The 72,089-nt window shown below is 43.1% G+C and overlaps 2 protein-coding genes and 1 pseudogene across 2 annotated transcripts; all 3 read left to right on the forward strand.

The window, feature by feature from the left end:
- The first annotated feature begins 10,435 nt into the window (after positions 1–10,435).
- Positions 10,436–25,442, forward strand: LOC146701112 (uncharacterized; annotated as a pseudogene).
- Positions 25,443–25,926: 484 nt separating this feature from the next.
- On the forward strand, positions 25,927–29,902 carry LOC146701113 (uncharacterized). Its single transcript, XM_085469293.1, has 7 exons — positions 25,927–25,980; positions 27,538–27,672; positions 27,829–27,957; positions 28,075–28,143; positions 28,233–28,327; positions 28,682–28,808; positions 29,525–29,902. The coding sequence occupies exons 1-7, from the start codon at positions 25,927–25,929 to the stop codon at positions 29,900–29,902; spliced, it is 987 nt and encodes a 328-aa protein (XP_085325419.1).
- Positions 29,903–37,341: 7,439 nt separating this feature from the next.
- On the forward strand, positions 37,342–58,318 carry LOC146701114 (phospholipid phosphatase-related protein type 4-like). The gene is made up of 7 exons (XM_085469294.1): positions 37,342–37,374; positions 37,946–38,131; positions 46,130–46,259; positions 47,899–48,094; positions 53,925–53,982; positions 55,162–55,335; positions 55,916–58,318. Exons 1-7 carry the CDS (start codon positions 37,342–37,344, stop codon positions 57,611–57,613), a joined length of 2,475 nt encoding a protein of 824 aa, XP_085325420.1. The 3' UTR covers positions 57,614–58,318.
- Positions 58,319–72,089: the final 13,771 nt, after the last annotated feature.

A 72,089-nucleotide genomic window follows, 5' to 3' on the forward strand; every position in this document is an offset into this window, starting at 1 on the left:
TGCTGGGGACAGGAAGAGACTGAACAGGGTGATCCGAAGGGCCAGCTCTGTTCTAGGACGCCCTCTGGACCCAGTGGAGGTGGTGAGTGACAGGAGGATGGCGGCTAAGCTGTCATCCCCATTGGACAACATCTCCCACCCCATGCAGCAGACTCTGACAGCACTGAGCAGCTCCTTCAGTGGGAGACTGCTGCACCCACGGTGTGGGACGGAGAGATTTCGCAGGTCTTTCTTCCCCACTGCTGTCAGACTCCACAACAAAGACTTTAACTGATCAAACACACACATCCACTAATGTGCAATAACACTAATGTGCAATAATCTTTTCTGGCATCGTTGTATTTTTCTAATTTTTGCGTCATAACTTTTGCACTGTCCACTTCCTGCTGTGACAAAACAAATTTCCCACGTGTGGGACTAATAAAGGTTATCTTATCTTATGTAAACATGTGCTATGGTGTGGTCTCCCTTTGCTTTGGACTTCTTGATGTTTGCAAACATAATAGATATAAAATAAAAACATAGCATACAATAAAATACAACACAGTCATATAACAGGTTGGAAGGATGAGAGTTTTAGACGTGACTGATTATTTGGTGAAACTGTGATATTTTCCTCACCTCCTGTGTTGAGCTCATTGTTTCCTCTGTAGTGACTCAGCTGAGTCCAGATGGCTGAAAATGTTCCTCTGCTGCTCCGTCAGACTCTTCTCCTCCTGCTGATCAGCTGGGACACAAAACAGATCTTTGTTAGGCTCCACACTGCACCGAAGAGTCAAAGTGTCTCATATGGTCATCTGACAACACAAAGTACAAATTTCACTCTGATTGGTTGTAGAAATCTTGTGAGACGTGTTGTGCTGCAAAGTGAGGAAACTCTCTCACTCACTTATACTTCAGGAGGAACTTTGTGACATTGGCTCTAATATTCTAAGCAGCCCTTTACTATGACAGGGCCAGAAAGTCCTATTTGAAGGTTTGGGAGAAGGACCATGTTAAAGGTGGATTGGGGTTTATACACTTTGTTGTGATACAGGTAAGGCTGTAAGAGCCTGAGAAGGTGTCCTGAGTGAACCTCTAAAACCAGGTTTCAGCTAACGACTCTGCTTCAGTCTGGAAAACAGCAACTACAAGTTTAAAGACTCCATCAACAATTCACACCCAGCAACAGCCTGAACAGCTCCTCCTGTGGTTTCCACAAACAGGGACAGACCTGTTACTCCCCCACCCCACACTTTCAACTCCTTCAGCCCCCCACCATTCATAATAACAGGGGCCCATACCTGATCACCACTTCACAAGTCTCTCCAGCCCCCATGATGCCTCTCTCCAAACTCCACCATCCCCCAAAGTTTGATTCTGTTCATCTGGACGTTTTCAGTGGGAGAAATGTTCATCACTCATCCAGGTGACTTCTTCAGTCTCAGCTGACTCCAACCTTATAAACACTACATTTACATAATGACTGAAACTAGCACCACTGAAGGAACAATGGGCTGGGAGGTCAGTTCCTTCATCATTAATATGCAAATTCTCATGACCATTGATCAACAACCAGCTATTTGACAAATGCTGTGATTGCAGCCATTCCCCAAACTGTTCGTGAAAGGTACTGATGGTCATTGATCAATGAGCTTTTATCAGTGAAAAGACTTTTCTGCTCCAACTTCTCCCAGCATGCTGAGCTAATGATTAGTTGGTGTTTTTCTCCAAACACTCTCTCACTCTTCTCTCAACGTGTTCACAATAAACTGTGAACAGACACCGAGGAGAGCAGCAGAAGACCTCATTCATACGGTGTACATTTTAGGACATCGTCAGGTCTCAAGAAAAAATTTGTCAGGTATCAGACAAAAAAACTGTCAGGTCTCAGTTCTCAAGAAAAAAGTTGTGTTACACTCAAAACATGAAGAAGGAACTGATGAAAGTGCAAGAAGAACTTGCAGAAGAGAAAATTGAGGTGAAGGCATTCAAGAAAGACATGACTGGATCTGTGGTGACCAAGAAAGACTGCAAAGACGCACTTAAAGAAATACGAAAGCACAAAAAGGAAGCTAAAGAGTTCCTCAAACACAAAGTGAAACTGGCCAAACAGCAGCTGAAAGAAAAATTTAAAGATGCCGAGGAGCAGCTCAACAAAACCTTAAAAGAACTGAAGGTAAAAGAAAAGCAAGCCGAGGACAGGAGGGGATTCTGGAGCAGACTGCTGAGAAAGAACTGACCCAGCAGCATCTCGATAGTTTCTTCCTCCTCTCTCCACCTTTCTTTCTCCCCATCCTTCTTCTTGGGATGGTTGTTTGTTTTTTAAAAACTCTAAATACATGTACTGAAATACACAAATAAAATTGCCATTACTTGACCTCATGTTGCCTGCTTCTTTTCTTGTGTGTCTGTGGATGTAAAACAGTAACACACTTTCTGCTCTGTGTCTTTAATTTTAAATAAATGCAATATGTTTTCATTTTAAAATGCAGTGCAAAAAACTTCTGCTCTAAATCTTTTTTTTAGCAAAAAGCTTTTTTTTGCCTGTTGTGGAAGTTTTCCATTAAATAAAGCCTGCAGACGAGCGGTGAGCGGTAGCTAACATTCTTTAATCAAACACACAAAGAACAGACAACCAAGCTTGATGAAAATTCAAATTCAAATTTTATTTGTCACGTACACAGTCATACACAGTACGATATGCAGTGAAATGCTTAGACAACTGCTCGTGACCTAAAGAAAACAAAAAAGGAAAAGGCTATGAATAAGATAGGAAATAAATATGAAAAATTAAAAAGGGTAAATTTAACTAGGAAGGAATAAAATATAAATTAAGGTTAAAAATGAAATAACTGTACAACACAAATTAGAATGAAGGGTAAATTTAACTCGGAGAATAAGATAAAATATATAAATTAAAGTTGAAAATAAAATAACTGTACAACAAAATACACAATATAGAACTATATAAGAATGTATGAAGAAATATAAATAAATATATACACAATAACAGCAGCGTGATTTAAGTGATGAAGTGAAAACAAAGTCAAGAATGTCCAGTGTGTGTGTAAGAACTATATGTGTGGGTCAGTACTGTGTGGTGGTGTGATTGAGAGACCGTATCGCCTGCGGGAAGAAGCTCCTCCTCAGTCTCTCTGTGTTGGTCTTCAGGGAGCGGAATCGCTTTCCTGACCTCAACAGAGAGAACAGTCTGTTGTTGGGATGGCTGAGGTCCTTCACCATCTTCCTGGCCTTGGTCCAGCACCGCCTGCTGTAGATTGAGTGCAGGTCAGGGAGCTCGGAGCGGATGGTGCGCTCAGCTGATCGCACAACCCTCTGTAGAGCTCGTCTGTCCTGCATGGTGCTGTTCCCGAACCAGGTTAAGATGTTTCCCGTCAGGATGCTCTCTATGGTGCACGAGTAAAAGTTCCTGAGCACCTTGGAGGGCAGTTGGAAGTCTCTCAAGCGTCTGAGGTGGTAGAGACGCTGACGGGCCTTTTTCACCACGGTGTTGATGTGACAGGACCATGACAGGTCCTGCATGATGTGAACTCTGAGGTATTTGAAGCTGTCCACTCTCTCCACTGGGCACTCGTTGATGACAGGGGTCTGGTAGTTCCTCTCCTGCTTAGTGCTGAAGTCCACTATCAGCTCCTTTGTCTTACTGACGTTTAGAAGGAGGTTGTTCCTCTGGCACCAGTTTTCCAGATTCCTAATCTCCTTCAGGTAGGCCCTCTCGTCGTTATCAGAGATCAGGCCCACCACGACGGTGTCATCAGCAAACTTGATGATGGTGGTGGAGCTGGTAGTGGCCACGCAGTCATATGTGTACAGAGAGTACAGCAGGGGGCTCAGAACACACCCCTGGGGGGCTCCAGTGCTGAGAGTGGTGGAGGCTGAGACATGTCTGCCCATCCTTACTGCCTGTGGTCTGCCAGTTAGGAAGTTGGAGATCCACTGACACATAGATGAGCTGAGTCCCAGATGCTCCAGCTTGGTGGTGAGTGTGGAGGGAATTATGGTGTTAAATGCAGAGCTGTAGTCTATGAAGAGCATTTTAACATAATTCCCCCTTCTAGTGTCCAAGTGAGTGAGTGATGTGTGGAGGAGATGAGAGATGGCATCGTCTGTGGAACGATTTGGACGGTAAGCGAACTGTAGTGGGTCCAGTGTGTCTGGTAGTGAAGAAATGATGAAGTCTCTGACCAGGCGTTCAAAGCACTTCATCACTACTGAGGTGAGGGCTACAGGGCGATAGTCATTGAGAGAAGCAGGGTGGGGTTTCTTCGGGACAGGGACAATGATGGACTCTTTGAAGCATGTGGGGATCACCGACTGAGATAAAGAGATGTTGAATATCTCAGTGAACACAGGAGCTAGCTGGTATGCGCAGTCTCTTAGGATACGACCTGGGATGCCGTCTGGCCCTGCTGCTTTCCTGGTGTTCACTCTCTTGAAGGCTCTCCTTACTTCATGCTCGGAGATGACGAGCACGTTTCCGGTGCTGGCAGTATCTTCCTGTCTGCAGCCGTTAGCGCCGCTAGCATTAGCATCGTTGGAGTCCTTAGCTGCAGCCTCGAAGCGAGCATAGAAAGTGTTCAGCTCGTCTGCCAGAGTCACGGCCGCGTTCGTCATACCGGTTGTTGGTGCTTTATAGTCCGTTATTGTCCTTAGTCCCCGCCACAGGCTCCTAGAGTCACTCTGTTGGAGTTGAGACTCTAGTTTCCTGCTTCGCCTCTTTCACCGCCCTCAGCACGTTATATGACGCGGCTTTGTACGGGTCCATGTCCCCCGTCGTGAGTCCCGTGTTGTAGGCAGCGGTGCGGGATCTCAGAGCGTCGCGGATGGTTTTATCCACCCACGGCTTCTGGTTGGGAAACGTTGTGATAGTCTTTGTCTCCACGGTATCATCCACTAGTTTCCCGATGAATCCCACAACCGCTTCCGTAAACACGTTGACATCATCATCGGAGCTGTTTCTGAACATGCCCCAGTCTGCGTCATCGAGTGCGTCCTGTAACGCGGCCACCAATTGATCCGTCCAGCGCGCGACCTTCCTCTGAACCGGAACTTCCTGTTTCAGCCTTTGTTTGTATTTTGGGATGAGGAAGATGGCGGCGTGATCAGATTTGCCAAAAGGAGGGCGGGATTGTGCCTTGTAGCCGTCCTTGACCGCAGTGTAGCAGTGGTCCAGTGTCCTTTCACCTCTGGTGGGGCAGGTGATGTGTTGATAAAAGTTCGGCGCTGCGCGTTTGAGGTTGGCGCTATTATAGTCCCCCGTCACAATAAGCGCAGCGTCCCGGTGTTGTGTCTGGTGCTGTGTGAGTGCCTCATGCAGCTCGCATAAGGTGGTGACTGTGTCCGCTTGTGGTGGAATATAAATGGCACTTACAATGACCGATGTAAATTCCCGAAGTAGATAAAAAGGACGACACATGATGGACAGTAGTTCCAGATTTGGTGTGCAGGAGCGTGTGAGAGGAACAACGTTCGCACTGTTGCACCAGTTGTTGTTCACCATTAAACACACGCCGCCTCCCCTTGACTTCCCCGAGTCCCGTGTCCTGTCCATACGGTGAACCGAGAAGAACTCGGCCGGCTGGATGGCGTGGTCCGGCACCGCTGGGTTCAGCCATGTTTCAGTGAAGCAGAGGAGATTGCAGTCCCGAATGTCTCTCTGGAACTTTATCCTGGCCCTGAGGTCGTCAAGCTTGTTCTCCAGTGACTGGACGTTGGCGAGCAGGATGCTAGGCAGAGGTGTGCGGTGTGCACGAGCTCTCAGCCTGTTCCTGACGCCGGCTCGCTTCCCTCTAGGCCGCCGCCGCTTTCCTTTGTTCTCCCTCAAGATCTCACTCGGCCAGCTCGGATCCGGAGTTAAAAACTTCGAATTGTGAGTACATTGTATACCAATAGAAACAAGAGTGTCACTGTCATACCTAATGTACCCAGTGGTGATGATTTTGCCGATTTAGAAATGCTGAAAACTAACTTAAAAAACAAAGACAAAGAAAAAGTGGTCGGAACAGTCATGACGGCAGCTGACCTCACCGGTGCCATCTTTTCAGATCTTTTCAGAAGTCCCTGCATGACCGCGGGACAGACGGTCAGCAGAGTCTCCCTGAGCCTAGCATGGCTCTCAGTTAAATACCTTCTCCAGGAACAAAAGGCAGTACACAGCTGTTTCACAATTTAAGGTTAACACTAACTCCGCCATGGACGGTCCCAAGCCCGGCTGTGAAAGGAGGGTGGTCGCCCTGCCAAGGCGACCAGAACCGATTAATCGGGGAAACTTGGCTTGAAACCAATGGAATCTCAACGATCAGCTTTATCAACCAATGCTACCGCATCCGGGCAGCCGATGCGCCAGCGCTGGGGACCCAGGGCGCTGGTGGGACTACTGGCCATCAATTCCATCGTCTCACGCCCAAGACGCCGATCAACATTGCAGCATGAAATGTCAGAACTGGTCACCATGTTGGGCAGAAGGAGATCATCGCCCGTGAACTTTCAAAACTCAACGTCTCGATAACGGCCCTATCGGAACTTCGGCTGACTGGAACTGGCACTGTCTCCGTCGAAGTGCCGGCCATGGACAAAAAGATGATGTTGTATTACTCGGGCGGCGACAAAAGAGAAGCCGGAGTCGGCTTCATGGTACACCATCGGTTCTCTGTGAGCGTCGTGGCCTTCCAACCTATATCTGACCGTATCGCTGTCCTAACTGTCAACGGTACAATCAAGCTACATATCATCGCGGTCTATGCACCGACCGAAATGAACTCCGATGCAACTAAAGATGATTTCTATGATTGCCTGCAAGACGTCATGGACTCCCTACCTCAAACCGGCATGATCATGATCGCCGGCGACATAAACGCCCACATCGGAGAAGGCCGCACTGGCTGGGAATCGACGATGGGAAAGTTCGGCCATGCAAAAATGAACGACAATGGGCTACGATTGCTGTCATTCGCCGCCACCAACAAACTGGTCCTCGGGAACACGCTATTCCAATACTCGCTCAAGCACCGTCTGACATGGCGCAACCCAAGAGGAAACGACTTAGCGCTACTCGACTATGTGCTCAACACCCAGTTCCGATCATCCTTGCAAGATGTCCGGGCGATGCGCGGACCCGACTGCGGCTCTGATCACTATCTTGTCCAAGCCAGAGTGCGCCTGAAGCTCCAACGAGCGAAGAGGCCGACACCCAAGCCGCCCAGGCTGGGCTGGCATCACCTCAACAACAATGACCGCCGTCAAGAATTCCAGATCGCATTATCGAACCACTTCGCCCTACTCCCCCTGAGCGACGATGCCAACAAAGAAGAGCAAACAATATCGAAAGCCATCTTGGACTGCGCCAAGCCGCTGTGCCCACCCGCCCAGCGTCGCACACAACCGTGGATCTCGGACGAGTGCCTTGACTTGGTCTTTGAACGCAAGAAGGCCAAGCTAACCAACTTTGAAAAGTATCGTCGGCTAAACCGTGAGGTGAGGCTGAAGATGAAAGCAGACCGTGAGGCGTACTGGAACAAAGTCACTGAGGAACTTGAAAATACGGCCGAACGACAAGACTACAGGGTGTTGTACCAGACCATACGTAGTCTCAGTGGCAAGTGCAAGATGATGAATGATAACATCAGGAAGGTGGATGGCTCGTTTGTAAAGTCAACTGCGGAGCGCCTGCAACGGTGGAAAGAATACTTCAATGAACTCTGCAATCACGATCCGCCCCAAGGTCCGGCTGCAGCGCCGCCCATCATCGACCCTCCTACGGTGCCGATGTCTGATGCAGAACCAACGGTAGAAGAAGTCAAACTCGCAATACATTCGCTAAAGAACAACAAGGCCGCTGGCCCTGATCATGTGGCAGCAGAAGCCCTCAAAGCTGGAGGAGAAGTCCTCGTCATACGTCTACACTCATTATTCAAACTGATCTGGACATCAAATGTGATACCAGCAAATTGGAAGAAGGCGGCTGTCATTCCTATCCTAAAGAAAGGCGACAACCGAGAATGTAAAAACTACCGCGGCATCAGCTTACTGTCCATCGTCGGCAAGGTCCTTATGAAAACAATTCAATCACGCCTTCAAAAGCACTGTGAGATGACCAGCCAGGAAGAACAGGCCGGGTTCTGACCCGGACGAGGCTGCAGCAACCCAATCTTCACCCTACGTCGACTCATGGAGGAACGGATCAGATGCGGACGTCGAACAGTCATCATCTTCATTGATTTCAAGTCTGCGTTTGATTGCATCGACCGGCCAGCCTTGTGGAGGGCTTTGGCAGCCGAACACATACCCGTGAAGATCATCGAGCTACTACAAACCGCCTACGATGGCTCGACCAGCCAGGTACGTATTCATGACGAAGTGTCCGATGAATTCCCCATCATGACAGGGGTCCGGCAGGGCGATGTGGTGTCACCGCTGTTGTTCAACATCGTCATCGATGTGATAATGCGCAAAGCATTCGAGGGCCGCCATAGAGTCCAAGCCTCGACCGATCGATTTATCACCGATCTAATGTTCGCTGACGATAGCGCCATTTTTGCCGAAGATAACACCGAGGCAACTCACATCCTCTATGACATCGCCCGGCACTCCAAACTGTACGGTCTCAATGTTAACGCCGAGAAGACCAAAGTCCTGACTCTGCGCTGGTGCGTCTGGAAGAAGAAGAACATCTCATTAGCGACAAAGATCCGCCTTTACCGAACCCTGATCCTGCTCATTCTATGATAGGTTTGTAGCTTGAACCCATCCGCTGGAACGTTGAAGACAATATAATTACACTGCAAAGCAAGACACAAGTAGGCAAGCTTCTTCATGTTTCTCGTGCACGGGAGAGAACCGGACAGTCGCTTGACTCCAGTTGGTCTCGTCCGTTCTCCCGTACCACTGTTCTTTTATTGAGGTTACATGAATATGCATAAGTTCATTAACATATGACGTCTACATACACACAAAGAGTACCTTGCCTGTGTGTGTGTGTGTGTGTGTGTGTGTGTGTGTGTGTGTGTGTGTGTGTGTGTGTGTGTGTGGACTGCTGATCAAAGGGTCAAACATCCTTGGTCAGGAAGAGGGTAGACTAGACCCCCCCGGTAAGGAAGTCCAGCAGGTCATCTAAACAGAAAAGCACTTAGACTAGAACAGACGCAACTACGTTAATCCTACCATAAAACAATAAAACACGGTATGACCTCTCATGCTCCCAAAGTGCTGTCCAATACACACAAAGTTTGCAGACTATCAAGGATCAAAACCTCTACCAATCTACAACTAATTACAAAACTCTAAGCATATATAAGTAAATATTTCTAAGCATAAATGACAATCAACAATACAAATCTAACATTTCCCCCCTTTTTGACCTTTATGCTTGAAAAGTTCCCAGGTATGAATAACTCATGTCTGACAGTTTCAATGCAAACCTTTTTATACTCAGCATATGTCAAATCACCCTAAATTACTGAAAAGGTACACAGTTTAACAAATGTATTAGCAGTTATCCCATTCCTCATTGATCTCATCTCATGGCAAACTGCATCCCACAAACAAACAAATTGTTAATTTAATAGTGAAAATAAGAAGATAACATTTCCAAAAACATCTCAGCTTGGTGGTGCTTCCTCCGGGTGTGCACATCACATGTCTCTCTGCAGAGCTGTTTAAGCTCTGCAGGGCGTCATGAATGTCTCTTCCAGTTGTTTCCATCACTGTCCATAGGACCAGAGTCCAAATGTATGTAGAATAGACATTCAAACATACCAGTTGGTTTTGTTGTTCGTCAACATGGGTCTCAGCTATTTCCAAGCTGCAGACTTCTCAGCACTCTAGTTTTATGGCCTCCCATCACCTTACTTCAGGCCTTCATCCTGCGAGGGGGATATTTATGACTCCTTCATTGTCCACGCTCTGCAGAGAAACACCTCTGTGGAAAGGGTGCAGGGTTCAGTTGTCTTACTGCTGTTATGATCCCAGCAGCCTTCAGAGTGTCATCGTATGCACAGTACAGTGGCACAGCGTTAGGTGATGTTCATAGGAAACTGCTGTTATCACCACCATAGCTTCTGGTTCCTGTGCTTTTCACAGAATCATGACGTCATCCTCGAACTCCTTCTGCGCTGTCGATGGAGCTTGGCACGCTCCCCTCATCCCTCGAGTTTTCATATCCCAACGCTGCTGAAGATTTAAGGCAGAGCAATATTGAATGTTTCATTTTATTTAACATCTTGCTGTGGGAAGTCTCCTCTTGATCTCCTGGAAGCTCAGTAGCACAGCTCTCTGTGTGATGTCTGCTGTGCTGAAGATGATCTCTGATCCTCCTGAAGCCTCTCTCCTGGCCTCAGCTCCCATCCTGTGGACGATCCTCTCAGGCACTCCTTCTCGTCATGCATAGTCCTGATTTTGGGCCTGCTGGATCTGTCTCTCTTAGGTGAGAGTTGTCATGTGTCCATCTCCTCTGCCTTCCTCCTGGTTCAGCTGTTTCCGGCACCAGCTGGGGTCCTATAAGGATGAGCGTCGTAGTCAAGGTAACCAAGAGGGTCCTGGTCGCACACAGGTCCGTCACGCCTCGCACTTGGTTGCCCTAGAGTTGATCAGAGGCTGGAGGTTGAAGTGCGAGCTTACCCTACGGGGGCTCAATCAGCACTCCCCCCTCACCACTGAAACAACCAAGTGTGAGATTTCTCTATTGTGCTGTCTTGAGGGTGCCGGGGTTTCCTGGGACCTCGACCTCTTGCAGTGGCTCTGATAAATCCAGGAGGGTCTCTCGCTATTTTGCAGGCAGTTAAAATGGTCCTTGCTGTGGCTCCAAGGTCTGATCTCATGATGGGCCCCAACCAGCTTGACCTTTGACCTCAACCACTGCCTGGTCCTGTCAGCTATGCGCTTCTCACTGGGCCTCTGAAGATTTCTCAGGAGATTACTGCTGCACCTGTATTTCCTTGCTAGGAAGACAAACTATTTGGAGAGTATGTCAACAATCATCAAACCACATTCTTTAGTTCAGTGAACTTCACTTATAGGCCATCAAAGCCTCATCTGAACATGGGTGCACCACTTGCATAGGTTTAATATTTGTAAATAAAACGGCTAATCACACAAATCACTGCAACAATAATAGTAAACATTGCTTAATGTTACTCCTTGGACCCCACCTCTTGACGCATGGACACACTCATGCGCCAACACACCAAACCTGGATTCCTGTCTTAAAGAAAAAGATTAGCTAGATCATGTCCCAGGCAACATCAGGGCATCTCCTCCCCTGGAGCAGCACCACCCTGGACCTATAATCCTGCAATAAAAATGTTAGCGTGTTTTGCATATTAAGTATGCTTAACACCTGGCTCTCCCAGGAGCCTGCATACACACCATCATGGCCTGGAAAGCAAAATCTGGAAGTAAAATCAAACTTCATACCTGTAAACAATTGTATCATAAGAACAAGAAGCATTCAACATCAGCAAGACAAGTGTCATGTGCAGGTTTTCTCAAATCAGTAACTACAACTATTACCCTAATTCACCTCAGACATGGATTATCCCATGTACTCTGTTAACATTAATGTAATCAGTGACTTCTCTTAAGCAAAGTCACTCCACTCATATATTATTATTATGGGTTCAAAAGTGGCCAGCAAATGAGCCCATAATAAACTATTCCATAATTACCGTAATCTCTTATTTGTTTTACTCATGTCACTTGTCCGCTTCAGCTGAATCTTCTAAATGCAGTCTCAGAAAAACAAACATTAGCAATACACATTGACCATCCTGGTGGGCAGGCGTCGGCCATCCACATTCCAGAGGTGCCATAAAACACCATAAAGTTAACACTCGCTGTGGAAAAAGTAACACTGGTCTCATCACAGTATGTCTCAAACTATATTACTTTCTCCATCAACATATAGCCTGTAACTACAGTTTTCTTCACACATAAACCCAGAAATCTTGTAGTAGAGAAACATTAGCCAGTATTCCTATAAATCACATGATCAAACACATGAAGAACCGTAATGCTGTAAAAACGAAAATGCAAATGTTAGCGCTTGCGCAGGCGTATGCATACTTTGTCACAGTTATCTCTGTGAGCACACAAGCTAGTGAATGACACACACATAGTAAATTCACAGACACAGAAAATGGCATTTAAAATGTTAAATCATCACGCAACCTCGAGTGTTGCTGTCATCTTTCTGCTTCTGTAAAGGGAAGCACACACAGACTCATCTGCACCCCTGCCAGGCGGGGGTCAACTTCACACAGTCGTGTTACATCAGTAAAGTCTTGTCAGCTTTTGTCAGCTTTTACCAGTCAGTCAGTTTGTTTTCCTTTCACTCACTCATTCATGCATTCATTCTTTCTTTCTTTGCTGATAGTGGAACCTATCGTCGCATTTAGTTTCCACTCTCAGCAAAATGACGTCATTTCAAAAAGAAAAAGAAGAACTTTAGTTTGGATTACATCGCTGAATCCTTTTGGACTGGGACTGTCATTTAATAATTGTCCCAAATAAGTGGCTTTCTCCAGAGTCCATTTAAATGTGGAGAACTCACTTGGCACAATTTTCTCGACGACGTGTAGCGCTTTTAATTCCCGACGTGCAGATCTGCTTAAAGAACAGAGATTATCGAACAAAACTTTCAGTGCACTGTGAAAGTATCAAAATAAAAAGGCCTTGTTAAGTCATGACACAAGCTCCTCATCTCAGGAGGGTAAATCATACCATTAGCATGGTTCATCATACCATCATACTAATCGGCAGGCTCAACTTCACAACAAAAGAAAAATCATCAGCTAGATTCACTCCAAATCAACCATCAGCTGCACAAAACAACATAACCTTAATGCCTTATTAGCTATGAGTTTAATCCCCAGGTCTGTGCTCTTCACTCATTTAGGTCACAGATCTATTTTATTCAATTTTCCTTTTTCCCTTCATCATAAAACATGTGACATGCTGTCATGCACTTCACAAAAGAAGTTTGTTCTGACGTATTCAGAGTTGTGTATCTAAATACAGGATTCACTCGCACATCAAAGCAGGAAACTCAGTGTTTTAGAGTCTCCACTCAACACACAACAACTCCAACACATCTCATTCACTCATACTAGAATTCAGTCACCTTTCATTAATCTAAAACCCAATCAAATAATTTGCATATCGGCTATTAAACCACTAAGTTGACAGGACAACAGAAATGCATGTTCAAAATGTTATCACTAAAAGAGAATTTCCCTCATACAGTAAATTTAGTAGTAAACTTGTGCTGCATCAATCAAGCAGGAAGCTTCTCCCAATTTACTATATTAACACTAAATTTATTATCTGATCACTGGTTGGTCAAACCAGAATCTTTTTCCCCACAAAAGTTTAAATTGTTGTCCTGCAACCTAGAGAGTCAATTTTTTGCATTGGATAAATTCAGCATTTGATAACAAGTGTCTGCTAAATTTACACTATTTTAACACTGATGAAAGATAACAAGCTAATTTTCATTGCATGTGTGTTTGTTATTAGGCAGGTTTAATGCATGTCTGTGGAGCTGCATATCCAACAGAGCATGTTCTCTGCCTTTCCTACACATTTCTCTGCTATTATTTGATCACTTCTTAACTAATGTGCTATGAGTCTTCATGAGTCATTTTGTGTTTGGAATTGTTAGTAGGGTTAATGCATGTTCTGCTTGTGTGTGTGTGATTTTGTATATGTTTCTATTTTCGCAATGTTTCAGACTCCGTCTCAATTTTCCAACTTAAGCAGTCAGTTTTCTTTTCCCCAGGTTTGCTAACCCAAATTTTGATTTCCCACATTAAATAACAGCATTCCTCTGTGTTCTCACCTAGTCTTCTCACTCTGTTGTCCTCTCACTCTTTTGTCCTCTCCCACTTCAACAGTCCAAACAGCCGGCAGTTCTCCTTCAGCTTTGTCCTGTGTTCCACTGTCTCTTCTTGCCATTTTACTCCACAGGTGGCAAATGTCAAACTCCAACTGTTCAGTTCTCCTCAAACGTTTTCTTCACATGCACAGTGAAGTCACAGCCTGTTGTAAACACAGTGCCATCCATCCGATCAGTCAGGATGATGGGTTTGCTCTTCTTCTCTGATGCTGTTTGTCCACATTGCTGCTGCTTTGCTGGGACTCTTTGCTCAGGACTTGCTGCTGTCTCTTTATCTGCCATGTTATTGCTCTTTGGAGCTGCATTCTTCAGGGAGGAGTGAGCACTTGCTTGTGAGGTTGAGAGACACATGGCGCTGTAAATAAGTCAGCCAGAAACTTGGCCTGCATGTTTCCAATGATGTTGAAATATAACTTTCTTCCGACTGCTGCATGTGGAAAATTGATTCAGGCCTGCTTTTCACCTGAAAGTGACAAACTAAGACATTTTCATTATTATCATCGCTGCTTAATCAACACACATCTCTCTCTCTCTCTCTCTCTCTCTCTCTCTCTGTTTTTGTGAACAATCCTTTCTTAAAAGCAAAAAATAAAATCGTGGTTGTTTTTGGCTGATCAACACAAAACCTTTTCCCTATGATTTATTTTTCATCTACAATATAAATTCTTCCTCTTTTTCATTTGCATAAATAAATCACATGGCCGATGATACCATGGTGATCCATAAATATAATCACCAGTTTATTAAATTATTTTTAACCCAACAAAACAAATAAACAAAAACATGATGCTGATGCTACACACACACACGAGTCAAGGTGCAGGAAAACTGCTCACGGGAACGCTGCACACTCTCTGTTTCCCCCTCTTTGAGTAGTTCCCAGACAGCTCTTGATCTGATAATGTGTAGCTTGCTCATCAGCTCAGAAAAAAAACTGCAACGCAACATCACACAGTAGTTGCATGCTCTGCCCACAGCGGCAAAGTCTTACACTTTCATATTCAATACAGCTTCTCCATCATGTACTTTTAGATGTTTCATATAGGGTTCAGCATATTAGTTGTTTTCACAGGTGTGCTCCATATCTCAACAATGGCTCATAACAAGACGACAGTCTTTCACACAGGTCAAGTGCCTCTATGCACTTCATTAGTTTAAATATTTACCTATATCACTTCACCTCACATGTCATTGTACTGAATTTAAGCAACCACAAGCTTAATGTAGATTACTTTTAACAACTATCCACCTCAATTACGTCTATGGTCTGGCACACAGGCTGTTGTCGATCAGGGCAAGCTAAAGAATAAACATTTTGTGTCAGCTGCCAGGAGCAAAGTCCAGCACAAACGTCTGTCTCCCTCCAACTCACTCTTGGTTGCTTAGAAACCCATGATAACAACAACAGTCGGTGTCACAGACCACGTGTTCTGCTCAGCACACACTCACACAACAACAACAACAAAAACGACGACGACGACAATGACAACAACACAAAATAGGCCTACTCCGGACTCACACCGGACCGCTCGGGACCCTGACCCAGTCGTGGGACGCTCACCCACTCGCGCGACAAAACCCAATGAAGGGACGCTCGGGACACACACCCAGGGCGATTTCAAAACCGGACACTCACCGGACGCTTGGGCCCTTGGGCGATTTAACCAAAACTTCTTTTTCGGGACACTAACCCAGTTATCGCTCCACAAAGCAGCGAACTTCTCAACGCCTCACAAAATGGCGGAGACTGCACAACGACACGGTTATAGAGTCGGCCTCTTTAAACTTACTTGGCGTTGCTTAGCGTGTAATATCAGCTTCGAATCCCGCCGATCGCCATTCATCGAGGAGAAAGATAGACCGCGAATCCACAGGAACTTCCTGGCTGACGTCAGTCTTTCAGCGTGTCCCTCCTCCCCTCGGTGAATGCGATTCCAGGGCTCCGGCTCTTGAAGGACCAATTAATGATAGGTTTGTAGCTTGAACCCATCCGCTGGAACGTTGAAGACAATATAATTACACTGCAAAGCAAGACACAAGTAGGCAAGCTTCTTCATGTTTCTCGTGCACGGGAGAGAACCGGACAGTCGCTTGACTCCAGTTGGTCTCGTCCGTTCTCCCGTACCACTGTTCTTTTATTGAGGTTACATGAATATGCATAAGTTCATTAACATATGACGTCTACATACACACAAAGAGTACCTTGCCTGTGTGTGTGTGTGTGTGTGTGTGTGTGTGTGTGTGTGTGTGTGTGTGTGTGTGTGTGGACTGCTGATCAAAGGGTCAAACATCCTTGGTCAGGAAGAGGGTAGACTAGACCCCCCCGGTAAGGAAGTCCAGCAGGTCATCTAAACAGAAAAGCACTTAGACTAGAACAGACGCAACTACGTTAATCCTACCATAAAACAATAAAACACGGTATGACCTCTCATGCTCCCAAAGTGCTGTCCAATACACACAAAGTTTGCAGACTATCAAGGATCAAAACCTCTACCAATCTACAACTAATTACAAAACTCTAAGCATATATAAGTAAATATTTCTAAGCATAAATGACAATCAACAATACAAATCTAACATTCTACTTTACAGTGCAGGGACGTGGACAATGCTCAAACACGACCTGAGCAAGCTCGAAGCTTTCCAAATGCGTTGCCTTAGATGCATGCTCGGCGTTTCCCTTCGCAACCGTCATTCGAATGACACCATCCTCACCAGCTGCGGCAGCCAACCGACGATCGGCGACCTAATCCAGCGCCGTCGACTCCGTTGGTTTGGCCACATTTGTCGAATGGACCCGAGCCGCTACCCCCATGGCCTACTCTGGTTGACCCGCCCCACCGATTGGAGGGTGCATCGAAATGCACCAAAGAAGACAAGGATGAAACAAATCCAGGATGATTTGAAGGCTCTTCGACTTGACCTCGAGCAGGCAAGAACCATCGCCGTAGATCAAAAAGCGTGGAAGATAATCGTTGGTCAAGCAAAAGAACCTGCGGCACCTACAGCAGCGTACTGGTTACGCGGCAGACCACCGCCGGTGGTCGCCCGCTAAGGACAAGAAGAAGGTTCACACTCCCTTGCTACCCCCCAGAGTCCACAAAGAGACAAAAGACTCTTCCTGTGGAGCTGTCTGCTTCCCCCAACTTCCTTACTAGACCCCCACCATTTGTCTTACTGTATGAGTGTGAGACATGTTAAAATCCAGTGGCACCAAGGTATCATACAATAAAATAATGTGATTAATACATAAGTAAAAGAAATCCCTATACATGCCCCTTCCTGATTTCTTATGTTTTAACATGTTTGTTACACTTACATGTTTCCAATTTCAAATGTTAACACAGATGTTCAGAGTAAATACAGATTGTAGTTTTTTAAATGATGATTTCATTTAGTTTGGGGAAACAGCTCCAACTTTACCTCATGTAGAAAAAGTCATTTCCTTCTAAAACTAATAAGTGGTTTTGTCATGTAGCAAGAACTGCAATCAAGCATTTGCAATAACTAATAAACAAAAGCACTTGGGACAATTGTGTTGGTGATAGCTTTTGTTATAATATCAATAATATTTATATGAATATGGGATACTGTTACATGTTTGCATAGACTTTTGTGAAATATGGAGACACTCCTGGCATTATATGAGCAAAGTGAGACTCATTTTTTAGGGTTGGTGGAGATGAGTGTGAAGATCCAAACAATCCCTGTCAGTGATGGAGAAGCTTTGATGAAAATATTTGGTAAAAAGTTCACCAGCATGAAGGAAATGAAGTTTCAAACTTTCCTTAGGAGGAGCCCAGCACGCCTGCTTAAAGAAACGTAAGTGTGGTGATGTGGATGCTTGCAGCGACTGCTGTATAGAGGCCATCCTGCTACACATGAAACACATCAGAGTCATAATTGTTATTTCAGTCACGTGTTTGTTTATTATCCTTATTGTTTTATCTGGGACTGTTTGCAGACATCTCAGAGAGAGGAGACACCAGCATCTGAACAGAGACTCAAACCAGCAACCTGCAGCTCCCTGCTTGGCTGCTCCAGTTTTCTCCTCACTCATATTGCCCACCAGTGATTTCTAGCTGCCCACCCACACAGCAGGCTAGAATATGCGCTGAGCCTCAGCATCCAGTACTTGGACATGTTTTCTTTATTAAACAATGAACCAGACCCCAAAAAGTAAACAGCTGTTATTGCTAGGCAACGGGAGCAGCATTTGGTGATGCAGCACCTGACATTCCTGACTATGTGGGCGGAGCATGCATGAAATGGAATGTTTAGTAGAACTGTGCAACACAAGCACTCAGTTACGGCATGTTTCATTGTATCCAGACAAAGCTAGAGACACATCTACAGCAGCATCTCTGTGCAGGACAAACGACAGCTGACGAAGAAACATCGAAAACTTCACTTCACTCCTCTACAATACGTTGGCTCCTTTGTTTAAAAGGCCAAAATGAATCGAGGGAGAACGAGAAGAGGATCGGCGAGTGCTTCACCATACAATACAGTACAGCTGATTAACCTGCAAGAACAATTTCAAATGATACAGGCTGAAAATGTCAAATTAAAAGAAGAGGCAGAAAAATCAAGAGGAGAAGCTAAAAATTCACAGTTTGAAACTGAAGTTTCAGCCTCCCTGGGAAAGTCTATGCCAGGGTGCTGGAAAGGAGAGTTCATCCGCTAGTCGAACCTCAGATACAGGAGGAACAATGCGGTTTTTGTTCTGGTCGCGGAACACTGGGCCAGCTCTTTATCCTCTCGAGGATACTTGAGGGTGCATGGGAGTTTGCCCAACCAGTCTACATGTGTTTTGTGGACTTGGAGAAGGCATTCGACCGTGCCCCTCGGGGTGTCCTGTGGGAGGTGTTGCAGGAGTATGGGGTGTCTGGCCCATTGCTACGGGCCATTCGATCCCTATACAACCGTTGCAAGAGCTTGGTTCGCATTGCCGGCAATAAGTCGAACTCGTTCCCGGTGGGTGATGGGCTTCGCCAGGGCTGCCCTTTGTCTCCGGTTCTGTTCATAATTTTTATGGACAGGATTTCTAGGCGCAGCCAAGTGGCGGAGGGCTTTAGCTTTGGTGGCCTCAGAATCTCATCTCTGATTTTTTGCGGATGATGTGGTTCTGTTGGCTTCATCGGGTGAGGGCCTCCAGCTCGCACTGGAACGGTTCGCAGCCGAGTGTGAAGCAGCGGGAATGAGGATCAGCACCTCCAAATCTGAGGCCATGGTTCTCAGCCGGAAAAGGGTGGAGTGCCCACTCCGGGTCGGGGATGAGTTCCTGCCCCAAGTGGAGGAGTTCAAGTATCTCGGGGTCCTGTTCGCGAGTGATGGGAGAAGGGAGCCGGAGATCGACAGACGGATTGGGGCTGCAGCTGCAGTAATGCGGACGCTGCACCGGTCCGTCGTGGTGAAGAGGGAGCTGCGTGTAAAAGCGAGACTCTCAATTTATGGCCACGAGCTGTGGGTAGTGACCGAAAGAACGAGATCGCGGATACAAGCGACAGAAATGTCTCACCCTATCTCCCTTAGAGATAGGGTGAGAAGTTCGGCCATCCGGGAGGGGCTCAGAGTAGAGCAGCTGCTGCTCCACATCGAAAGGAGCCAGCTGAGGTGGTTCAGGCATCTGACAAGGATGCCCCCTGGGCGCCTCCTGGGTGAGGTGTTCCAGGCATGTCCCACCGGGAGGAGGCCCCGGGGCAGACCCAGGACACGCTGGAGTGATTATATCTCTCGGCTGGCCTGGGAACGCCTTGGTATTTCCCCCAGATAAGCTGGAGGAGGTGGCTGGGGAGAGGGAGGTCTGGGCCTCTTTGCTTAGGCTGCTGCCCCCGCGACCCGGCCTCGGATAAAGCGGATGAAGATGGATGAAACTGAAGTAGTATTGCAGGAATTACTGCATGTGGGTCTCAAACTTAAAGGAGAGAAAATGGGAAAACAACAGGCAGAAAACGAGAATGAAAACATGAAGAAAGAACTGTTGGAAGCTCAAAAAGCATTGGAGGAAGAGAAAAGCACAGCACAAGAAGCCAAAAATAAATTTCAAACTGCAAAGAATGAGGCAGAAAATGTGATGCAGGAATTACAGGAGGTGCAGGAAGCTTTTGAAGAGGAAAAAAGGAAAATGCAGTTAGCAACACAAGAAGCTGCAAATGTAACGGCTGAAGCTGAAACACTAAGGAAGCAATTACTGCATGTGAAGCAACAACTTGAAGAGGAGACAAAAAGGTAAACACGAGGCAGAAAATGAGATTGAAAATTTGAAGAAAGAATTGTTGGAAGCTCAAAAAGTGTTGGAGGAAGAGAAAATTAAAATACAGGGAGCAAAGAAAGAAATGGAAGATACAAAGAGTTACACTCAAAACATGAGGAAGGAACTGATGAAAATGCAAGAAGAACTTGCAGAAGAGAAAATTGAGGTGAAGGTATTGAAGAAAGAAATGCGGTGACCAAGAAAGACTGCAAAGACGCACTTAATGTCACGATCTGGTTGTAGGGACTCAAGCGCAGAGCGGTAGATGTCTCCAAAATACAGTTTATTTACAGTTCCAGTGCACAATATATATACAGTGAAGGGAATCTAAAACTCCAGGGAATCACAGGGTAGCTCTCTCACACTCGCTCATGTCTTCTTGCCCACACTCACACACATTCACACGGCAGGGAGAACACTAACGTCAGTAGTACAATCATCCAGCGACGAGAGGATGTGTGTTCCAGCCTCAAATAGTGCTCCCGGTGATGACAGGTGATTGTCGTCAGGGCGAAGGGCGGGAGCCCACAGTGAGCCCCACCCAGGCAGAGGGAGAGAGAACCGAAACAGCAAATGTAGCCTTGTGGGGCCGGCCGGACAGGCACGGAGACCATGACACTTAAAGAAAGAAAGAAATGACCGGCTCTGGGGTGACCAAGAAAGACTGCAAAGACGCACTTAAAGAAATACGAAAGCACAAAAAGGAAGCTAAAGAGCTCCTCAAACACAAAGTGAAACTGGCCAAACAGCAGCTGGAAGAAAAATTTAAAGATGCCGAGGAGCAGCTCAACAAAACCTTAAAAGAACTGAAGGCAAAAGAAAAGCAAGTCGAGGACAGGAGGGGATTCTGGAGCAGACTGCTGAGGAAGAAGTGACCCAGCAGCATCTCGATAGTTTCTTCCTCCTCTCTCCACCTTTCTTTCTCCCCATCCTTCTTCTTGGGACGTTTGTTTGTTTTTTAAAAACTGAAATACACAAATAAAATTGCCATAACTTGACCTCATGTTGCCTGCTTCTTTTCTTGTGTGTCTGTGGATGTAAAACAGTAACACACTTTCTGCTCTGTCTTTAATTTTAAATAAATGCAATATGTTTTCATTTTAAAATGCAGTGCAAAAAACTTCTGCTCTAAATCTTTTTGTTTTAGCAAAAAGCTTTTTTTTGCCTGTTGTGGAAGTTTTCCATGTAAATAAAGCCTGCAGACGAGCGGTGAGCGGTAGCTAACATTCTTTAATCAAACACACAAAGAACAGACAACCAAGCTTGATGAAGTCCCTGCATGACCGCGGGGCAGACGGTCAGCAGAGTCTCCCTGAGCCTAGCATGGCTCTCAGTTAAATACCTTCTCCAGGAACAAAAGGCAGTACACACAGGGCTGGACTGGGACAAAAAATCGGCCCGGGCATTTTGACTAGAGACCGGCCCACCAAAAATGTGACATCATTCAGGGGTAAAACCGCAAAGGATTCTCTGAACTTGTGGCAAGAGGTACTAGCGCATGCAGGCTTTCAATTGATCTCAGTTACACAGTGATAAAACAACATGTTCTCACTCCCAACTCGTGAAACGTGTGACGCATGGTCAGGCTCCCTCTGCTTTACTTATGGACGTGCAGGGTACCCCCTCGCGTCGGGAATTGACGTGAAGGGTCCTCCGATTGAAGAGATTGCTGCGGAAGTGCCTGTTGTCGGTATATTTAGACATTTTCCAAATCACATTGTAGTGACGTATACTGAACACAATAAATTATATAATGTAAGCAACTACCTGAGAAACAGCAGATATATCAATTATAGGCTATTACTTTTGTATCGTTTATTGCATATATGGAGGGAGTGATGTATGCTGGGTAATGGCACAGCTAGCTACTGGGTGACTTTATTCACCCGCTTCGGCTGTTATCAGTCCATACAATGGGCGTTATTAGCACAAATCAGTCCCATAGATATAGGCCATCTCCTGCTAGATTGTTCAGAAGGTTGTTCTCATCCATCCAGATGGAGGATCACTAACAGGAGCGTGGAAGACTCCAGAATCCACTCTGGCTGGAATCCGGTGGATATGCAGTGTGTACAGGTAAGACCATTTAAACGGACAGCATTTATAGAATGACTATTAAAAGTCAGCGAGTGTCAGTAATGTTAATGTGGTTATCTTAGTAATACACAGAGTGCTAATATAACAGCTTTAAGATGCATTTATTATTACGTGTTTTACCGTCTTTATGGTGCTAGCTTAAAGTTACGGTGTAAACGCTAGCTTGTATTACTGGTGTCAAGCCAGCCTCCAATTCGAGACTTGCAGTCAAGCCAGCCTCCAGTTTGTTTTACGTTCCCTGTGTATTCAAAGTATTACGGGAATGGATGTGGAAACCAGATTTCAAAATAAAAGCCAACTTCGAGTGAATTAGCAGATATGTTAAGAACATAATAACATATAATTTAGGCTTTTTTTATTTTACAAACTCTAATGAATGATCTATATGACACAGCCTTGTATCCTAATTGTGCCCTGTCACTATCAAGGCCATCTTAATTTGGATTTCAAAGTAAAAGCCCTGTGAATCTTCATTTTTGAACTACTCTTTCAATGACTTAAAATGCTCTTGAAAGCAAAAGTCGTATTTCCAAATACTATTTGAACTTTGTATCAACACTTTCCAACCGCAGTCTTTTTCACAGTAATACCATATCAATATCAAGTCAGTCTGATTTTGCTTTTCATAGTAATGGCCCTTTGAAATTGCCGATATTTGACTTAATCGTCTAACGATTCAAAATGCTCTAAAATGAAAAATTCTTGTTTCCACAGGGTAATTCCACTTTAGATCAATAGTATACAACCCCACAGTGATACCATATCAATATCAAGTCATTCTGATTTTGCTTTCAAAAATAAAAGCCCTTTCAAATTGTCCATAATTGACCCAACTTTCAGTGATTTCAAAATGCTCTAAAATGGAAAATTCCTGTTTCCACAGGGTAATTCCACCTTAGATCAACAGTATACAGCCCCACAGTGATACCATATCAATATCAAGTCATTCTGATTATGCCTTCCAAAATAAAAGACTTTTCAAATTGTCCATAATTGACCTAACTTTCAGTGATTTCAAAATGCTCTAAAATGAAAAATTCTTGTTTCCACAGGGTAATTCCACTTTATATCAACAGCATACAACCCCACGGTGATACCATATCAATATCAAGTCATTCTGATTTTATTTATTAAAATTTACTGAAGTGGATTTCTTGTCTTTACATATTAATGACACAATCTTTTCTTTGTATTTGTAATGTTATGAAATATAACTATTTTCATAAAAGTAACATAGGTGAATCTGTTTATCTTGGAAAACAAAACAGATCAACAGTATACAGCCCCACAGTGATACCATATCAATATCAAGTCATTCTGATTTTGCTTTCAAAAATAAAAGCCCTTTCAAATTGTCCATAATTGACCTACCTTTCAGTGATTTCAAAATGCTCTAAAATGGAAAATTCCTCTTTCCACAGGGTAATTCCACCTTAGAATTATTCTGAAATGTTTTTTTTATTCTTTCTGTTACTCACATTTATGTTTTGATGTGCAATGGTGTTAGTTTGAATGACATCTCCAAGGCCCTTTAATTTATAATTGTCTTTTTGGTTTTTTTCTTTTTACTTTGTTTGTCAAGTATTCACCACATTTAAATAAAGAATTAAATAAAGAATTTTATCAAATGTTGTAACATAGAATGAAATTTATATTTCATGACACTTCTCAACATGAATTTTTGCTATATATTCTGATATTAGAAACACTGGTTGTTGATATACTTAAAATACACAAGTATTTCAAGTATATTTACTGATATTACAGTAGTTATGTAACATGGACAAAATGTTTTCTCACAAAATAAATTTTTCCTCTTTTTTAGCCTAACAGCAACTCATCTGATGATGGATTCATAAGAATCAGGGTCCCACTTGCAACAATTTTTTTTTCCTGAAAAGGAAAGAATGGACTAATATAAAAAATAAGAGATCCAAAAGAGGATACAAGGGACTACAGTGGACAAATCTGATTTCAGACGGAATACGGACAGTGTTTCCATATTGTTCCTTGTAGATAATGAAGACGATCTAAAGGCAAAAGTCAATTTACAAGGTCTCGAATGTGTGCACAACCACTATGAACTAAGAAGAAGACCTGTAAGAGATCATAAGCGAGATAAAATTGGCCATGAATTGGAAAAGCAATTACCTAGAGCCATGTATCTGGAAACAATGAGCAAAATGGATGATGATGTTGTGCAATCGGGGTGTAGAGATGAAGTTCCAACTCCTCAAGTGTTGAGAAACATAGCCTTGGAAATCTGAAAGAAAAGTCGTCTTCATCATAATGAGATTATGAGTCTCCAGTTAATGGTGGCAAACAAGAAGAACAACCCAGAGGATGTATTGCAGAAAGTGATGTTACATTCAAAAGGTGTTTTTTTATGGTCTTCCAGGAGCATTGACATTTTCCAGAGCCGCTGTTGGGAGGACATACTTTATTTGGATGCTACAGGAAGTATCATGAAAAAAAAGAAAGGGTTCGCCTCCTTTCTATGTTTACGAACTTGTAGTAAGAAATCCACAGAAAACATCCTCTCCCCTACCAGTGGCTACATATTTAACATGTGACCATACCACTGCCTCAATTACATATTTTTTGGAAGCATTTCTGACTGATGTTGCAAGGGCCTTTGGGCGCAAAGCCATGCGTTCACCTTTAATGCTTATGTGTGATGGATCTACGGTCCTAATGCAAGCTATCTGTTTAGCTTTTGCAAAAAAAATCTCTCTGACACAATAAATCATTATTATAACATTGCTTCGGGGAAAGGAAACAAGGAATACTTCGAGGTTCCAATTCTTCACAGATGCCTTAGTCATGTTATGAAGAATGCCAAAGAGTAAAAAGTAGTAAGTGTAGTCCTTTTAATACGGTATTCACTTGTTTGTTTTTTTATTGTGACATGTGACATGGCATTTCATTTTTCAATTTGGGAAAACATTATTACTGTTTACTGCACCAAAGAACTACCATCTTGCAATGCACACTTTTGGAGTCTTCACTACTGCAACTTCCTTAAAAGACCTCACTGACATGGTTCAAAGTGCTGCAGTTGTTTTTGGGAGTCCGTGTAGTGGTGAGAATGTCAAAAAACATTTTCACAACCTTCAGTTGTTGATGCAGAAAGCCAATGTTGGTGTTGCTGGCAATGACAGAAACTCAAAAGCTGATGAGGACCTGAAGGTAAACTGAAGTCAATTTTTATTAAAACTAAAGGCTAAACTTTTGCCTCTTATATATCTTTTTAAATACTTTGGAATAGCATAATAATCACAATTCACGAGTAATTTTAAATGTTTTATACAACATAATGTTGGGTTTTTAGATTATAGATATGAAAGATGAGTGCACACAATGTTCAAATCACATAATTATTCTGTTTTGTCTGTTGGCTAGGGAGTCAAGGGAAACAACCTCTTTGGGAGACATTTTAAGAAGCTCATTTCCAACACATCATTGGAGATGGATGGTGAGGCAAACCCTTACTACAGCAAGGGGCTCATGGAGCACATTAGCAAATATCTTCTTCCTTTTTCTGGATTATGGTCTGCAATGATGTTAGGTAAGCCATTTTAAAGTAGACAAGTAATTAGTTTATAAAATGAAATTACACACATCAATATTAGTCTAATCTTCAAAATCCAAAGGTGACCTTGGAAGACATGGCACTGGGAAAATGTATGAGCAGTACCACAACAAATACAATGCCTTAAGCAAGATCAAGAGACAAGTAAGACACATGATTTTTAGTATATATACATATTTGTGTGGTGTGATTGAGAAACGGCGGGTCCAGAGGAGTCATCTGTATTGCAGATCATACAACATTGCACACAACAACAATGTGTATCTTTAAAAAAAAATCACATTTAATGATTTCTTAATTTGATTTTTCAGAATATTACTGAGAATAATAAAACACAGGGGATAATGGAGAAGAGCCAGTGGGATCTGAAACATATCCGTCTATGTTCGGGAAGGCTCACCAGGCTGGATGACTTTGTTGTCCAGTATCAAATCAGTCACACAGCGCTGCTGAAGGAGTACAAAGACTCAAAAAGAATGCTTCAAAGAAAGGTTTGCAAAATGACTGGCTGATGTCCATCAATGCTTTGCCGTTTCAAAATGGAACATTAAAAAAAAGTCTTCTTGATGTGGTGGGATATTGAGGTGCCCCACATTGTGATGTTATAGCTTGGTTGCACCTGTGTGTCTTACTGGACATTTTTGTGTGTTTTGGTTTATTGTAAATTAAGGAAAATGTTGTCACAGCATTTCACTTGTAATTCCTAAACAATGTTCAATGACTCATATTTTTGGTTCAGAAATTTAGAGTGGACGAAGAAAAATGGAAGGAACCTCGCCAAAAAAAGAAGGGGAGATATGTAACAGTACTCCGCAAGCCATTTCCTTTCAGGAGATCTTCAAAGATGGTATAAAATGTTGGGGAAATTTATCGTTCATATATAAAGACCAATATTTTGCATAACATTTTTTGTATTTCTTGTCCACAATATTTATATAGGTTGCTTCCTCTATGGCCCCGAGTTCCCCTGTGCAGACTGGTAGAGTTGAGGATGTTACCTTGGAAACTCCAGAATTCCAGGTAGGATTGACAACTGCTAACATAAAGGATTCATCAAAGTAATAGTAATGCCTTCTTTTTCCATAGAAGATCCTTTCCATGACACAGTAATCAGTCATGGACACGTGTATGAAGGGCAAATCTTATTTATTTACATGTTGATATTCATGTTCAACTCATTCGATGTGAATATCCAGGATTTTGGTTGACTAGTTGTAACCTTAACTTAAGTGGGAGGCACCAAAATTCAAAATGAATGCAGTGATTATTTGGTAAATTTTGGGAATAACTAAATAAATAAATATTTTTTCCTCAGTAGAAACTGAATGGGAAAAAGCATTCGGGAACATAGTTAGAGTATGGGAAAATTAACTCTGCATACCAAAAATCCAAGATACTAACCATAAATTGCTCTCCAGTGCATCCATCGATTGTGTGTGAATGTTACTTAGAACACACTTAGAAAAATCTGCTTGGGTGAATGCACAAGTTGTGTAAATCGCTTTGAGTGCTCAGAAGAGTAGAAAAGCGCTTTATAAGAACCAGTTCATTTACCATTCAAGACTTGGAGTGATACATTTTGAATGAATTTTCCAAAGACATATTGTTAATAACAGTCCATAAACCTTTGTTAGAAATAACAAAATCATGTTCAATAGCTGGTAAGATCGTATGTTAAGTGTGTTTTTCTTTAATGAGGAGGTCCTGTCTTTGTGGAAGAAAAGAGACACAGAGGTTGTGGTTTCTGTGCTTCCCTCAACAAACCATGGTACGTCCATAATTATCTGCCACCGTGATCTGCGAACCCTTCGACCACACCTGTGGCTAACAGGCGAGGTATATCAATGATTAATTTAAGCACTCATAACCACAATAATTCGACTGTGTAATGTAATTCAATTAAAAGGACATTATCATGTAATTATTTATCATTAACACAATTTAAATTATATAAATTACATAGCTTTGTGTTTATGAAAATTCTTTACGTAGGTAATTGAAGGGCTTTTTCATTGTCTGGCAAAAAAGGAGCAAAAGGGGATCTACATTATGAACCATTACACAGCGGGCTTGATTTTCTTTGGTGATCGGACACAGCTTTCTCGCCAAAGCTTGCGGAACGTAAGATGACTGTCCAATGTCCATATAATTATGTTCAAATACATTTAGAAAGAATTACTGATTGAATGCTAATAGAATTCCACAAACTGTAAGAAATACATAAATGTTTTCTGACAGGTAAACTTCGATCAGTACCAGGCCATTGTCACGTTTGTTAACATTAAAAATGTACACTGGAAGTGTCTGGTAAGCAACAAGATTATTACTTTAAAGCCTGTGTATATTTTTTAATGACGATATATTAATATTGTTTTAATGATTTATCTTTGCTACAGTTCATCAATGCAGTGAATCACACTGTTTATCTCCTTGATCCTTCCCCAAGTTCATCAGAGGAGGAAGACTCTAAACTTGCTGCACGTAAATTCAGGTACTTAGGCTTCAACACATTTTGTTATATGCAAATAGGCTTTACAAGTTAGTTTACTACAACTGCATTTTTGTAGAAGCTTTTTGTACCTGGCCCCACAATGCGTGTTTCTCTGTTGGCATCCTCTTGGCTAGGTCTCATTTGCAAAATAAATCAGTACGGTTAAATAAAAATTATCAGGTGAACAAATTATTAAGACAATAATTATGATGGCAAAAGAGCCAAACAAGACGGGCCACAAAATAAATAAATAAAAAATTAATAAAATTCTCTTTAATTCTGTAAAATATCTTTTTTTAAAATTAGGAAATATGACATATACCAAATTGTATTCTGCTTTGTAATAATGTGCAGTGATTACTTAAAAATGAGGAGAACCCGCCACGCAAAAACAGAATGGGTGGACATTAAATGGAAGGGAGGTGTCTTGACCCATCCAGTGCAGAAGGATGGCTTCAGCTGTGGAGTATTAGTGGTGATGGTAAGTGATGATAATATACATTTGTACATAATTTCTTACTTGTTTGCCATGCCATCATGCCATGGTCAGAAGAATATCCACATCCATAACAGTAGCTGTAATAGATATGAATACATCTAATTCTAAATTTCACAGTATACTGCACAAATTAAGTATATGGTTAATACTTTGGTGCCCTAAGTCATGCAGATTTTGTGACATACTCTTTTTAGGATTTGCAAATATTAAGGCTGCACAGCGATTGCAGATAGTACTTATACTTTAAAGAGAGCAAGTCACCGTAGGGAATTATTTCCTGTGTCATAAAAGTGTAAAGTGTGCGTGTTAGTCCCCATGGGGAAATAGTTCCTCTGCATTTAACCCATTCACCTAGTGAAGCAGTGGGCAGCCACCAATGCAGCGCCCGGGGAGCAGTGTGTAGGGACGGTACCTTGCTCAGGGGTACCTCAGGGTAGCCGTTCAGTGGAGTCGAACCCCCGACCTTCCGATCATGGGGCCACCACTCTACCTACTGAACTATCCCTGCCCCTGCATAATGGTGCATTATGGCGGCGCGCACAGACGCAGCGGCCCGGAGCTCCTACACTTTTGCACTTTTGGTGGTATTAGGTATTATTTCACACAGTCTGGGGTTACTTCAATACAACAGAGATGATCTACTACAACTAAGCCGTGGAGATCTTCAACTAACATCCGAGTATCTCATCCCCCCGAAGATCGTTAAGCAACCCCCGGGGCTACCCGCAACAGCAAGCCGCAGGAGGAGACGTTGCGAGCGGAGGCAGAAGAGAGGCAGGCGGGGAGGCCTGTGGGCACGGCTAAAGACTAGTCCGTTTAAACCACCACTCCCGACCATATTCCTCTCCAATGCCCGTTCAATCCGTTACAAACTGGATGAAATACGACTGCAGATCGCCACTCGACGGACTTTTAATAACTGTTCGTGCATGATTTTCACTGAAACCTGGCTGGACAGTGCCATTCCCGATGCGGCTATTGATCTAGCAGGCCGCACCGCCTATCGAGCCGACAGGTCTGCGGACTCGGGTAAGAAGACTGGCAGGGGGGTGGGCATCTATATTAACAACTTTTGAATCAGAATCAGAATCAGAATCAGAATACTTTATTGATCCCTGGGGGAAATTATTTTTTGTTACAGTGCTCCATTTTAAACCAACATTAAGACAAGACAGACAATACGCTAACTAAGAATAGTACAATATATACATATATATACATACATACATACATAAGTCACTTATAAATAAATATTTGGAAAAGAAACATGTGTAGTTGTAGCAGCAAACAGTGTGTTAAGTGGATGCGTTGTACAGGGAGATGGCCACAGGCAGGAATGATTTCCTGTGTCGTTCAGTGGTGCTTTTCGGTAATCTCAGTCTCTCACTGAACGAGCTCCTGTGACTGACCAACATGTCATGGAGTGGGTGGGAGGTGTTATCCAACATTGTCTTTATCTTGGACAGCATCCGCCTCTCCGACACCACCTTGAGGGAGTCCAGCTCCATCCCCACAACATTGCTGGCCTTACGGATCAGTTTATTAAGTCTGTTGGCATCTGCGACCCTCAGCCTGCTCCCCCAGCATGCAACAGCATAGAGGATCGCACTGGCCACCACAGACTCATAGAAAATCCTCAGCATTTTCTGGCAGATGTTGAAGGACCTCAGTCGCCTCAAAAAATAGAGACGACTCTGGCCCTTCCTGTAAAGTGCTGTGGTGTTTTTAGCCCAGTCCAGTTTATTGTCAATGTGTACTCCAAGGTATTTATAGTCCTCCACAATGTCAACACTGACCCCCTGGATTGAAACAGGGGTCAAGTGTTTCCTGGTCTTCCTGAAGTCCACGATCAGTTCCTTGGTCTTTGCCACGTTGAGCTGCAGATGATTCTGCTCACACCACGTGACAAAGGAGTCGACCACAGCCCGGTACTCTGTCTCATCATCCCTGCTGATGCATCCAACCACCGCAGAGTCATCAGAAAACTTCTGAAGATGGCAGGTCTCTGTGCAGTGGCTGAAGTCTGTGGTGTAGAGGGTGAAGAGGAAGGGGGAGAGGACAGTCCCCTGTGGTGCCCCTGTGTTGCTGATCACCTTGTCAGACACACAATGTGGAAGACGTACATATTGTGGTCTTCCTGTCAGGTAATCAACAATCCAGGACACCAGAGAAGCATCCACCTGCATCGCTGCTAACTTATCACCCAGGAGGGTCGGCCTGATGGTGTTGAAAGCACTGGAAAAGTCAAAAAACATGACCCTCACAGTGCTCGCCGGCTGGTCCAGATGGGTGTAGACACAATTGAGCAGGTAGATGATGGCGTCCTCTGTTCCGAGACGAGGCTGATAAGCGAACTGAAGGGGATCCAGATGTGGTCTTACTATGGGTCGCAGCTGGTCCAGGATGAGCCTTTCCAGGGTCTTCATGATGTGGGAGGTCAGTGCCACGGGCCTGTAATCCTGGGGGCCACTGGGACGAGGCGTCTTTGGTACAGGGACGAGGCATGATGTCTTCCACATCACCGGGACCCTCTGCAGACTCAGACTCAGCATAAACAGTTTATGAAAGACTCCACACAGCTGGGGGGCACAGGCCTTGAGGACAAGGGGACTCACTCCGTCTGGTCCAGCAGACTTGCCTGAGTGAAGTCTCCTCATTTGCATCTCAACCTGGTATTGAGTGAAGGTGATGGGTGGGGGAGGGGTGTCAGGAATCTCACAGGAGGCAACATGTGAAGAGAGAGGCTGGCACAGTGGTGTGGCTCTGGATTCCAGGCTGACTGCAGGTGAGGTTGTGGGGGTCGGAGCAGACACTGTGGTGTCGAATCTATTGAAAAACAGATTCAACTCGTCGGCTCTATTCTCACCTCCCTCAGCTCCCCTGCTGTTGGTTGGCCTGAATCCAGTGATGGTCTTCATGCCCCTCCACACCTCTCTCATGCTGTTCTGCTGGAGTTTCCACTCCAGCTTCCTCCTGTAATTGTCCTTAGCCTCTCTGATCTTGTCCTTTAGTAACACCTGGACCTTCCTCACCTCCTCTTTGTTGCCCCCTCTGAAAGCCCTCTTCTTGTTGTTGAGGAGGGCTTTGATGTCCTTAGTCACCCACGGCTTGTTATTTGGGTAACAATGAACAGTCTGAGCTGGAACAATGGAGTCGGTGCAGAAAGTTATGTAGTCTGTGATACACTCAGTAAGCCCATTGATGTCCTCGGCGTGAGGCTCACAGAGTGTTTCCCAGTCGGTCACCTCGAAACAGCCCTGTAGTTCCGCTATTGCCTCCTCTGACCACCTCCTAACAGTCCTGGTGGTCACAGGTTCCCTCCTCACAATTGGCACATAGCGGGGGGTGAGGTGAATCAGGTTATGATCTGACCTACCAAGTGGGGGGAGGGAGGAGGAGCTGTATGCATCCTTGACGTTAGCATACAGTAAGTCTAAAGTTTTCTCTCCCCTGGTGGGACAGTCCACATATTGTTTGAATGTTGGTAGTGTATTGTCCAGTGATACATGGTTGAAGTCACCCGAGATCACAATAAAGGCACTCGGGTGCTGAGTCTGTAGCCGAGCTATGGCAGAGTGGATAGTGTCACATGCAGCTGTGGGGTTAGCAGAGGGGGGTACATAAACAGCCACCAAGATGACGTGAGAGAATTCCCTGGGTAAATAATACGGCCTGAGTCCAACAGCACACAGTTCAGTGTCCGGGCAACAAATCCTTTCTTTGATTGTTATGTTGGCAGGGTTACACCACCGGTTGTTAACTAAAACAGCAAGCCCACCTCCTTTACGCTTACCGCTAGCGATGCTGTCCCTGTCCGCCCGAACAGTGTGGAAGCCTTCCACGGAAGCATTCTCATCGGGAATGACCTGGTGCAGCCATGATTCGGTGAAACACATCAGGCTACACTCTCGGTATTCCCTCTGACTCCGTACCAGTGCTGAGAGCTCGTCGATTTTACTTGCCAACGATCGCACATTTCCCATCACGATAGACGGCAGACACGGTTTAAACCTCCTCCTCGCTTCGAGCCTCCGCTGTCTCACCGTCACCTTTTTTCTTCTCTTCTGTCCTTGACCTCTGCATCCCCGATGTGTTTTCCTCCAAATTTCAGCTGGTACTTCTGCGGGCACTTCTGCGGGCCTGGCCAGCGAGCCGGCCGGCATCAGGGCGATCAGCTGATCTCTGGAGTAAACAGTCCGTGCGTGTAGGAGATGTGCCGCGGTCCCGTTCCATGATAAAAGTAACAGTTCCACGGCCACCAGAAGAACAAAAACTCTCTCAATCCACATGATTGAGTAAGAGATAGAAAACGGAGGAAAATACAAGTCAGAAAAAAAAAAAGAATACGTAAGAAAAAAGAGCTAAACTAAGAGAAAAGCAGGAGCGACTGTAACAGGCTGCACGCTGGTTGGCGCATGCGCACAAGTTTGGTGCACGAACGTCACGGTAACGGAAAGACTGTGCAGTACAGAGGTAGAACTGTTGGTGTTAAAGTGCCGTCCATTCTATCTCCCTCGGGAATTTTCTGCCGTTTACATCTGCGCTGTTTACATTCCACCAGATGCTAATGCTAAGCTAGCGTTAGCACAATTGAGCAGCAGCATCAATAACAGCCTGGTAGCACACCCGGACAGTGTCTTTATTGCGGCTGGGGATTTTAACCACGCGGACCTGAAATCTGTACTTCACAATTTCCACCGTAATGTGAAGTATGCTACCAGAGGAGATAGAACGTTGGACCAGGTGTACACCAACATGGCGAATGCATACAGAGCCCAGGCTTATCCCCACCTGGGTCTGTCAGACCATCTCTCCCTTCTGCTACACCCAATATACACACAAAAGATCAAGAGCACTGGGATTACAACCAAAACCGTGAGAACATGGCCACAGGATGCTATTCCGATGCTTCAGGACTGTTTCCACTGCACAGACTGGGATGTATTCAAGGTGCAGGACACTGACAATCGTGTCGCATTGGACAGTTACACCTCCACTGTCTTGGACTACATCTGTTTCTGTGTGGACAATGTAACAACTTGGAAACGATTCCGTGTGTTCCCTAATAATCCACCCTGGATGACACACGGAGTTCAGCAACTTATTCGAACGAGGAACAACGCTTTCAAATCCGGGGACCAGGAGGCATACAGTGCTGCCAGGGCCAACCTGAAAAGAGGCATCAAGACTGCCAAGCAGCAGCACAGGGGGCGTATCGAGGCCAGGTTTGAGAACAACACAAACCCAAGGCAGGTCTGGGAGGGCATCAGGGCTATCACGGACTACAAAAGGAGAACACCATCACCCTCAGCCGACAGTTCTACTCTGGTTGAGGATCTAAATCTCTTTTATGCCCGTTTTGATAGGGAGAACACCGACCCTGTCCTGTCCCCTCTCCCCTCAACCGATCCTGCTCCAGTCCTGAGCACTCATGAGCTGAGGCATGTGTTCCGGAGCATTAACACCAGGAAGGCGGCCGGGCCAGATGGAGTGCTGGGCCGGGTGCTAAAAGACTGTGCTGTGGACCTGGCGGACGTCTTCACCTCTATATATAACACCTCGTTGTCCTGTTCACTGTTACCATCCTGTTTCAAAGCAGCAACCATCGTTCCCATCCCAAAACAGTCAAATGTCACATGTCTGAACGATTTCAGACCTGTGGCACTCACCCCCATTCCCGCCAAATGCCTGGAGAGACTGGTCATTAAACACATCAGAGCTGCTTTTCCACCATCCCTGGACTCGCACCAGTTTGCATACAGGGAGAACCGGTCAACCGAGGATGCGATCGCCACAGTGCTGCACACATTACTGAAGCACTTGGAACACAGGAACACCTATGCACGGCTCCTCTTTGTAGACTACAGCTCGGCTTTTAATACCATCCGGCCATACAAACTCCGTCCCAAACTCCACCAACTGGGACTTAACTCCTCTCTGTGCAACTGGATTGTGGACTTCCTCACTAACCGTAGACAGAGTGTCAGAGTGGGTAAGAACACCTCTTCCACCCTTGTGGTCAACACCGGTGCCCCTCAGGGGTGTGTTCTGAGCCCTCTGCTATACACTCTCTTCACCCATGACTGTATTTCCTCCTGCGCGTCCAATCTCATTGTTAAGTTTGCAGATGACACTACAGTGCTCGGACTTATATCCAACAATGATGAGACAAACTATAGGACAGAGGTGCAACAACTAGAGTCATGGTGCCACGACAATAACTTGGTCTTAAACACCAAAAAGACCAAGGAGATCATTGTAGATTTCCGGAAGAGGGGCCATAACAACCATCTGCCTCTCTTCATTGGCAGTGAGGCGGTGGAGAGGGTGAGCAGTTTTAAATTCTTGGGGGTAACTGTGACCGAGGACCTGTCCTGGGGCAACCATATCACCTCAGTTGTACGGAAGGCCCAACAGCGCCTCTACTACCTGAGGAGACTGCGGAGCGCACACATTCCCAGATCTCTGATGTTGAACTTCTACAACTGTGCCATCAGCAGCGTTCTGACGTATGGATTTCTAGTGTGGTTCCCCAGCTGCACCAAGGCCGATCAGCAAGCACTCCAGCGGGTGGTGAAAGAAGCTGGCAGAATTATTGGAACAAGTCTGCCAGAGATCAGTAATATCTTCCCCACTCGCTGTCTGAGGAGGGTGCACAGTATCCTGCGGGACCAACATCACCCTGCGCGCCACCTTTTCCATCTGCTGCCCTCAGGGAGAAGGTACAGGTCTATACAGGCCAGAACATCCAGACTGGCCAACAGCCTGTATCCACAGGCTGTGAGGCTCCTGAACTCTCTGCCCCCCTCTCACGGACAATAACCATATCCAACTTCTTAATAGCAATGAACTGGTCTGCATTGGTGCATCATATCTTTATTCTCTTCCCCCTCCTGCCCCCCCCTCTTTCTTAAATAGATAACTATCATATCTGATATCATATCTCACAGTACAATAATATTGAATGGGTTGCATTGTTGTATTTTGTCATGTTTCTCAGGTCTTTGTCTGAATTTCTACGAACATTATTGCTAAGGATTGTCTTATTGCATTGGAGTCACACTGGGTTAAATATATACACTTGGGTTTTAAGGGGTATTTATTATTTTCTTCTTTTTTTTGGGTTGTATGGAAGCCCCAAACGCAATTTCATTGTTCTTGACAATGACAATAAATAAATAAATACTAAATACTAAATAAATACTAATCGCCTGAGCCAAGGTGTGAAACTGGGTGTGGGTCCCGTGGATGAGAGGTGAAACGTCTTCAAGTAACTTAAAGAAGTCCAGACGCTTTTCTTTGCAAGCTCCTTTGATGAAGAATAGAGTCCTGGCCCCTAGCCCTGCCAGTGTAGCAGAAATGATGAGGATGATGATGCAGCAGCAGCCGTTCTTCTCTGCGTGAGTAGCTTAATGTTGTTCGTGTGTAATTCACGTTGAGTAGGCTAACCACGTGATTACATTAATGCATGTAAGGTGAACTAGCAAACATCATCATAGCTACATGCAGCTGTCTTCTTGTTTGATGGCAGATACTCCCTTCACCCTGGCCAAAAAGGCTAAAATGACCAAAGAAAAAGTGGAAAACAGTTAAACATGAGAGGTTTTTGGACAAAGTTTGTGTTTTTTCCATTGTTTAAGCACTGCTTCCAGCCAAGAGTGATACCATATATGCCCTATAGCTGCAGAGAAGACTAACATTGTTGACTTGTTACGAAAAAACAGCTGAACATGAGAGGTTTTTGGACAAAGTTTGTGTTCTCCATTCTTTAAGCACCGGCACCGTTTCAAAAGTACCGGTTTGGCACCGGTATCGGATAAAACCTAAACGATACCCATCCCTACTCCCGAGGGAATAATAAAGTTAAATTTAATTTAATCTAATCTAATAACTTTAATCTCAGCCAAACCGATTTACTCACGAACAAATAAAACACTGAAAAAGTCAAACAATAACATTTTTAAGTTATCAAAGTGACTTATATATCATGCTTAACCCGAGTAGCGAAAGACCGCGGGGGTTTGAAGACGATGTGTCAGTCGGCTCAGATATTTGAAGTTTACACAGCTACATTCTCACCTGAAAATATGTTAAAAGTTTTTTTGCGACCCAGAAAGAGAAATAAGAGTAATATTAAAACTAAGTTGCTACTGCCATTGTTAGAGACTGGAATTGGCTGGGCCGCGCTATGAATTCTGCGATATGGTTTTTTGAATTTTGTTGTCTGGGTGGAAATTTGGGAGAAATTCGGGAGAATGGTGGCTCCGGGAGATTTTCGGGAGGGGCACTAAAAGACCACGCAGACCACGCCCCACCACAGATTGATTCACACTATTTGCTCAAATCCAGCTAAATGCACTCAGACTGACTCGGTGGCGTTTCATAAAACAGATGGACTGAAAGAAAACAAAAAACACTAAAGCAATATCAAATATGGTACTTCATATTTTTCCCATATTATAGTTTTTCTTCTTGGTAAAACCCACTGCTCATCTGGCAAGCAGAGTGTGGTTAGATGGGCCATGCTGGGCACCTAGGAGATGTTATGGTACTGGGCACTGGCAGTTGAACTCTGGTGAAGAATGTCAAAAGGAAAACCGAGTATGCTCCCGTTTGCACACATAAACCTCCTCTCAGCTTCACAGTTCTGCTAAAAACAATGTCCCTAGCTCACTGTATAAAGCAGATATTTATGTAACTAGTTGAGTATTTTGCTTACACATCAGTACAGCGAGTACTTCCATTTGCTGAATTGAAAAAGTAAATACCACATTTATAACTCTGACCTTATTTTATAGTTGGGATTGAACTGAACATGTTATAATTAATGTTGTCTTAAGACCTGGTTGTCATTTTGTTTGTTGGGATGTAATTAATAAGAGGAATTAAGTCCACGTGCCATCTTGCATAACCGTCCATCCATCCTGACCTTTCTATGTTGTTGTTCTTATTATGAAATGAAATGTTAATGTGCTCATTGACCCACGGGTTCATATGGGCATTTGCAGCTTTGACTGGCTGTTTAGCTATTCAGTGGCAATCTGCTGAAGCTCTTGCTGTTTATGACTTTGAACTAACGCCTCATTTTCTCTGTCTGCTGATGTTGTGTCTGTGTGTAGCTGCCCATCCTGGTCTCATCTGTGGTGAGTCTGTACTTCCTGGAGTGGACGGATGTGTTCAAGCCAGTGAAGTCTGGCTTCAACTGTCATGACCGCAGCCTAAGCCTGCCCTACATTGACCCTAACCACGAGGTCATCCCCTTCCTGATGTTGCTCAGCCTGGCCTTTGCTGGACCTGCCATCACAGTAAGGCTTCACACTTGACAACAGCCTTATTTTAAGTCTTGAAACAGTGCAAAATAGCCTTTAGCAGTCATTATGGAGGTGCTCTAGTCTTAGATTTTATAGTATAAACACACAACCATTGTAAAATGTAAATTAGAAAGAAGGGGAAGAGATCTGCATTTTTTCCTCTGGGTGTCCGTCATCTTTATCACAAATCAAATTACCAGAAAAGCTCTGAGAAAACTGTCAAAGCTAACAGGCAGTGAGACTCCAGACCTGGACAACTCAAGTGCAGGACTCGGGAGATTACAGCTCAGTGCATTTATTTACAGTGAAGTTATTTACAGTTACCTTTGCAGTTATTTATTTGTAAAACATGCTTGGAATCGTATGATTTTCGTTCCACTTCTCACGTGTGCACCACTTTGTGTTGGTCTTTCACGTGGAATTCCAATAAAATTGATTCATGTTTGTGGCTGTAATGTGACAAAATGTGGGAAAGTTCAAGGGGGCGAAATACTTTTGCAAGCCACTGTATGTACGACAGTTACAATACAATACAACTTTATTTATGTAGCACAAAGACCAGAGGTACATCAAAGTGCTTCTCAATAATACAATAGTAGGAAACTAAATTAAAATTACATAAAATTGAAATCACTTAAGGAAGTGCAAAATACACTACCAGATGAAACAGAGCGCTAATTACTCGGCAGTGCTAAGTTAAATAAATAAGTTATTGATCGTAATTTAAAAGATTGAATGAATTCAGACACGGGAATATCAACTGGAAGATTATTCCAGTAATGCAATAATATAAGTTAAGATTGCATACAGGTGCGATTGGAAAATGCAATGAATACTACCTGATAAAAACACCAACTAGTGTCAGAGTTCATGTGCAAGTGGGGGTGGGGCAGTCAGTGAAAGGGCGGTGTTGGATTCGGAGGGAGGAGCTGGATACAGGTCTGGAGTTCATGTGCGTGAGAGTCGAGAGGGACGGAGCAGGGCGAGACTTCAGCTTCCTGACAGCCTGATGGACGAAGCTGTCTCTCAGTCTGCTGGTTCTAGCCCGGAGGCTCTGGAGTAGCAGGAGCACGGTTTTAACTAACCGATTAGCTCGATGATCCAGTGAATACAAAGTCTCAGCAGCTACTTTAAGTAGTGGCTTCTTAATTAGATCATTAGGTGGGTGATTGGAGCAGGTGTGTTCGGCCACAGACGGGAACCTGTGATGAGTCCCGCCCACAAACACATACAAACAAGAACAAGGACACAAGGAAAAAGAGAATGTCATGAGGGACCATGACCAAAAACAGGGTGAGGACATCTAACAAAGCTGAAGTCACAGAAAACTAAGAACTAAAGTCACAAATAACAATACAATAAAAAATCATCTTAAGACAACAAGAAGTTCAGGGAAATGCAGAATAAAATTATTAACAGAAAAAAAAATAATACAGAACTCGAACACATAATATATCAATAAAGAGCTGTAAAAGCTGCTAATAATAAAATGCTCAAACAGATTTAAGGAAGGATCATGTCAGTTAAACCTCAGTTAAGTAGCAGAAGTGTTGATGAAATTAACAGGCATGAATTAACATGTGTGCTAGAGTGGCAACAATGAGACAACCCCCAGGACAATGTTAAATTGTCTCTGATCAAGGAATCAGAAACTGACTTCATGAGGGGGGCCTGAGGGCCCAGCGTACTCTAGTGGGTGCCTGTGAACAGCTGAAATTACATTATTTGGAAATGGTCCAGGAAACCTTACCAACTTTGATTCTACAAGTTTTCTTCTTAGATCTTCACTGAGTTCATTGGAGTTCAAGGTTCAAGGCTCAAGGTTCTTTATTTGTCACATGCATAGTTAAACAAGTATAACACACAGTGAAATGTAGCCTGACACGCTCCTCGACATTTGCAAAAAGGGGGGGGGGGGGGTAGAGGAAGAACATTATATATATAGTATATACATTAGGTGAATGTGCAGTAGTAGCAGCAAGCAGGTGAATTCTGTGCATTAAGTGAATTAAATAAGAATAGACAATCTGACTATTTTACAGGATAGACAATATAAACATATTTAAAATTAAAGGAATTTGAAATGTACATTGTGCCTTGGTTTAGTGTCTGGGAGAGTCCTGTCTCAGTCAATTATAGATGATGTGAGAGGGCGGGTGTGTGTGTTTAGGGCACGGATGGCTTGGGGATAGAAGCTCCTCTTGAGTCTCTCTGTCCTTACCCGGATGATGCTGAACCTTCTACCAGATTGCAGAAGTTGGAACAGTTTGTTGCCTGGATGGGACGGGTCCTTCAGTATCTGCGCTGCTCTAGTCCGGCATCTCCTGGTGTAGGTGTCCTGAAGCGGGGGGAGAGCAATCCTGCAGCAGCGTTCTGCTGTACGGATCACTCTCTGGAGAGCTTTTTGGTCCTTCACACAGCTGTTCCCAAACCACGATGTCATGTTCTGTGTGAGGATGCTCTCCACAGCGCCTGTATAGAAAATCCTGAGGATCTTTGGAGAGACCCTGAACTTCCTCAGTTGTCGTAGGTGATACAGGCGCTGCCTAGCCTTTTTGGTCTGGACCTGAATGTGGGCAGCCCATGTCAGGTCTGAGGAGATGTGGACACCAAGATACTTGAAGGACTGCACCCTCTCCACTGGAGCTCCATTGATGATAATGGGCTTGTAGTCTCTGTGCTGACTCCTTCTGAAGTCCACCACCAGCTCCTTGGTCTTGCTGACGTTCAGCTGGAGGTGGTTGTCCTGGCACCACGATGCCAGATTCTTCACTTCATCCATGTAGGCCGCCTCATCATTGTTGGAGATGGCACCCAACACCACTGTGTCGTCAGCAAACTTCACAATGGTGTTGGAGCCATGGGTGGCCACACAGTCTGAAGTGTAGAGGGAGTGGAGCAGTGGCGAGAGGACACATCCCTGAGGTGCTCCTGTGTTGATGGTGATGCTGTTAGAGACGCATCTATCCACCCTCACCACCTGAGTTCTGCCAGTGAGGAAGTCCAACACCCATGCACACAGACGGCTGTTAAGTCCCAGATCCCTCAGCTTTGTGAACAGTCTGCAGAGCACTATTGTGTTAAACGCTGAACTGTAATCAACAAATAGCATTCGCACATAGTTACCCTGTTTCTTGTCCACGTGGCTGAGAGTGGTGTGTAGGACGTGGGCGATGGCATCCTCTGTGGATCTGTTGGATCTGTAGGCGAACTGCAGCGGATCTGTGGTGTCTGGGATGGAGGAGGAGATGATGTTCTTCAGCAGCCTCTCAAACACCTTCATTACTACTGAGGTCAGTGCAACTGGCCGGTAATCGTTCAGGGATGAGGGTTTGCTGTTCTTGGGCACAGGGATGATGGTGGATCTTTTGAAGCATGTGGGGACCACAGACTTCGCCAGGGACTCGTTGAAGATGTAAGTGAACACACCTGCTAGCTGGTCAGCACAGCAGCACAGCAGACGGCCGGTGATGCCGTCTGGCCCCGCCGCTTTCCTTGTGTTCACTCTCCTCAATGCCGCTCGGACGTCATGCTCCGCGATGCTGGTCACCGGTCTCTCGCTGATGACGTCACTGTCCTCGGTAGTCAGGCGGTAGATAGCATTAGTGAATGCAGAGTCAGCATTGTTCTGAATTCTGTCCACTACCAGAAAATCCTTGGCTTCAAAGTGGCTTCAAAGTTTCTCCATCCATCCATCCATCTATCCATCCATCTTCTTCCGCTTTATCCGGGGCCGGGTCACGGGGGCAGCAGCCTAGCAGGGAAGCCCAGACTTCCCTCTTCCCAGCCACCTCCTCCAGCTTATCCGGGGGAACACCAAGGCGTTCCCAGGCCAGCCAAGAGATATAAGCTTTCCAGCGTGTCCTGGGTCTGCCCTGGGGCCTCCTCCCAGTGGGACATACCCGGAACACCTCACCCAGGAGGCGCCCAGGAGGCATCCTTGTCAGATGCCTGAACCACCTCAGCTGGCTCCTTTCGATGTAGAGGAGCAGCGGCTCTACTCTGAGCCTCTCCCGGATGGCTGAACTTCTCACCCTATCTCTAAGGGAGAGGCCAGCCACCCTTCGAAGAAAGCTCATTTACACCGCTTGTTTCCGCGATCTCGTTCTCGTCATTACCCACAGCTCGTGGCCATAGGTGAGGGTAGGGACGTAGATCGACCGGTAAATTGAGAGCTTCGCTTTTACACTCAGCTCTTTCTTCACCATGACAGACCGGTGCAGCGTCCACATCACTGCGGCCGCAGCACCAGTTCGTCTGTCGATCTCCAGCTCACTTCTCCTATCACTCGCGAACAAGACCCCAAGATACTTGAACTCCTCCACTTGGGGCAGGAACTCATCCCCAACCCGGAGTGGGCACTCCACCTTTTTCCGGCTGAGAACCATGGCCTCAGATTTGGAGGTGCTGATCCTCATTCCCGCTGCTTCACACTCGACACTAATAACTGCTGTCATATCGAGTGAAAAAAATACAACATGCTTTTTTTACATAAATATTGGTACAATAAGTGGTGTAAAGTGTGTAATATAAAGTATTGAATGAATGTGTTTGAATGGGTGAGTGCAGCTTATAGTGTAAAATGACTGAATTGCCAGTAAGTGTAGAAAAGTTCCGTATATAAATATCAGTGCCATAATATTTAGACACAGTCGTGTAAATCTGATGTAGAAACCTGGTTTGGATATAGGGCTGGGACAACGCGTCGACGTAATCGATTACGTCGACGCAAAAAATACGTCGACGTAAAAAAATCTGCGTCGATGCGTCGTCACTTTCAAAAAAAGACATGGCGGCAGCGAGTAGCGGAATCATGAGTGAGGCAGTTGCAGTCAACTTAAATCACTCCACCCGAACACGCAGTTCTACAGTATGGGGATATTTTAACAGAAAAGGAAGTGATTCAGTCGTTTGCCGACTTTGTAAGGTGGAAATAGCCTATCATAAAAGCACGACAGCTATGCACCAGCACCTCAAACGACTGCATCCAGGAGCAGCTTCTGCAAAGGACAAACCACCGTAAGTTTTCAACTTTTTTACTAACGCTAGTTTTTACCCGTTAATTCATCCAGACCCCCCCACGTAGACGTACACTCACTCATAGACACAGAGATAAACACCCAACCTCCGTAAATGCAAAACTCATTTAACCCTTGTGTCATCCTTTAAAAAACTTAACGATGATCACCCTGGGGACCCAAAAAGGTCCCGCCCCGAAAAGTGCAATAAAAATGCTATATACTAATATTTTTCACCACTTTAAATGAGTCAGTCTTGTAAGACTACTGCTGCCTGAAATATTCACATAAAGTTTTAATTATATTTGCGTTGTTTCAACCCTTTACATCCCAGTGTTATTACATGAGCGCCCTGTGTCTTTAGCCCCAAAAAACAACATAAAAAACAACTAAATATTTTCAAAAAAAACCATTTGAAGTAATATTTGATTGTTATTATAAGTAGGCCTTTAGATGGACCAAAGATTGGCACCAACACTCATCTTGACCTGCCATTATTTTTATTTTATTTTTGCAGGGGCAAGTTTAAAAATTGAAACTTCAAGGCCTTGAGTCTTCATTGACATCCAAAAAAAATAAATAAATAACATCATATAATAATGATTTTGGGATGAAGAATAGCGTTTATAATGGAAGTCAATGGGCCCAAAACGGTCCCCAGGGTGATCAGTGTGAGTATTTTTGCTGCTCAGCCGTGTTAGGCTGATTTAAGAAAATCAGACTGGAATTTTAAATTTCTTACAAAAACGAAGCCGTTTGGCAAGTTTGGCTATATTACACCCAACACAGTGGAAATGGCTTTCATGCGAACATAAGAAGGGACACAAAAAGGCCCCAGTATGACACAAGGGTTAAGCTGCTGAGCAGTAACATATAGCAGCTGCTGTTGTTATTGTTTTTTTGGTTTGTGGCCCATGCTGGCGAAATGAGTCTGAATGCACACAGGCTGATTATCAGAATCGGCGAAAGACAAAAATGTGAGACAGCGAATTGGCCGCAGGAGAAATGTTAACAAGGATAATGCACCACCTGCTAAACGTAGCCGTCGTGGACACTATTACAACATTGTTAAAGTGCTTGCAAAAGCAAAATGACAATGAACTCTTGATTTGTCAAATTTAATGTGTTTCATCCTATTTCAACGCTGTTTTTATACATAATGCTTCTCCAGCTTGATCTTATAGGTCAAAGTTATGCCATCTAATGACTAGAAAGCAGTGCACCAGTAAAGGTGCCATCAGCCCTGGGTGTTTAAACGTTATCTTTTCCAGCCATCATGATTACTGCATATCATATGTTCAACATTGGGGATTATCATTAACCTCTTACTGTTATGCTATGAAAGCACATGGCATAACAGTATGTGTGTATATATCTATCTCAACCAGATCCTTATCAAATTATTTTGATATTATGCTTTCCATATGATTATTTTGTAATTATTCGAATTCATCTGTGTGCTGTGTGTGATTTATGATTTCAGGAATAAACAGAAAAGTCTGGAGGACTACTGTCAGAGAAGAAGTATACCATGCACCCCCCAGGGGGTGGCTGTACTTACTGAGAGCGTCTTAGCTATGATTTTAAAAGACAAGAGACCACTTGCTGTGGGTGAGGGATTCAAAGAAATGCTGACCACTTTCCAGCCAGGTTACACTCTGCCGTCTAAGCGTCATTTTACAAGCATGATGGAGAGAAAGTATGAAACTTCAGTGGAGAAACTAAGGAATGAACTAAAAAAAAGCCACATCCAAAATCTCCCTTACCACTGATGCTTGGACAAGTCTGGTCACAGAGTCCTACTTAGGGGTAACTTGTCATTTCATTATTTGTTCAAAGACGCCATTTCTGCTGTTTGTATATTATTAATTTTTTGCTATGATTTCCTTTGTTATATTTGTTTTGCAAAACATTTAATTTTTTGTTTAAAACAGAAGATTGTAGTACAATGTTATTGTGGATTTTGTTTTGTGAATGAAGAGCACTTTTTGGCAGAAAGCAAAGTGAATGTTACATTTTGTTTGTTTAAAGACACCATTGTTGCTATTTATTTGAAATGTTTTGTTAACTTTTCCTTAATTTTATATATGTTTGCACATTTCATTTCTTGTTAAATGCTATCTCTATTGTATTGATTGTACGACCTCTACAACTTTATTTTGAATTTTTTTTTTATTAAAAGGTCTTCAAATGAATAAATTTGTGTTTTTCATTTATATACATAAATTAGTAAATGTGAAATTGCTATACAAGTCAAATAATGGGGGAAAAAATCGTTAATCGAATCGAAATCGAATCGGATTGAAAAATGAATCGTTAGATTAATCGATGCATCGAAAAATTAATCGCTAGATTCATCGATTAGGAAAATAATCATTTTGCCCAGCCCTATTTGGATAATTTACTTCTATGCATCTCTGAGTCTTTGGACGTGTTGGTTACTTTCACAGTAAGTTTTATAGACTTTTAGATATCATCACTGTAAAAAGCATAAAACTTAAAACACCTTGGAAAGTAATTAAACTTTGCAAACATAAATTCCCGTATGAAAAATTTGCAAGAGAAAAATGTGGTGTACATTTCTCTCTGGTTTAGGGTGGGTCATGTGTCCAGGGTCAGTTTTGATAATATGCACATCACTGGAGCCCCCCTCTCCCTCTCCCTTTTGCACCTGTCCAATGCTAAATAATCTCTAAATATTTATTTTTTCCATCCTTCTGGTTCTGCAAAGATGTGTAATCCCATGCAGAGTGCATTTGTGTGTTAGCTACGTGGCTGGGTTTATCCGAGAGCTTTGAGTGGAATCCAAAGAACAAGCTGTGGCACATTGCTCACATAAAGCAGCCAGTTCCCGTTCATGTTCTCAAACTGGCTGATTATGTCAGAACCACTTTGGCAGAGATTTATAGTCTGAATTTTCTGAGTGTCTCCTCCTCTGTGAGCAGACGTAACAGGTGAGTTGTTGTGTTGACAGATAATGATTGGAGAGGCCATCCTGTTTTGCTGTCTGTCTTGGAGAAAGCTCGGCGGTGGCGGTGAGGCTAACATCAACGCAGCTGGCTGCAACTTCAATTCCTTCATACGCAGAGCCGTCCGATTTGTTGGTAGGTTGATTTTTTTAAACTGCACACTTACTCATGTCACATAAAGGCAGTCCATGGTAGCCAGTTAAGAATTCTAGTACCTTTGTGGTGACACTTTTTTCCTTATGGGAGCTCAAAATGGGAATTTTACAAGACTCCCCAATTTATTCATATACATTTTTTTATTCTATGCCATCAAGTGCTTTATAATTATTTTACGCACACTCTCGATACATTGGGAGGTGCCCAAGGGTACTTGGGCATTCCGAGTGGAGCAGCAAGGAATCAAACCATCAAACCTCTGATTAGCAGACCTGCTCTACCCTCTCTGAGCCACAGCCACCTCTATGTGTGCATTTTATCTGCTAACAGTAAAATTACTATTATCTCAATGGATTCATGCTTTTCGTTTTGGTTTTGCTTTATTAGCATTGGATATTAAAACGGATTCAGTCTCTAAAGACGATGCATTCATCCACAGTGCTAAACCAAAATCATATAATTCCAGCATTACCCAAAAGTAACAAACACAAACTTTGTTTTTAAACCATTTTTGGTTTGGTCATTACTACATGGTAAATCATCCAAATGGTAAATCATCCAAATGCATCCACTTTATAAATTAGCACATCATCCACATTGCAGTGTCACACTATTTGCTTCACTTAATAAATCCGGCCTGTCATGGTCCTGGGCCATGTTGGCCCAGTGTTCTTAGTTTTCTTGTATGTTTGTATTTTGTTCCCTGTTTAGGTTCTGTTTCCTGAGTTGCCCTGTTGTGTTGTTCCCTGAGTGCTTTCCCTTTGTGACTCTCACCCCCTGTGTGCCCCTCTGTGTATTCATGAGCCCTCGTCCCCTTTCGTGTTTATTCCGTGTCTCCCCTGCCCGTTATGTTGGTGTTCTCCCCGTGCTCTCTCTCCTCCTGTCTGAACCTCTGTACTTCCTGTTTCACCTCTACCGTCAGTGTTGTGTTCACTCCTGCCATGTCCCGTGATTATTATCAGTGTCACCTGTGTTCCCCGTGTGCTCCCACTTCCCTCGTTAACCCTCTGTGTATTTATGTCTGCGTCTCCCTCAGTTCTGTGTCGCGTTTTCCCTCATGTTGTGTGTGTTCTTCCCTGTGTTTCTTGGCGAGCTTTGTATTTAGTTTTCCCAGTTTAGTTTTGTATTTCCTACGTTCTGCCTCTCCAGCATTAAAGCTGTAATTTTTGAGTTCATCCCCGTGTCTGTGAGTTTTGCATTTTGGGTCCTCCTCCTGCCTGCCACACAGCGATCCATGACACGGCCACATAAATACTCTCTCACTCACACAAAGAAAATATAATACATAATACAACACTTCACGGTAATTTTATGGCAAAGTTGTTTGTCGACTGCAGCCTCAATTGTGTAGTTAATTTATTATTCATCGTCATTTTACCCTCCTTCATTTTTGCTATTATTAATTGTTGGACAATTCGTGCGGCGTTGAGAGCAACCATTGAAAAACTGAGCTGAGTTAAACTGGACTGGATTGTGAAGTGATCCAGCGTCAGACTATACTGCGATACATTATTTTGTCTAAATAATACAACCATACAATTTAAACTAAACATTGTAAAATCTGATATTCTCACTCTTTTTCCTCTTGGTAAGCACATATCTCACCATCTATCCTCAGGAGTTCATGCGTTCGGTCTTTGTGCCACGGCCCTCATCACAGACGTCCTCCAACTGATGACTGGATACCCAACACCATATTTCCTAACTGTGTGTAAACCCAATTACACCACCCTAAATGTCAGCTGTGAACAGAACCCATACATAATGGAAGATATTTGCTCAGGGAGTGACCCTGCAGCAATCAACCAGGGCAGGTAAGGAAAGAAAAAACACTCGATATGCTCCACTTTACACTGAAAGACTTGGATTCTGAACACTTTCACGCAAACGACACACAAATTAAGAGTGGATCAGTTTTGTAGTCAAGAAAAATCATTTAACGTGATTCTTTGTGATGCTTTATATCACTAGCTATAAAGTACATTAGCACTCTTAGAGGGGAATATAAGACAATTGTCTTATAAAACAGAGAAAAAAAGGCTTTTTCTTTTTAATATTATTATGAAGTATATCACATAAAGAACAGAGCAGGGATAGATTGGAAAACTTACAGACAAGACAGAGTTGGTAAGAAAAATAATACCAGCAGGACTGTGAATGTGTGCAGTGAATGTGAGGGTGTTAATTTTATTCAGTCCAGGTTTAATGCAAATTAGGAGAGAATTATGACAATAATAATAATTATAGTTCAAGCCAAACATCACCACCAATAATCCCAATCAATAACTACGACCAACAATGACAATAATAACAGTGTCAATCCCAAAATGACTTACTTACCTGGATGACTGAGCATGCATCAAGACAGATAATGACAACAAATTACAACAATAATACCGTTATAAGAAAATTATAGGGAATAACTCAATTGCATGCATCATCAATTCTGCAAAAGTATGCTGGAAGGATGATGACACTTCTTCAGAAGCTGGACAATGATGCCAGGAAAAGCACGAAGCAACTAAGTAGGTCATTAGAAGAAGAAACAAACTACTGGAGAGAGGAAGATGATCAGGGAGCCAGAAAGAGACAAGATGAGAAAATTAAAGAGAATGAGGGAAGGAAAACAGCCTAATTACACACCAGGGAGGGAGAGAGTGTATGAAACAAGGGAATTCAATACACATGACATTAATGAAAACAGGAAAAAAGAACAAAGGGGAAAACACAGATAAGTCAAATGAAAATTCAGTTTGGATTTCATTTCTGCTGTGCTAATAGCAACACAGGCAAAGTCACCACTCTGAAAGACTTTTATCATTTGGCTCTTTTACATCAACAATGTGGACTTGTGATTTAAATCAAAGGATTTAACACAAGTTTTGCACAAATTGTTTAGATGTATCGCCATTTCAATACATGTCACATATTTCAAAATCAAATGTTCAAAGTAAAGCTTTTAAATATGGATTGTTTTTTAGATCTGGATAAAACACCTTTAGAGTCAATGGCCTGTATTTGTGTAGCACTTTTACTAGCCCTAAGGACCCCATAGCGCTTTACACATCCAGTCATCCACCCATCAGTGATGGCAGCTACATTGTAGTAGCTGACCACCACCAGTAGGCAACGGGTGAAGTGTCTTGCCCAAGGACACAACGACCGAGACTGTCCAAGCCGGGGCTCAAACCAGCAACCTTCCGGTTACAAGGCGAACTCCCAACTCTTGAGCCACGATCGCCCCACCAATGACCACCTTAAATGACCACCTACAGTACAAATATCACACGATACTGTGTTTCCTGTGATTTATCTTCATGCTTGTTTGAATTATGATCAGGTGAATGACTTTCTTTGCCTTAAGAAACTCTTGAGCTGTTTTTGCAATATGAATATGACTGAAACTGAGAAGAAAGTACGAGCCTGTACACTTCACAACTCATTCTGCTACTTCTATCAGCAGTCACATCATCAAGAAACATTACTGAAACAGTTCCACCTTGTACCATACATGCCCATGCAATAATGCTGTGATATACTTCAGATCATGAGTGTTCTTTTCCATCTCTATACCTTTCTCTTACCATCCTTCTAGTACAAGTTAATCTTGATTTCCCCTACCCAAAGAATTTTTCTTGACTGAGTAGGTCATGTTGTGTGGTCATCATGGTCTTTTGGTGTTGCTGAGCTGGCCGGTGCATTCTTTTTTTTTAACAATGTACCATGTTCTGCCTTTTATAAATTACACTGGATTATACAGTTTTGCACACTGCACTAGAGCTCCCTCTAGTGGCTGATGTGTAATATTGTTTTAAGTGCTTTGGAAAAAGAAAAATAGAGGAAGTCCATCCAAGATGGCTGAACGTAATGCCGAAATATTACAGTTTTAACCTGATATGGACCTTAAAATATTGTTGCTTTGGACGATATTTGTCTATAAGAATGAGTGATGATAAAATAATTGTCTCTTTGTTTTGTTTAAAAATGGTATGATAATTTGTAAGTTTAGGTGAGATCAACACCAAGGTACCTGTAGCTGTCCACAGTCTCAATGTACCTTGTATGTTCAGTGGTTGCAGTGGAGGATGTTTGTGCCTGTGGAAGTCTACCACCAGCTCCTTGGTTTTTCTAGTGTTGATCTGGAGGTAGTTCTGCTGACACCAGTCCACAAGGCCATAGGTCAGTTTTCATCAGTGATGAGACCAACTATTGCAGAGTCATCAGAGAACTTCTGCAGGAAGCACTGGGTGGAGTTGTGAGAGAACTGCAGTGTAGATGGTGAAGAGGAACGGAGCCAGAACCGTTCCCTGTGGGGCCCCCATACTGCAGACAACCCTGTCCGACACACAGCCCTGAGTTCTCACATACTGTGAGCGGTCAGCGAGGTAGTGAAAGATTGTGAAAACTGCATTTCCCAGAATCCTTTGCAGTAGAGATGGAATGTTCTCAGGTTTAGCTAGAAAATGAAAAGTTTTTGGGAAGCCATTATATATCTTGCTCTGATGTCAGGTTTTTGTGTTGTACACCCTTTTTTTGAAGTCTCATATGAAGATTATTGTTCCTGTCCATTTTCTTGGCTAAGTGCATTTGCTACAACAGACTCCACCATTCCATACTTGGTATCCGTAGCCAGTCTTGGTAATGATCTGGCTGAGTTTGTTCGCCACTTCCCAATCCTCCTGATGAAGGCCCTTCCTGTTGATCTTGTACAGTTCAAGGCATTACAGGATCCATGTGTGAGGCATTGAGTCATAGGCTTTGTTGTAGTCTATTCATGCAGCGCGCAGGTTGGCCAGTCTGGTCTCACAGTCTCAAGTGACTGCCCTGTCTACACTTGTACTGTATTGACTCTGTGTTTAATCATTACAAGACAAAAAATTAGATTAGATACAACCTCCTCTTTTTGGAATCTGTACATGCTTATTCCAATATAAGTAAGACAAGACATTGTAATTCACATGCTTAAAATGGATGGAACCTGGACTTTTCTGGTCATGATTTCTGATACCATACTTATCCTTACCCATAGAAAAAAGTGCTTGTGTTAATAGGTGAATGAGGCAAGTTCTGTAAAGCTTTGAGTGCTCCGGTGCTTTGGAGTAAAAGAAGCATGTTTCACTTCGCCTTATCTCAGTAAGGCGATGTGAAAATGAACAAATATCATCTTAGGTTGACTTAAATGTGCTTTGTTCCCCTTTTATTAAAACACAGAAAAACACGTCACACAAAAATACTGCAAAAGGAAACGGTTGCCTTATATGCATTAAGTATATAAACTCAAAATGCACATCTCACTTAAAAATTAAGATAGCCAAATGTAAACAAATCAACTTGTTAGAGTCCTAAATGATCACCTTTAAAGTGCTAATAACATCATGTACAGTGAGACAAGCATGGAGAACAGCACTGACTGGGAGAGGCTTTGAACAGACGACATACTCAGTTCAATTCAACATGTACGACTTTAAGAATGCACAATGCACTCTTTACTGTAACATAAGTAATACCACACAAATTCATTATTACCATTTGCATAATGTGCTTCTTCTGCAATAAATAATTTCAACTTGTTCTAGAATATATTTCACCTTCACAACCTGTAATGAAATTGTTGACATAATTTTTTATTAAATACTTTTTAATTTAATCTAATTAATAATAACTTCTGTTGTTGCAGGATGTGGTAATAATCTTCCCTGTGGTATCAAAAATGGTATTAAGTATCAAGTATTTTCCTAGGCATTGGCATGAAGTTTGAATATCTAGTAATGTGACAACCATAGTCCTTTAAGATGCAGCTATAAAAAATTAGAAGTATTTTAGATGTTAGGAGGGGTATCACTGCATAAATGGATTGGTTCTTATATAGTGCTTTTCTACTCCACCTGAGTACTTTTTCTCATTCACCCATTCATGCAAGCACTTTATTCTATGCAAGATTTATACTCTGATGGATGCACCAAAGAACAACTTGTAGTTATTTTCTTGGCCAAAGACATTTGGTATGCAGACTGGAGCATGCAGGGATTGAACTACCAACCACTAACCTTCTAATAAGGTAGATGACCTGCTCTGCCTCCTGAGCTATAGACACCACATAGCAGTGGGATGCCTCACATTACAAGGGTGCACAGTCTCGTCACATCTGATTTGTAGAACTGAACAATAAACACAAACGTTTTTCCTTTTGCTCCCTACATTTTAACATAAATATATACTGTCTACTCCTTACATTTTCAAAACAGGCTCACTACTTCTTACTGACCAGTTGGTATAGAAGAGAATAACTCCCCCCAAAAATGCAGCATTTATGTCATGAGAACTACCCTGAGCAGTAATGACAAGAAAAATTATATCCTAGTCATTATACAAGAAGGGAAAAAAACAATTTAAATTGGAAAACCAACTGGAAAAATCAATTTGTCATCAACATGATTACAATTACCAGTAATCAAGTAACTTGAACAAATACTTGTTTGTACAAAAGATGTACAAAAAAACAACCACACAATTTCTAGGATGTTATGTGTTTTTAACAGAATACTTTATTTTCAGATGTCATGGTTTTCTTCGTTTATGTCCCCTAAGGCTGAAGTATGATTTTCTGATTGTTAATTAGAAAGAAAATACAAAAGTTGAAGCAGAAGAGACAAGTTTCTCTGAAGAGATGGTGAATAGACAGATTTTAAAGAATGAACATTACAAACATTTAATCTCTCTAATATTGTATCTGACAGAATTTTTTTTAAAGCAGCACAACTGTGTGTATGTGCTGTATGTGTTGTTCTGAGTTTACAACTGGACTTCTTCCCCCTCAGAGAGACAGTGGTCTGTTCCTTCCTGCATGTGTTCCAAGAGCCAAATAGGTGCTTTTTGGACGCTACTACTACGACTGGTTTAAAGGACGCTTCAAATGATTATTGCACTCCAGCTTTAAATATTATGCATGTCTTTTGTATTATTTATTACGTTTTGAAATTGAAACCTGAGTTTTAAACTGACATACATTGCAACACTTGTGTTACAATGAGATTAATGCAGATATAATTATAATGGTTATGTCAGCACTAGAGTTGACCCACTTCTAGTGCTGACATAAGCTGTGCTATCTGTTTTCAAACCCTTAATGCAATTTGCATGACACCACAGATGTTGCAACTGTGCAACTATGTTTTCAGGATGAAATCATACAGCTCCATAAATGCACCAACACTTACCAATGTGCACACATGCAGAGTCAGGAGTTAGCATGAGGCTTTAATATCAGGAGCTGTCATAAGTAGGTCATGGATGGAGCAAAGTGAGAAACTAAGCTACAGATTCACTTTCCTTCTGTAGCACTCTGCAGTTTATAACGCTAGCTTAATTTGGTTCTGCTTTGTTTATATAGGCCAGTTTACAACAATAGTAGCCTTAGGCAAGCCTTGTCTCTATGCTTGTATGTGTTTCATTAGTAAACATATGACTGCAATGTTACAGAGCACATGAAATGAGGTTCAGTTTTGGTTCAGTCATTTAGTCCCTAAGATAGTGTGTAGGATTTTGTTTTTGATATCTCAGGCCAGTTGTGTTTCTTTTTACCTCCTGCTCTCCTGCTGAGGTGAATCTTGGATGAATTTGTTTTTGTTCTTTTGTCTCTTGCAGGAAATCCTTCCCATCACAGCATGCTACTCTGGCATCCTTTGCTGCCGTCTATGTTTCGGTGAGTGATGTTTTGAGCTCGTGCAAATGGTCATCCCCAATGTTACAGCAGAAGTCCCTCACAACTTCTTAGGATACCGTTGTCTATTTGACTTAACAAAAAAACTTAAATTCAACTTATCTTCTTATTTTTTTTATCAGTTACATAACAAACAACTCAACCCTCTGTGAACCAAACAGGCTTTCTTTTCAGTTAAAATGTAAAATGAGTTTTTCTCCTCATGGAATATGTCTGTGAAGGTTCTCAGTCATCCAGGTTATCATAGTTTAAGGAGCTTGAAAAGAAAAGGATCTGGACAAAGAGTGACCTTGGTCCTTTAGATGCAGATGGACTGTCGAGTCCATCTCGACGGGACAAGACTCAGCTGTCCATCTAAAGGACAAAGGTCACTCTTTTGAGGACGCCAGTGTTCACATTTTGGACAGAGAAGACCAATGGTTTGAAAGAAGGGTGAAAGAAGCCATCTATGTCCTCTGTGAGCGACCATCTTTGAACAGAGGCGGTGGTTTACGACACCAACTGTCTGCCATCTATAATCCAGTTTTGAGATCCTTCCCTCAGCACACATCCTAGAGCATTTGACCTCAGGAAATCACAAGATGGGGTGGGGCTAGGTTTCACAATGAGCTCACCCAAAACCCTGGCTGATTGTGACCTACACCCGTTTTCACACCTTGGCTCATATGATTAGGGAGAGAATCATTAGGGGGTCCATGACGTTCGTGGGGGGACACTCCCATGGAGCTTAAATCTGGGACTCTTTACACCAGTTGCTCTTAGAACTGAAGAAGCTTCTCGGATGAAACATCTTCAAGGAAACTTAAAGAAGTCCGGACACTTTTCTTTCCGAGCTCCTTAGACTCCTCATGGAAGATGCTTTGAGCAGCAAAAGTGAAAATTATTGTATTTAGACATAGGAAAAATGCACTTATATTGGTGAATGAGACATATTGTACAAAGTGCTGAAATTGTTCAAAATCAATTGTATCAGCTTCAGCTGAGTGTAGCTTCAGCTCATTCCTTAGCTGTGCACTCCATAAATTTGTTTTTATTGTTTGGGGGAAATGGTAGTATTTTGAGACAGATCCACAGTATGCTACCTCCCTAAGCGTATATGACAAAAACCAATACGCTTAAGGCTATAAATAAAACCAGTATTGTATTTGCCGTATGTTGCAGATGTATTTCAACAGCACTCTGACGGACTCATCCAAGCTACTTAAGCCCCTGCTCGTCTTTTCTTTTATTATGAGTGCCATCATTTGTGGCTTGACCAGGATTATTCAATACAAGAACCACGCAATGGACGTCTACCTGGGCTTTCTACTTGGAGGTGCTGTTGCTGTCTATCTGGTATGGAATTAGATGTGGTTTTTGCCACTATGGGTACAGATGTTCTCATCATAATAAAAGTTTATGTTTGGAGACACATGTGTTGGCTGCTTTTAAGTTTTCAACCAACTTAATTTAAATCAAGGTTAGATATTTTATCAGGTACAGTATGTATGAGATTTAGTTGGATTCAAATTGAGTTAGACAATCACCAAAGTCAGTGGGATTTTTTCTCACATCAAAGCACTCAATCAAATAGTCTCATGAAAGACTGGCGCTTTCAATGTAGTATAAAGCATTGAACCGACTAAATTGTTCACAGTGTTATGGGTGGGATTAAGGGACCTGAATCCATCCAGTTCAACAATAGACCCATCCTGAAGGCCCATGAGAAGTATTTTCTGTTTTTCCTTAATTTATACACACACTTGAAATCGCTTGTAATAAAAAGGGTAGTATTACTGTAGTTACAAGGCCCTGCCCAAATTACACTAGCCTATCCAAAATCAGAATCCAGGTATCAAGCATGAAATCATATTAATATTATATTAGGTTTTAAGTAAAAGAATCTAGAAGTGTTTCTCTGTTTCTCTGTTGCCAGGGATTGTATGCAGTTGGAAATTTTCAGTCTAGTGAGGAGACCAGCAGCAGTCCTCCTGCACTTGTGCACTGCCCACCTTGCTCCTTGCCACATATTAGCCAGGAAGCTGTCCTTAACCACCTGCAAATGAAAGCTAGCATATCTGGGGAGCCTACCATCCCCATCTCCCATTCTGAGGGTCTGCTTCACCGAGGTCTTCAGCAGCAGAGGCCCGATGGAAGCCTGAAGCGCTCTAGTGCAGATGTGGAAGTGATATCCCCACACAGCCCCCACAGCAAAGATGCCATGATGACCTTTAGTCACACTCTCCCTCGGGTCCACACCCCACAGGCTATGGCAGCATATGAAGAGGCAGCTAGGCGCCATGCTGCCACCCTCCACCATGCCTCCATGGACTCTAGCCGCTCAAAGCAGCTTTTGTCTCAATGGAAAAGTAAGAACAACACTCATAAGTGTTCTCTTCAGGTCCCAGATTCATTCTCCTCGTCTGTAGACTCGTCATCAGGGCCGCCCTCCCAGCATCCACACCATCATGGCAGCATGGAGCTCCGATCAAGCTCTGAGCCATCTGCTATGGGTCTGAATGGTGGTTTTGATGCCCATGCATATATGGCCAAACTGGCCACAGGTGCTAGTACCACTTTACCCACTAACTGTAGTGGTATCACTGGAGGAGCTAGGATAAACATGCAGCCTCGACCTGGGTCTTCTCAACTGGTCCACATACCAGAGGAAGGTCATGAAAGTTATGCCATCTCTGACAGGACAGTGGGAGGCGGAGGAGGAAATGAGGGGATGTCAACAACAAACAGCACTATCCAGGCTACCTGGCAAAGAGCTGCAGAGAAGACTGCAACCTGCAGGACTAATGAAAATGGGCAGAATCTCCAACCTCGAATCATGCAAGTGATTGCTATGTCTAAACAGCAGGGACTTCTACAGACCCATTCCAAAAGCTTAGATGAAAGCAGCATGGCGTGCAACAACACAGGGAGTTTCCAAGGCACTGCTCACTACAGGGCACTTACTGATCAAGACCCCACCAACACCACAGGGCCCAGCTCATTGGGCAGCACATCAGGCAGTATTTCAGGGAGCACTGGTGCAATTGTCAGAGTAGAAGCACACCCCGAAAACAGCAGACCAGTGATCCAAGCTCCATCTACAGATGGAAGCGGAACATGGAGGTGGCGATCCCTGGATCACGGCACTGGAGCTGGTGGAGGTACAGAGACGATTGGTGTAGGGGGAGCATCAAGTGGGTGTTTGAGGCAGTCTTTTGAGCTCAATGATCTGAACAGAGACTCAGAAAGCTCTGACTCAATACGTGAAGGATCTATTGACAGAAAGCGTGCCAATCACATTGTTACTACCACCGCCACCATTAGCACCCCACCCATAATTACAGTTCACACGCAGAAAACTGGGCAGTCAGAGCAGAGGGTTCAACCACAGGGCCTCTCTACTATAAGGGTAACTCCAGGTGATGGAAGCACTTCTGGGTCTGGAGGAGGTGGTGGCAGTGGCGAAGGTGGAGAGAGTGCTTCAGAAACCCCTTCAGTCACCTCAAGTCGAGAGTCCACACTACAAAGAAAAGTCAATAACATCATCCTGATTCCAGAGAGAGCCAACAGCCCAGATAATGCTCGGAATATTTTCTACAAGGGAACATCTATTACTCCTGTTTACAAGGACTAAAATAATAAAAAACTGAGCACTGCTGAGATGCAACGATATTTTTAAGGAATCCCCAAATTTACAACCTGCCAATGTCTATATGATAATAAAATAAAAGAAAGGGTTTTAGTCAGCATGATTTTTGTAAGTGTTTACACTAAAGCACAACCTTTTAAGTGTTGTAGAAATCACTGTGTACTTTTGTGGTCACTCCCTATTGTAATGTAGATGCTCTACCAGTGGAACCTTTTTTATAGTGTTTTGGATAAAAACATCCACAAAAAAGTAGCGCAGAAACAATGAAAGTGTAGCAGACTACTAAAAATACTTGTATCATAGCCGTAAAACCAATGTTTCGTTCTCTGAACTGTAAATACTGTGTATGGTGCTACACCCCCCAAAACAGTTCACGTACTACATGACATAATGTAAAATCCCAATAGATGCAAAATGTAATATTTCATAAAGCGTTAAAGAATGACATGTGAAAGAGAGAACTTTTATATTCTGTCTCTTTTCTGTACAAATTCCACATATTCAACAAAACACTGTTTAAACCATAAGTGTGCTTAGCATTCCTTCTGTAGCTATGACGTCAAATATGCTGTGACTTGCACTGAAATAAGTGTTTACTGTACAACGTATATTGTTAACCCCAATTTTGTCTTTATATCCTCTACCTATATTTGGACCTCCACGTGGGTCCCAGATCTAAGCACAACAAGGCAGCAAACTGGTGAAATATTCTTCTTTATACTGAGAGGTAATTAGTAAATTTTTGTTCACAATAAAGTAACAGAATATTCAGCACCTAGAGTTTGGATATAAAAACCATGTCTACAGTCCCTAAATTGCTCACCCATTTCAGCAGGTGGCCCACATGTTAAAAGGCTACAGCACAGGCCTGGGTTTGAATCTGCTCCAGGTTCCTGCATGTCGTGTCCCTTCTCTCGACCTGCTTTCCTGTCCACTTTCTCCATAATGTCCTAGCAAAACAAGGGGAAAAAAACCTATGCATTTTCAGGCACAGATCTATAGCAGTGTAAAAGCATGTGTTGCACCATAATTTTAATGTCACGTACCCTTTGTTAAAATTTGAATTATAACTTCTGAGGTTATTTTGCATTTAACACATCTAAAAGTAATTTTAATTACAGTCTCGTTACCAGATAGAGACAAATCTGGTCTTTAAGTGATGACGTGATGAATCCTGCTTCTGGGCCCAAACTACTCTGAATTTATTAAGGCTCTTGTGTTTTTAACATGTTTTAATGCTTTCTATCTTGTTCTATTTAATCTCAACAAGCCCTTAACCCTTTAGAGCCGGTCGGAGCGGGCACGCTCTGTTTTGCTTAACTATTTTTAAATCCCGGTAACTCTGCAACCACGTAAGCTAGCGCAATAATTTGTTTTTGCATATGAAACCGGAGGAGTTGTACTTACATCTTATGCCATCAGCTTGTCCTCGGTCACAGTTTCCTTCCACATATAGCTTTGCAAAAACTGCATAAAAAGCACTTGCAGCAACAAAAACATAATATTCCAGAAACACGCTTTGCCGATCCGATCAGCTGTTCATAACACTTCCTACGTTGGAACAGACGTCAGCGCGAACTATCGCATGTCCGCCATGACCTGCCCGAAACCGGAAGTGACGTCATTTTTGCGGAAATGTAGTTTTTTTTTTTTTTACCATCGGGGCCTCAGGGCCTATACTGGTGTTTTTAAAAGTTATGTTTGACTTTCTGACTTTCTGTGTCTTTTCTGGGATGCTTAGGACTCATATTGCACTGCTGGAAATAGTTTATTTTGATGCAGATGCTGCTTTTTTGCAAATTTGCAGTATAATATTTATTTTCGTTTTTCCTGCAGTATATAAAAATTTGTGCATTTCAAAAATAAAACTATGAAGACACTCAAAATAAATTTCCTGTGGTAGGAAACTATTTTGTGCAACTTTTTTGTACTTACAGTTTTGAGGGATAAGCCTCTTAAATTTCTCTAACTAGAAATATATGTTAAAAAAGCAAAAACGATTTTCAATTTTTTTGTAGTTTATTGCACTTTTTTGCAATTTATGTAATCACTATGCACTTAATGAATACATATTATTAAAAGCTGGGCTATAATTGTTGTATTGAGGTATAGCAACTTGAAATGCTCCCAAAAATGGCACCACACCATGTAAAAATATAATATAAGCTCTGGCGGACTTGGTTCTATGGTAGGTCTTAAAGGGTTAAAAACAGTCATTGATCACTGTCGGCCTCTCTCGGCTTTTATTACCGCTAATCCTTTTAAAGCTCAGTTTTTAAAACCTTACGATGTAACTACAGCCCAGCCCATGCAGCAGTATATTAATGACTAACTTCGTATTGTGGATGGATTATCTCAGTTGCTCTCGTGACTGAAGTTTGGTCCGTTTACAGCATCCTGCCATGTGATTACATTTGTTCCTAACCATCGGGAACCCTCACGTTAACTTTTATCGAGTGGAAAAAAGTTAGCGTTCATCCTCCAGCTTCACTGTGTTTATGCTATGCTAACGTAGCTGTGTCGCTAGTGATCATGTAGCACATCATTATATACCAGCTAGCCCAACTTAATAACAATGTTCCCTCTAAGCTGCGCACGTGTGCAATTGCGCACTGCTGGCATGTCTCTGTGCACAGAAAATCTGTGTTGCACACACAAAAAAAGAATCTAACCCGAATTGAAATTAAAATTAAAACTTTAACAATCCTGTTTTGCAGTGTTAGTCAGTAAGTGACTGGCTGCTCCCGTATGGGATTAGAACGATGCCACCTTATCCCATAGTCCAGCCAATGATGCGATTCACATTCGTATATACGCAGCTAATCAACGTCGTTGACAGGCTATGACAGCGTCCTTATGTGCCGACACCGGTGTTTTAGCGAGCAAAGCGGCTGATGTGGAGTGAAGCCACGTTAATGACAACGTGTACAACCATTGGAGATGTGAGCAGGACAGACGGAACAACTGACGGACAAAGTGTGGACTTTATACCAGTTTTTAAATTGTGTTGATCGGCCACGTAAAACCAGAGTTATGATAAAATATCTGCAATGTTTGGTTTTCTTCCTGAATACTGTCGTTGTTTATATTTACTGCAGGAAGAAACGGTAAAAACGGCGTTTTATAAGGAAAACGCTCGAAAGCCTGTGAGCAAAGACAACAAAAACAAAAGTCTAACATACATGTAAATGCTGTGCTTTGATTATTTTAATAAACCTTGGATGGATTCGATGCTGGTGTGACCACAGTGCACACGTCTGCTGTTGCAAGGGACCGCTCAGGGATTTTGTGTGTTCGCTCAGACACATGAAAAATTAGAGGAAACATCGTTCCCTACAAACCCTACAAACGTCACTGCTGTTTAGTTTTCTGTCTTCATTTATGTTGGAAGTGATAACAGAGCTGCAGGTTTGAATTGTTTCAGAAATCTCTCAGTCAGAACATGCTATATTATGTTTAGGTGGAAGTTAGCGAGCTAACTTCCTGCTAACTTCTAACGCTGTTAAATTTAATAAATTCTGTTTTCATGGATGCCTGGATGTTAAACTTAATTGTTACACCTGGTAGAGCAGCAACACTGATCATTTTATTACAGATGAAAGAATTTAAACAGTTTTTAACTCTCAGTGATGCTGCAGTGTTTGTTTGACGTTGGGGCCTGAAGCAGAGTTTGAGCCCAGGCACGGTTAATGACGTCAGACTTAAAAGACCAGATTATATTGGAGAAACAAAGAAACACACAAAGTAAAAGTTGTATGTACTTTATGTTATGAATGCTCGATCCACATAAGAGCAGATATAGATGAATAAAATGGGTGACAATCTGTGTTTTGCTAAATGACAATCACTTTTGACGATGTTTTTCCTGGTACCAGACTAGGGTTTTTTGGGTTTTTTTGTAAATATTGGTGACCAACAACTGGAATATTTACGATGAAAGCATGGAACGTTTCAAGTTAGTCACATTAGATATACAACAGTATACACACACACACACACAGACACAACAAAACTACAAAGAAAATTGAATAAAATGTCAAATTTATAGAGCCCCCACAGGATGTCATTCAGGATGTCAGGATGTCAGGATTCACTTGTAGCATTGCCCAACAGCCCAATATATATATATATATATATATATATATATATATATACAACCCTCATTTACAGGTGCTATGTGTAACAAATTTCAAAGAAAATTGTAATACCTCATTATAATTATCACGATGAAAATAAAAAATGTGATTTTACATGACTAAGCGTGTAAAATGTGTGGACCAATCTTTCCACGAATGCAAGAGCAGCATCATGTTCGCTGCAAATTTATTTTGTGCCATTGAGCAATTTATTTCTATCAAAACTAATCCAGGTACTTTTCTTTAATACTCTATACTGTGTAGAAGCCAGTGTATGCACATTCTCTCAATAATTTTCTCTCAAGGGATTTTGTTCCCCTACCACAGGAAAAAAAATCCCAGCAACACTGGGATCACTGTGACATATAAATCCCTATACCATGGTAAGGTTGCTGTTCATGGAGGGGCATTTCTATCTTTGCTATCACTGTTTGAATGTTACCATTGTACAACCATGGTACGTTCTGGACAGGTTACCAGTCTGTGATGAGGGTGAAAGGTTTCAGTGAAAAGCACAACTGCAGTGCTACTTTTTGCAAATATTTTTCCTATTGTTTCTTAGCACCAAATCCTGCAAAAAGACAAAACCCTCAACCTCACTGGTTCTCACCAGCCATTGCCATTCAGGCACATCACAAATGGTAAATGGGCTGGTTTTATATAGCGCTTTTCTACTCTATCTGAGCACTCAAAATGCTTTGTACAACTCATTCATTCACCCAAACACGCTCATTCATACAAGCACTTTTCTACGTTTTTAGTGCTGTCTAACTAACATTCACACTCTGATGGATGCATCGGAAAGCAACCTGGGGTTAGTATCTTGAATATTTGGCATGCAGACTGGAGCAGACTAGGATTGAACCACCTAACCACTTAACCACCTAACCCTCCTAACGGTGACCTGCTCTACCACCTGAGCTACAGCCACCCCATATGAACACATGAACACATCTTCAGAACCCATTGGCACCACATAAAAATGACATTTAAATCTTTTTCCATATTTACGGTAAAGTACAACACTTAAGACCATAAACCTTTCCTAAACCGAACTATGTACAACAGAAAAGATTAAGTTCCCAAAATTGAACCACGGTCTGAAAAACCTGTGACTTCCTCCTGCTCAAGGAGTATTTTGCGAGTTTGGAAAAATGGACTGTCATAATAATAATAATAATAATAATAATAATAATAATAATAATACATTTTATTTAAAAGCACCTTTCAAGACACCCAAGGACGCTTAAAAAAGAGGTAAAACACATAGTAGAACAATGACAAAATGAAGAACAATAAAAAAGAAGATAAAATAAACAATAAGTTCACAGTGAATATGCAGGTTTGAGTTGAAACTGGGGGAGAGAACCAATGTTTCTTATATCAGGGGGTAGAGAGTTCCACAGCCTGGGAGCAGAGCAGCTGAACGCTCTGCTTCCCATCGTGCTGAGGTGGAAAGAAGGCACAGGAATTTGGAAAGAGGAAGATCAAAGTGAGCGAAGAGGTAGTGCTTAACAGGTCAGAAAGGAGGAGCGAGGTTATGACGGGCCTTGAAGGTGAGCAGAAGTTTGAATACTACTGTGAAGTTCCTGAAGGAAGGGGTTGATGTGCTGGTAGGAGGGGGTTCTGGTAATAAAGCAAGCAGTTGAACCAGTTGCAGCTTATGGAGGGATTTTTTGGGGAAACCATGTAAGAGAAAATTACAATAGTCAATGCAGGAGGTAACGAGACTTTGGACAAGAATGGACGTAGACTGGGTGGAAAGAGAAGAATGTAATCGGTTAATGTGGTGTAGATGGAAGTAGGCAGAATGGGTGAGATCGTTGTTGTGAGATTTATTGGATAGTGAGCTATCTAGGATGACACCATGGCTCGTTACCTGAGGTGAACGGGAAACCGTGGAGCTGTCAGTAGTGAGAGTGAAATGATTTGCCTTCAGTAGGTTGGATTTGGTGCAGATGAGAAGGATTTCAGTTTTATCCTCTTTGAGCTTAAGAAAATTAGAGAAGGAGGGGGGGAGGAATGACGCCTGCAGGAGACATATAAGTGGGTGTCATTGAGAAAACAGTGAAAGTAAAGATTACATTTAGGGAAAATGGTACCAAGAAAAGAGAATACACCTTCTGTTCATAATATATGTGCTGAACCTTGGAGTGCACCAGCAGTGAGTGGGTCACTTAGTCATTTTAATGTGGGAGTCTGTGGGGACTTTAAATTCTGAGTCAGCCAGGATTAGCCTTAAGAAGAACAACATTTTGTGGCACTTCCACAATGATTTCATTTCTCACTTTCTGAGCTGTGCAATGAATGTGCACCAATGAATTTTACATTAGCCTCTTAACACCTTCAAAGGAAAACATCAGAATTGCCCCCCCTATGACATTTATTAAACCAGCCTGTGTGATGTCACCTGAACATTGCCACGTTTACAAAATTTTATATAAAAGATGTGATGGTGAGAATTACACATTATATTCTTTAGAGTAAAGCTTAGGTCAAAGCAATCCTATCCTCACTCTCTTAAAGAAATTAAAATAAAAGTTGGCCATAAAGAAAAATGACATCAATATTTACACAAAATTTAGTTACTTTATTTCCTGATTTAGCTGTCCCAAAGGTCAAATCCAAAGTAAAGTAAATGTAGCACACGGGTAGAAATGTAAATCCAGTGGGTAGAACTGTGAATGAATACTCTCTCCGTGTGTAGACTCTTGTGTTGTCCCTGGGTGAATAAATGTTTTCTGATGTGATCAGCTGTATGATGATACACAGAAAAATGCATTTACAGTCAGCTGAGTTATAATAGTTCACTTGTTGTGATATTGTGCAACAGTTAAATACTACAAAGTTTTGATTGCATAAATCATTGGATCTAGCATCTCACACACAAAATCAGCCACTGGATTCTGTGTCTCCAGAGGACGATGATCAGGGTAGAAGACAAACTGTGCACTGTCTCAACTATTTGAATAAATGTTTGTTAATGAAACCAACCAGTATCTCCTGTTGTGATTTCAGATCAGCATTGATTCGAGTATTAAAGACAGGGTAGACTCAGTATGCTCTACCAAGAGGGAACGTCGCTGAGCAGAACGCAGATGGAAAAAGGTGTCGTTTCAAATTTCAAACACAAAAGACTACCGCTAGGTAATCTTGAAAAGATTGTCATCACCATGGCTCCTGACTCTGCTGTTTTTACTCAGTTTGAGTTTGTGACTTTCTCCCTTTTAGAGGATGTGGTTCACCAGCTCCCCCCACCGTGATCCTGTCCTAGTACAGAGCACTCTGTTCTTGCCATTATTAGCTGTGTGGTTCCTGCAAATTTCAAACATGCAGTAGTGCAGCCATTGCTTAAGAAACCTGGCCTCGATCACACTCTATTGGCTAATTATAGGGCTATTTCCAAACTGCTTTTCTTTCCAGCATTTTAGAGAAAATTTTATTTTGTTAACTGAAATATTTTCTAGATGATAACAGCATCCTGGAGGTTTTTCAATCAGGTTTTAAAACCCTTCATAGCACAGAGTCTGCATTATTAAAGATCCATAACAACATGTGATTCTGGTAACCACGTTGTTCTGGTGTTGCTTGACCTAACTGCTGCCGTTGACACACTGGACCACAATATTTTAATATTTCGATAAGTGATTTAGTGGGCATTGGTGGCACTGCACTTAATTGGTTTAGGCCCACAGGGCTTAATTTTAGGGCCACTGCTTTTTTTGCAGTATTTATTGCCTCTGGGTTCCATCCTTAGAAGGCATCAATCTCATGTCATCGTTACGCTGATGACTGCCAAAGTTATTTGCCCCTGAGGCAGAAGGATGCCCACTCTTGGCATGTTAGATGACATTAGAGTTTATTTGGCCTTAAATGTTTTAAATTTTAATGAAAAGAAAACAGAAGAGTTGCCTTTTAGTAGCCCTGCATCTACACTGGAAAATCTTTGATGAAGCTTGCAAACCATCCGATCCACACAAGGGAAAAGTAACACTCTTTCCAATGTGACTGAGTTGTCCATTCAGTGCATGAACCCACAGTTGCCTCCAGCACAAAATCCTCCCTTTTCTTCTGTTTTTGCCTCATCTTGGCACCTGGTTCAGGGATACTGTGGGTGTTGCACAGGGCCTTGGTTTTCACATACAGCTCTGTGGCAAATGCACCTGAGTGTTTGCCCTTAAGTGTGTCACACACAGCTTGTTTGCAGATGAAAGCTTCTGCCAGGTCTAAAGTCTCTTTCTGCAGGAACTTGTGGAGTCCTTCAGTTACAGACAGAAGTGTGAAACATCAGTAGTGCAAAGACTGCTGAGAACTTGTAGAGCTTTGCGCTGAGACCAACAGCTATGGGGGATCCAATGGCAGGTAGCAGGCACTCCAAAATGGCAGTCAGTGTATCAAGAACTGGTAAATGGCCTGTATTTATATAGCGCTTTACTAGTCCCTAAGGACCCCAAAGCGCTTTACATATCCAGTCATCCACCCATTCACACACAGGTGATGGCAAGCTACATTGTAGCCACAGTCACCCTGGGGCGCACTGACAGAGGCGAGGCTGCCGGACACTGGCGCCACCGGGCCCTCTGACCACCACCAGTAGGCAACGGGTGAAGTGTCTTGCCCAAGGACACAACGACCGAGACTGTCCAAGCCGGGGCTCGAACCGGCAACCTTCCGATTACAAGGCGAACGCCCAACTCTTGAGCCACGATCGCCCCGAACTGCACTAATTGATCACAACTGACATGCCCAGCAAGTGTTTGAAAGTTGCACACGGTCAGTTTTTGATAATTCAAGCTTTGACTGATCCTCCATAAACTTATGATGATTGCCGAGGGAGGTGCTGAAGAAAGAATACACACACTCCAACAAGCTGAAAAGCTCCACAGCCTCTGGGACAGCCTTGCAAGTATTGCACAAAACCAGGTTGAGTTGATGAGCATAACCACGCACATAGATAGCCTCAGGATGGAGCCTTCTAAAATGTGCTTGTACACCTCCAGTGGAGCCACTCATAACAGCTGCACCATCATAGGTTTGTGCTGCACACTTAAGCTCTGCAAGGCAATTGTTTTGGATCTGCTGCTGAAGCTCATTTGAGCATCAAATGATTTTATCTCTGCAAGTGGTAGGAAACGCTCCTTCACTGCCCCTCTGACACGTACCTGACACAAACAGCTAACTCCTCTGCCTTTTCATCCCTTGCCTCACCAGATTTTAGACTTTTTCAGATACAATGACACTGGTAACAACAGTCAATCATGTGATTCTGGGATGTCAGTGAGATGATATACTGTGCATTTGATGGGGGATTATGTTTTGAAGAAAAGGATCAAACTCCTTCAAAAGCTCCATGCATGCAAGATAATTCCCTCTGTTGGTGCTGTCTTCACCTTCATCATGGCCACGAAGGAGTCCCCATCTCGCTCCCTCCTCTCTCTGTAATAACTTGATCTTCCTCTGCCTCTCCATCCATTTGCTGCAGCTCCTCTGTCTCTCCTCGCTCTCTCTGACTTGAACTTGCATGTTGAGCTTTTTCTCCCTCAGCCTGTCCTTCTGCCTCGCCCTTCAAGATACATTAAAACATACTGAATTGATAACTGATGCAACATAGTGTCATGGTCCTGGGTCATTTTGACCCAGTGTTCTTAGTTTTCCTGTGGTTTTGTTCCTTATGTCCATTGGATTGTTTGGTTTGGTATTTGGATTCCCCCTGTGTCTGTGCTTTTATTGTGGTGTTTGTTCTGGTACCGTGTTCCCGTCCTTTGTGTTCTGTGTTCTCCTCATTCCCTCGTGTATTCATCCTTGTTCTCTGCCTCTCTTTCTCTCTCTCTGCCTCTTTCTCTGTGTACTGTGTTGTGTTTAAGGTCCACATCTTGGTGTCAGTATTTTCAGTTTCGTGTCCTCCCCGCTCGGTCATGAGTAATTGTCCTCAGCTGTGTTCCCCGTGTGTTTCCACTTCCCTCATTACCTTCTGTGTATTTATGTCAGAGTATCCCTTTGTTACGTGTTGCGTCGTCCCTCTAGGTTGTGTGCATTCCCCCCATTTCTTCCCAGTGCCTCAGCTTTAGTTTCTCCCAGTATAGTTTTGTATGACTTCTTATGTTCCTATTAATAAAGACCTGCCTTTTGAGGTTATCCCCGCGTGTCTTGAGCCGTGCATTTGGGTCCTCTCTTGCCTTCACACAGCCGCCGCATGACATATAGAGGCTAATGTCATGACTTTTCCTCACACACCACAGTAATTAGTTGCTCCCAAATATTTAGAAGTTACACAGATTACATTTTGGGCACACGTGACTAAAATGGTTGCAATTTCAATTCAATTCAGTTTTATTCATATAGCGCCAAATCACAACAAAAGTCGCCTCAAGGCGCTTCACAGATACAGAGAAAACCCAACAATCAACCCCTCTGCAGATGATCTGTTAGCTGTTTGACAACTACTCTTTCATGGATGTTTGATATGAAAGGAAGGTTGGAGATTGGCCTATAATTAGCTAAGACTGCTGGGTCTAGAGATGCTTTTTGAGTAAAGGTTTAACTACAGCCAGCTTGAAGGCCTGTGGTACATAGCTGATTATTAGAGATAGGTTGATCATATTTAAGATCGAAGAATTAATTAATGGCAGGACTTCTTTGAGCAGTTTTGTAGGAATGGGGTCTAAAAGACACGTTGATGGTTTGGAGGAAGTAATTATTGAAGTTAACTCAGAAAGATCAATTGGAGAAAAAGAGTCTAACTTAACATCAATGGTACTAAGAGTAGCTGTAGATAATATTACATCTGTGGGATGATTATTGGTAATTTTTTCTCTAATGATAAAAATTTTATTTGTGAAGAAGTTCATGAAGTCATTACTAGTTAAGGTTAAAGGGATGGTTGGCTCAACAGAGCTCTGACTGTTTGTCAGCCTGGCTACAGAGCTGAAGAGAAACCTGGGGTTGTTCTTATTTTCTTCAATCAGTGATGAATAGTAAGATGTTTGGGGCGACCGTGGCTCAGGGGGGTTGGGAATCGCATCTGTAACCGGAAGGTCGCCGGTTCGATCCCTGGGCTCTCTGTCCTGGTCGTTGTGTCCCTGGGCAAGACACTTTACCCTACTTTCCTACTGGTGTTGGCCAGAGGGGCCGATGGCGCGATATGGCAGCCTCGCTTCTGTCAGTCTGCCCCAGGGCAGCTGTGGCTACAACCGTAGCTGCCTCCACCAGTGTATGATTGTGAGAGTGAATGAATAGTGGTATTGTAAAGCGCTTTGGGTGCCTTGAAAAGCGCTATATAAATCCAATCCATTATTATGTTCTGGCTTTGCGGAGCGCTTTCTTATAAAGCAACAAACTATTTCTCCAGGCTAAATGATGATCCTCTAAATTTGTGACACGCCATTTCCTCTCCAGATTACGAGTCATCTGCTTTAGGCTATGTGTTTGAGAATTATACCACGGAGTCAGGTACTTCTGAATTTAAAGCCCTGAAAAAAATGACTAAATTACTATCTTACTTAACTCTCTCCCCTCTAACTCTCTGTGCTCTTCTGCCCTGACTCCTACAGGTTCATAGGGATGGACGACTGATTATTATTAGTGTATTATTATAATGTCCACTGATGACAACCATACCTGAATGAGCTCAGCTCGATTTTTCAGAGCTAAAACAAGTGACACAAATCAACATTATGCTAACAATTTAACTTAGTGTGCTAGCTAGGTTTATCAAAATAAAGCACCTGGTTCATTAATTACATGGGACTTGCTGCTGTTAGCTAGATCTAACTAACTGTTACTACCAGGAGTGATGAAGGCTTACTTTCTTGTCTTTCTGTGTGCAGCATGTACGCTAGTGCGTCCGCCGGTGTAGATGCAGTAGAGCGTAAAGTAGCACTGAAAACGTGGATTTTCAGTAATGTGGGCGATCACTGTTAACAACTGGAACGGATTGGATAACGAAGCACTGACTCTACCTTAACAGTGTAAAATGAAAGGAACCAACAGTTTTATGATCATATTTAAGTGAATATATTTATTTATATTTAATTATTATTTATTTAAACTCATATTCCTGCAAGTCCCTTTTCCTACCTGCTGCATTGCCGAATCATCACACCGCCTTAATTCCTAAGCTTCTTCAGCGCTACACACCCTCTCAGGTTAGCTGGCCAGCTGCTCCTGGAAGTGCCGAGATCTAGGAGAATGGTCAGAGGAGATAATTGCTCCTAAATTATGGAATACTTTGCCATTGCACGTTATAGAGGCATCTTTGCTGTCCACTTTTAATACACATCTTAAAACCCAGTTTTATTCTTTGGCTTAGACTTTTTTTACTTTTTCTTTTAATTATTTGACCTTTTTTTATAAAATTTGTTTTTTCATTTAGGTCTTATATATTTGTATTTAGTTCCAGTACACAGCACTTCGTATCACCTGTGGTTGTTTTAAAGTGTTTTATAAAGACGGACGGATGGATAGGTGGATAAAAAGGTAAGCGAGTGGTTTTGCTGCATCAGTGCTGCCAGAGGGTAGCTGAGCTCCAGAATCCACATGGTACAGGTAACAAACCTTCTAAACAGACAAGTTTCATGCAAGGCTTCCATGTAAACAACTACAATGGCCACATCTTGATGCATTCTCAATCATCCAGGAAAATAAATCTCCAAAAGTTGATTGTGTTCATCTGGACGTAGCGTTTTGTGGAAGAAACGTTTCGTCACTCATCCAAGTGACGTCTTCAGTCTCAGCTGACTGCAGGTTTCCCCAAATCTTATAAACAGTACATTTGCATAATGACTGAAACCAGCCCACTGAAGGAACAATGGGCTGGGAGGTCAGTTCCTTCATCATAATTATGCAAATTCTCATGACCATCATCAACAACCACTGACCAAAACCTACTGATCAATGGCCATGAGTACCATTCACAGAGAGTTGGGGAATGGCTGCAATCACAGCATTGTAAAATGGCCATGGCCACAGAGATTACAGGTAAGTAAAATGTTCTAAACAGACCTAAGCCCAAAGTGGCCTGTTTGTCACCATGTTCACAGATACAGTCTGGCAGACTTCTTCTTGATATACTTCCTGGTTCCACCTGAGAAATCATTAATAGAGAAGGGTAGAAGAAGAGAGAAAGAAAAGCAGAATCGAACCAGTCAGACCAGAAAGCATAAATAAGCAATTTGGTGAACCTGATTTTGCAGTACGAAGCACTTTGAATGTACCTGTCATGGTCCTGGGTCGTTGACCCAGCGTTTTGCGTTTTTTCTGATCTGTATTAGTTTAGGGTTAACCTGAAGTTTGGTGTATTGTCAGCCCTACCTGTGTCTGTCCTTGGTGCTCTGTTCATGTCCCCGTGTTGTGTTATACATCAGTCTGTTTCCTGTTTTATTTTGAAGGCTCGTGTTCTGGATTTCCTGTTCTGTTCTGAAGGTCTGTGTCTGTTGTTATTGTGTTCAGCTTGTCTCCTCCGGTCCCCAGGTGTATTAGGTTCAGCTGTTCTTCCCTCCTGTGTGTGATTACCTGATTACCTTGTGTGTGTATATTTAGTGGGTGTCGGTCTGTGTTCGTTGTCGGCTCGTCTGCGTTCATCCATGTATCACTGCGTTCCTCCGTGTAGCTCTGCATTCTATGGTGTTTCGTTCCTGTCTCTGCGTCTCTCTGCCCCACACCCCTTTTGTATGGTCTCAGGTTTGTCTTTAGTTTCTCCCAGTTTAGGTTTGTAATTGCTCATGTTGAGTTGCCTGTTTTTGCCACCACCACCACCTTGTAAATAAACATCACTCTGTCATCAGTTCGCTGCATCTTGGGTCCTCCTTTTCCTCCACACCACACGGCTCCCTCCGCCAGCCGTGACAGTACGAGCCGACCAACATGGACCCAGCAGCATTCGCACCTACCCAGGAGTTTCGGGAGGAGGTAACCGACACGGTCGCAAGGTTGGTAAACCTGTGGCTCGAGCAGGAGGAAGAAGAGTTCCACCGCGCTGTAGAAGCCAGGCTACAGCAGCTACTCTCTGCACACTCCTGGCTGCTAGACTCGCTTCACCCGCTGGCACGGGACTTCCTCCTTCATGAGCTGCACCTTCGCCCTCCAGCCGCTACCGCTTCCCAACCCAGCCTGGCGGTGAAGATTTTGCCCGGCCCGCCGGAGGTTTTGCCCGGCCCGCCGGAGGTTTCGCCCGGGAGGAAGCGACGATCGCGCCGTCGGCGCGTCGCCCCACAGCCGGAGAGTAGGACTTCGGAACTGCCGGCTGTGGTGAGTGGAAAAGACACTCCGTCTGTTTCGCCAGCTCGAATGACTGTTTATTCCGGGGCTGTGTTTGTTGAGCCAGCTGC

The sequence above is a fragment of the Copadichromis virginalis genome, linkage group LG9 (assembly GCF_057382275.1).
Source record: "Copadichromis virginalis isolate Kocher_CV1m ecotype Utaka linkage group LG9, C_Virginalis_male_GT1.1, whole genome shotgun sequence".
NCBI classification, from domain to species: Eukaryota; Metazoa; Chordata; class Actinopteri; order Cichliformes; family Cichlidae; genus Copadichromis; species Copadichromis virginalis.

Coding starts and splice junctions, on each gene's coding strand:
- LOC146701113 (XM_085469293.1), top strand. CDS start 25,927: ATGTATGAGCAGTACCACAACAAATACAATGCCTTAAGCAAGATCAAG. Junction 28,144..28,232: donor ATGTACACTGGAAGTGTCTG/GTAAGCAACAAG, acceptor TCTTTGCTACAG/TTCATCAATGCAGTGAATCA. Junction 28,809..29,524: donor GTGGAGTATTAGTGGTGATG/GTAAGTGATGAT, acceptor ATCCCCCCGAAG/ATCGTTAAGCAACCCCCGGG.
- LOC146701114 (XM_085469294.1), top strand. CDS start 37,342: ATGGGCCATGCTGGGCACCTAGGAGATGTTATG. Junction 37,375..37,945: donor GGCACCTAGGAGATGTTATG/GTACTGGGCACT, acceptor GTCTGTGTGTAG/CTGCCCATCCTGGTCTCATC. Junction 53,983..55,161: donor TTGCTGCCGTCTATGTTTCG/GTGAGTGATGTT, acceptor CGTATGTTGCAG/ATGTATTTCAACAGCACTCT.